Source organism: Hydra vulgaris, chromosome 01, assembly GCF_038396675.1.
Source record: "Hydra vulgaris chromosome 01, alternate assembly HydraT2T_AEP".
Lineage (NCBI taxonomy): Eukaryota > Metazoa > Cnidaria > Hydrozoa > Anthoathecata > Hydridae > Hydra > Hydra vulgaris.
Genome location: NC_088920.1, coordinates 64,582,941 through 64,655,029, shown reverse-complemented (window position 1 = coordinate 64,655,029; position 72,089 = coordinate 64,582,941). Strand labels below are relative to the sequence as shown.

The window sequence follows — 72,089 nt, the reverse complement described above, 5'->3', positions numbered from 1 at the left end:
CTGCTAAAACATCGCTTTCAGAAAGACCATACAGCTTTGAACATGCTGGAGGTAGACCCGAATTATCTTTACAAGCAGAGCTATTTGAAAGAATAGAAAGAATTTCAGATTGTTTCTCCTTTGAAGTTGGTAGTGCTTTTAAAACTTTTTTCAATGCTTTTCCTCTTTGTTGAACGTTTTTAAAAGATGAGCTTGGTCTTTGATATTGATTTAAAAGTTTTCTTTTTAAAGCGCGACTTTTTAAAACTCTTAATTTTGCTTTAGCAGCATAAGCTGCTTTTTTATTAGGATCTGCTTTCAGTTTTTCTCGATATCTCTTAGATCTAACGCTGGACATTTCTTTCTTTTTATCAGCATTCCGAGAAGCATAATTAGCTTGGTATTCTGCATAACGTTTTTTTTTTACTTCTAATTTTGATTCCATTTCTTAAAAATTTATAACTTTATAAGAAAATGTTAACATAAATCCAAAAGTTTACTAATATTTACTAATAGCCCTTCACAATACTAAAATGCAAAAATTTATTCGAATTTGAAAAATTTGAAAACCCACAACGAAATCTGAACTTTTAGATGATATATTGACTTCCTAACCGCGCTATTTTATAAAACGCTAATTATCCCGTCGATGGGTTCAGTGACGCAACAGCTTTTAAACTATAACTATATGTTAATACAATGCTTTTTGACCAATTTGTTTTTTAGTAATGATTAAAAGTTTACATTAAAATATATAATTTCTAAAAAAGCCTTGCCATAAAGCATAATAATTTCATTGCGATAATTAAACTTTTTTAGCTTTTATTTCAGTGACGCAATGTAATTTTTGCAGATGTGTATGCGACAAAAAAACACTTGAATTATTTTTAAAGAGTAAAAGTTTTTTTAACTCAAGACATATATGTAATCTCAAAGATTCTTTCTAAACAAAAATATGGATATGTTTTGTTTAAAATATTGCAATAACTCGCCCTTAAATTTTACTCACTTTTTCGAATAATAAAAAGAACAAACAGTTGCTAACATTCATCAAATTTATCTACTCGGTTCAAACATTTTCTACTCAAAATTTATTTTAACAATAATTTTAAGGTGTTTAAACTATAATTAAAGAAATAAAACCTTTTGAAAAAAGAAATTTTTAAACACGAAATTTATCTCTTCCATCGTGGAAATAGCTTTATATATTTGCAGCTAACGCATGCGCATAATAAAATCCTATGTTTTAATAAGTATTGAATCACCGTGAACAAGAGACAAGATTTTGCAAATATTGCCGCAAAATCATTTAATTTTATTGTAAAATTTTATGGGGATAATGCAATTTTAGAATTTAAATTATTAAAGTGCGGCCGTAGCGCAGTGGTTAGAGCGCTTGCTTTATAAGCAAGAGATCCAGGTTCAAAACGAACTTTGGACACATATTCGCGTCACGGTAAGGAAGGAGGCATAAACTTCAGAGTTAAATGCATTTTCGCGGTGCTCTGTGACAAGACCGTTAGATCTTCTTGGGGCACCAAAATAACAAAATAAAATAAAAAGTTTCAAAAAACTTAAAGGTTATTAACACATATTTAGGATACAACTATTGATACAAAGCAAACAAAACTTTCTTTCTTGCTCTTTACATATAGCATCTCCCAGCCGGTGTCATGAAATAAATTAACCCCCATAATAAATTAACTCCCGTTGCGTAAAAAATAACCCCGGGAGTTAATCTATTTCGAATTAGATTAACTCCCCTTGAAATAAATTAACCCCTGTCGGCGAAACAAATTAACTCCCCATAATATATTAACTCCCTAGGAACAACTTATACGAATTACAAAAAAAGTTTTAACTTGATGTTTTCCAAATGTGTTGTTTTCTGCTAATTAGTTATTGTTATGGATATAAATTATATTTCTACTATTATTATATCAAATATTTATAGTGGCAATATATATATATATATATATATATATATATATATATATATATATATATATATATATATATATATATATATATATATATATATATATATATATATATATATATATATATAGGGGAAGTGAGGGCATAACAGCCCCCGTAACGTTTAGATTAATGGAGTATGAAAATAAAAACGGCAAGCGTTTTTTTAACAGTGTATTTTGATTAACACATCATTAAGCTTTAAACTGATGAAAATAAAAAAAAATAAAACGTATATTGAAAATGTTATAACACAAAAATTGGACTTTGTGAAAAAAACGGCTGTGTCCCTATAGAGGCACAACCGCACCCTAAAAAATATATATAGATATATATATATATATATATATATATATATATATATATATATATATATATATATATATATATATATATATATATATATATATATATATATATATATATATATATGTATATTTAAGCTTTTAATAAAAAATGAACTTTTTAAACAAATATTTTTGTAATTTTTCTAAATGAACATCGAATTCCATTATTCTTAGTTTTTTTTACTTGTTTGATTGTCTCCGTTTTTTAATATTTAAAACAATGTCAGTATTTTTAAATGACTATTGTTAAAAATTATATTGATACTATTTACTTTATTTCTTTAAATGTAAATATTTATGAAAGTTTTTTATCTTTTTATTATATTGGAATTGTACATAGTATTTTTAACAATCTTATTCTATTTTAAACTTGTAAAGCCCACATAGGGGCTCTATGAAAAGATTGTGGTGACTTGTTTTTTATAAATCATATATATATATATATATATATATATATATATATATATATATATATATATATATATATATATATATATATATATATATATATATATATATATATATATATGTATATATAGGGAAGTGGGGTTATAACAGCCCCCGTAAGGTTTAGATTAATGAAATATGAAAATAAAAACGATCTGTGTTTTTTTATCAGTGTATTTCAACAACCAACAACAACAAAAAAAAGCTTTTAATTTTAGCAATTTAAAAAAAAACGCAACAGTTTTTGAAAATGTTATTAAACAAAAATCACAAAAATCGCTGGGGGTATACTTTTCGTGGTACAATTTCTGCAGGTGTATCATTTTTTGTTTCTACAGTCTTATCAACTGTTTGAGCGTTTTTTCTTTTTTTAATTTTTATAACCATCTTTTTTGCCAGTTCCGCTTTATATGGTGAACTAGTGAGTATAGCTGTTTTGCCCTTTTGGCATCGTTTGCGAGTTTGCTGAGTTTTCTCATTCGAAATACTTACAATTTCTGCAGGTGAAGCGATTGTGAAAGAAGTCATAGATGTCGAAGACAAAGTTTCGGATTCAGAGCAAGATGTCAGGGATAATTCTTGCAGTGAAATAGTTTGTGTTTGAGACTTGGTAGTTAGATTTGGTGTTGCTGAATCCATCTCAGGAAATGACCTGTTGGTTGTTTCTGAAGGCTCAAACATCCAATCATCAAAAACTTCAGGATTAAGTGGACTTATTCCAGTCTTTCTAAAACAATTTACAGCTGTCAACATGTTTACAGATTTCATACAAGCTATTCCAAATATTTCTGGAATCTGATATTCGGTCACAACTCTAGGATGTGTACGCAGCCAAATACGAACTTCGTTCGAATAGTTGCTACTAAATGGTGTGAACAATGTGGTGAAAAGCAAATAACAGTAACACAATTTTCACGTGCTTTCATTATGAACTCCATACTTTTTGTATGTGTTGCATGACCATCGAATAATAGCAGTACAGGTCTTTTTTTGGATGGCATTACAAAGGACAGAAAATGGTCAAACCACTTCAAAAATATATCTGTTTGCATCCAACCACTAGGGTGATATGATGCAATAGTACCCAGAGGAGCTTTTTCGATAATATTAACATCCTTGGGAGCTCTAACACGGGGGAAAATAATCAAGGGGGGCACGTATATACCAGAGACACTCATACACATTTTGATTGTTATGATTTTCCCTCGTTCAGCTGATGTTAGAGTTCCAACTTGTTTTTTACCCTTCTTAGCAATTACTTTTGACACTTTTTTTGGTACTGAAGAAATTCCTGTCTCTTTAACATTTTATATATTATTTGGAGTTATGTTATTTTCATCTATGCTTTTAGTCAATAGTTCAAAAACTTTATTCACAGCAGGTCGGGTAAATTCCATTGCTCTAGCTCCAGAAGTTCCCTCTGGCATACGCAAAGAAATAACAGGATTGTGTTTTAAAAAGCTTTCTGCCCACTGGTAGCCTTCCATTCCTGTTTTTTTGTTAAAGCTATGTGGCATCTTGTTCTTTTCAGCTAGCTGAAATGCCAATTCTCTCAAATCTTTCATTGTAACTGGAAACAAGCGACTCTCTATAAAAATTAGGTGTTTAGCTAACTCTTACTCTTGTTCAAGGTTAAAAACTGATTTAAAATTCCAAAGTTTTTTTACTGCACGACTACTTAGTTCTAAACTCCTTGCTGAAGTCTTTTTATTCTGTCTCGCAGTGTCGTTGTTGGGATACAAAACATTAACGATGCCTTCTTATACCCCATTTCCTTCTTTATTACTGATTCAATAGCTGCTTTCATTGAATTTTCTTCCCAGGATTGTCGATTAGTTAGATGTTTGTATTTTCTAACCATATTAGGAAACTGCATGCACAAAATAATAATTTTTTCTCTATCAAAGAAAAAATATAATAACAATATTTAAATATACAATATGTATCTATATATCTATATATAAATATATATATATATATATAAATATATATATATATAAATATATATATATATATATATATATATATATATATATATATGTATATGAATATATATATATATATATATAAATATATATATATATATATATATATATATAATATATATATATATATATATATATATATATATATATACACATATATATATATATATATATATATATATATATATTATATATATATATATATATATATATATATATAATAGAGTTTATATAGCTAACTAGTATATATTAATATAAACACACACACACACACACACACACACACACACACACACACACACACACACACACACACACACACACACACACACACACACACACAAATATATATAGAGAGAGTATAGTATAGTATAGATATAAACTCTATAACCTTAGACATTATTATTAGCAAAAGAGAATGGTTTTGAAGTATTAGTATCAAAACAATAGTTATAGTATTGCACAAACTTCTACTAATACTATTCTACTAGTACTATTGTTTTGATCTCCTTTTTATATATAATATAAAGGCTTGTCAAAAATAAACAGTAAATAATGTAATTTTATTTAACGCTCACTAAATATTTATATATTAACATATTTTAATATATATAATACTAAATATATTTAAAAAATTTTAAAATAGAATACTTACACAATTTTGTAGATATAATTATAAGTTAAATTATTCAAAACGCGTATTATAGAGGGTTAATTTATTTCAGTGAGGGTTAGAAATACTTAAGCCCCCGGTTAATTCATTTTGCTATATTTTAAATTAATTTAACTCCCAGGGTTAATTTATTTCGAAATAGATTAACTAGGGAGTTAGAATATTTTAACCGGGAGTTAACTTTTTGGGGAGTTAATCTATTTCGCGTCACCGGCATTTGAATGTTCAAAAGACATTCAGAACGTCTTCTGAAAGTTCAAAAGAGTTCTTTTGGGACCAAATGCTGGCTGGGTTTAAAATATCAATACTTTTCTATACTAAATGACCAAATAAGTCACTGAAGTTCATATTTGAAGTAAGGTCTTAGATATTATCAGAAAACTTGAAGTATAAGAAAAGCCAAAAAAAAAAAAAGAGAAGGTATTATGACATTAAAATAAAAATCTACAAAAAATATTGACATGTTACATATTAATCCATGGAATTTAATAAACTCAATGTTAAGGATTATTTTATTAGAGCTTTTCTATGTTTTTGAATGTAATTATTCAAGATAATAACTTTTTTTTTTCAGATTGAGTTTATCATTTATTTTATCAATAAAAATGATTTTCTTTGTTGATACTTTCCAATTATCTATGTTTTTTATTCTTTGATAAGTTAAATATTTATAAAAAGAATCAAGGCACTATTTTAATTTCTCCTACAAAACCTCTTGTAGATACTTTGAAACCATTTTCTTCATTATACTTTCACATTTCATCGTATACCCAAAGATCATAGTAAATGTAGAAAAGCAATATTGAGAAGCAAAGCAAGATACAACAATGTCTATAAAATTTGTTTGGTTTTATTTGTAAAGGGATATTGCAAACAAATTCCAAAACAACATTTCACTGTCACACCTGTGCTGATAATATGGGGCACTGTCCCCTATAACATGGACGTGCAGATGAGCTTCTAAAACCTGTTTAATGGCTGAGTTGGTAAAAACTTGTGATCTTTGACAAGTCTAGTCTACTGAATACAAGCAGAAAAATTTCTTTCGAAGGACCTTATATCACTTAACAGTTCAAAGAAAAATATCCTTTTCTGTTTCAATATAATTCTGCATTTTCTCTCTATATATTTATTTTTCTTTATATATTTATATATATATATATATATATATATATATATATATATATATTTATATATATATATATATATATATATAATAAAATATTTATATTATCATTAAAATTATATTATCAGAACTATAATTATACAAAAAATGTTGGTCAAATTTATAGCACACTCATGCTCATACATAATTTTGACAGTGTGAATGATTAAGTGCATTGAGGCATTGTTATATATGATATTTTAGTTATCTAATAGCATCATAGTTAATTATTTAAAATAGCAAATCTCTATAATTTATAGCTATAATTTTAAATTATAATATAAAATTATAGCTATAATTTATAGCTATATATATATAATTAGCTATATATATATATATAATTATAGCTATATATATATAATTATAGCTATATATATATAATTATATATAATATATATAATTATATATATAATATATAAAATTATAGCTTAAATTATAGCTATAATTTTTCAAGGTTTTTTCAGTAATTTTAAATTTAAAATAAAACTTATGCAATGGGTTGCAAAGCAGTGAGCTCTAAGCGGAGATAACTTGTAAAAAACTTAATTAAACAGCACATTAATATTGCTGATATTGCTAAAGGTGTTAAACTTCCAGAAAATTTGTCTATAATATTGCTGATAAAATTAAATTGAGTTTACCAATGAAAAATCAACCAGGTCAAGGGTGTCGTAGGTGCACTAATTCTACAGAAGACCGCTATATAGTAACACTTGCTAAAAAAAAATCATACTGATTCAAGTAGAAAAATTGCTATGGTGTTGAATGCTGTAAAAGAAAAAACCATTAGTGCAAGAACAGTTCGTCGATGTTTGTTAGAAAAAGGGTTGAAAAGTTACACACAGAAACGACGTTGTTTTCAAAATAAGGCTTCAAAAAAGAAGAGACTCACTTGGTGTAAAAACTATGTTGATCAGACTTGAAATCAATGGCATCATGTGGTACTTAGCAAAGAATCACATTTTGAAGTCATAAATAGAAAGAATCGTAAGTTTGTATGTCGTCTTCCTAATGAAAAAGATTTGCTATTCAATTTTACAACAAGAGCACATGGTGGTGGTGGAACTATTTCTGTATGAGGATGTTTTTCTGCAAATGGAATAGGTTTGTTGAAGTTTTACAAAGGTCATTTGAAAGCTTCTTGTTATTTAAAAGATATTGCTGAATTACCTGACTATATAGACACACACTTTGATTCAAAAGCTGAAGATTGTTATTTTATGCAAGACAACGCACCGTGTCACAAAGCAAAAAAAATCTCTGGAATGGTTTACAACAAAGAATATTTGGCTCCTTGAATGGCCATCCACTTCACTAGATGCAAATCTGATCGAAAATCTTCGGTCAATTATTGTCCAAAAACTTGAAAATTACAACATAAGCAGCACAAATGACCTAAAGGATGCAATACAAGACATTTGAGACAAGACTTCAATCGATCTTTGCATTAAATTAGTAAATTCTGTTCCAGATCATATTTCTCAAATTTTTAGAGCTAAAAGATATATATATATATATATATATATATATATATATATATATATATATATATATATATATATATATATATACATATACATATATATATATATGTATAAAGTACTGGTCAAAATTATAGCACAAATGTAAAATAAAAATTGAATAATAAAAATTTTATATAAATAATATAAATATATAAAACAAATTTCATATATATAATATATATAAAATTTGGTATAATTATAGTTATGATAATATAATTATACTGATAATATAAATATTTTCTCACCTGAAATGAACCAGTTGCATAAAACCGAAACACAATTGACAGCTGTGCAGGTTGACAGTTGTACAATTGACAGTTGAACTAGTGAAATTTATTTATATAGTATAAAAATAATTTCTTTCATGATTTACTCATGAAATGGTAAACTGACAAAAATTCTATATAACTTTCTACCACATCTTTACAAAATGATAGTGGCGATCGGTTTTTTATTTCAAGTTTGCTTTCAAGGCTTTTTTTGCCGAACTTCAAAAAACAACTTAAAATCTGATTTTTCAAGAACAATTTCATTTTAAGTTTGTTTCTTGCATTACATCTTAGTCAGACTTCAGATTTGAAGTATAACTTAAAATTTCAAGCTTGCTTCTTACATTCGGCAAAGATTTTCGCTTTCTCAAGTAGGCAGTATTTGCACAAATACTAATTATTTCTGGTACCACATAACATGATTTATTAAGCACCTTTGGCGTATATCTCAAAAGAATTACATAACAGAAATAATTACATAACAAAATAATTACATAACTAAAGTTAAATTAATAATTTTAATAACAAAAAAAGGGCTCAACCGGGATTCGAACCCGGGGCCTCTCGCACCCAAAGCGAGAATCATACCGCTAGACCATTGAGCCGTAATATTTATAACTAAATTAATTAATATAAATATATTTATTATTTGTTCAAGCGTAAAAAAAGTTACAGTTAAAAAATAAGTTAAAATGGCGGAAGTAAACTTTCGAGAAGTTAAAAAAAAACTGCAAGTTAATTTTTGTTACTGGTTTAGTAGTCTTTTTTTTTGAATCATATACATATAAATGTTTTTATATATATATGATGTTTTAATAATGTTTAATAATACTTATTTTTTAAGAACCTGTAAACCAATTAACGCCTAGGACTTCAGCCCTTTTAACATTTAACAAATAATTACTGTCTATTTTATTATGATTCTAATTTTGGGCTACAGAAAATAATGTCTTAAACTGCAATAAGTTTTAACAAAGGTATATTTTTGAATTCTTTACAAATGGATCATTCCACGCCAAACGGTTTCCGAAATCACCCCCGCTCCACCATCTCAAATTTTGATAAAAATTTGTCTGTATGTAGTTAAACATGTTTTATGAATATTGCCAAAGTTTCAAGTCAAAATGTTTCTTATTTCGGAGTTTGTGGTACTTTTTGTAAGGCTTACCCAAATTTCAATATCAGTCAGTCGCTAAAGATCGTATTTTTCAGGATCTTATATTTTTGCAATGAAAGCGTAATATATCTTAAAAATGTAAAATCTTAGTAAACCGAAGGTGCAGATTGCTAATTTTTTTAATATAATTTTTGTATCATGTCTTGAATTTAGTCTATGGTTCAACAAATAGCGTCACAAATTCAACACCACAAATTTTTAATGTTTTTTGTTGTCATATCTCCAGAACAAAAAGTTTTCAGTATTGTTATTTTTTCTTAAGGTTCTACATGCTAATATAATGATATGGATAAAATTTTAGCTTTTTTAAAATTCCCCATGTTGAGTATCGCAACAAAAGTAAAATACCCTAAAATAACATGTATTTGAACCCCTAAAATTTATTGTGGGCAAAACTTATTGTGCATCATTGGAATCAGCTTATTTTGCACTTTTAGAAATAATGAAAACTATTTTGAAGAGATTTTTCCTATGAACTAAATCCATCTAGTTTTTATGAACTGAGGTAGGTCTACAAAGTCTTTGATATTTTTAATGCGATATTAGGTTCGTAAATTAATTTTAGCGGTGTAGAGCTAGCTTTAGTAAGTAGTTATATATTTAATCTACGGACAAATTTCTCTAAATTAAATTCAAAAGTTTAATTTAAATAAGTTTATCACTAACATCGAATAGAATTATCAGAAGACGTAAGTTAAAATTAAAAATAAAACAAGAGCCACTTTAAATATATCCACATCCTGACATGTCTGTTAAGCAAAACTTAAGTACTTGTTGTATTGGAAATTTGACAGAAGTTTATTTCATTTAAGTGCTTCATCATGAAACTAGCGTTTTATTGACTTTTGCTCAAAACTTTTGATTCAGGAACAGAGTTTGATTGTCAGGTGAACTTATAATTAAATCAAAAATATTACTTTAGTTTATTTCCACCACATATCTCTGCTGTTGGTTAAATACACGCATTTGCAGCGCTATTGTTTAAATTCTTTCGGTAAGACCAATCGTTGCTCTGTTAAAGGGTTGAAATGTATTAAACTAGAGACTGCAGAATGTCTTTCAACGTTAACAAATAAAGTCATTTATCCATGTCAAAAACTCCATGTCCGAATCCATGGTCGCTTATTTAACCACATATCCATGTCCACCGCACATTCAACCATATATCCATGTCCGAATCGCCGCTTATTCAACCACAAATTCAAGTAAAAAATTGACAATATGGATAACATAGATGATATATTATGTTTAGGTGGCACTATTAATACTAACCTTTCTGAGATTGGAATTTCACTTTTAAAAATAAAACGTGTTAGTAAGAGAGATCATGCTAGTTATATAAAGGAAAAATTTGGAGTGTGCAAATAACAGTTGCTGAAAAAACAGCTGCTGTTTGTGGTTTGTCACAAAAGTATAATGTCCTACCATTAAACAGTGCCAGTGTGGAGTGTGAGAATGACATTGACTGGTAAGAATTAGAAAACTAACAACTTTTAACAATTTTTGACAAGGGGGAGTAGGGGGATGAAGGTCAAGAAAAATTGACATCAGCAATGTTACGTTTTTGAATAAATTTAGTTACTTAAAAAAAGGAAAATCAGGCTGTCATTTACGCAATCAAACAACTTTCATTATTTTAATGATACTAACTAAACTTCTAGCGCACACATGCATAACTAAATAAGCAAACACGAGATGTTTACTCGTATTACTTTTTTCAAAGTTTGTTGGATTTAAATAAGTATATAGTCTACATTATATTATTTAAATGTTTATACCAAGGGTCAGCAACCTGCTGCTCGCATGCAAAATTTGATGTTAAAATTTCGATGTTAAAATGCGGCTCTTTAGCTCCATGCACAAATACTTTTATAATATTGAAAACAAGATGCTAGTAGCTCTTTAAAAACTGGAAAATTTTTATAAATTGTAAACTTTGGCTTTTCCGTCTTAAAAGATTGCCAACCCTTGGTTTATACAAATTATAAAATGCATTATTTTGTTATTTTGATTCAAATACGCAATCTTTAAAAAAAAAAATGTTAAGATCAAAAGATATTAGGAACATAAAAAAATTTAAAACTGCTTTTAAACAGTATAAATACATGATAATTACCTTAATTAAGCTCAGTAAAAAAATGCATTTTAAAAAGTACTTTACAGAAAATGTAAAAAATCTTCGCGAAATTTGGAAAGGAATTAATAATTTAATAAGAGTCAAAAAATCTAATCACTCATCTCCCAACTGTTTACAAGATAATAAAACATATAAAACTGAACCAAGTCTTATCTCTGAAAAGTTTAACACTCTTTTTACAAACGTCGCACTAAAACTTAGATTCAATATTCATTCGTCTTACATAAACTATTTAAAATATTTTAAATATCCAAATTTACATAGTCTACTCCTATCTCCAACAAATATTCCTGAAGTTTCATCTTTTCCCAGCGGCATTTGTTTTTAAAAGTTACATTATAAATGAATTTTAAATGTCTTTTAAACGTTTTCTAAACACTCTTTCGTAAAGAACGTTTAAAAGACGTTTAAAAAACGTTTAAAAAACGTTTAAAAAACGTTTAAAAAACGTTTAAAAAACGTTTAAAAAACGTTTAAAAAACGTTTAAAAAACATTTAGAACGTAACTTTTAAAAACAAATGCTCGTAGGGTTATATCTAATTTGAAGCCGAGAAAATCAATAAACCCAAATAGCATTCCCACAAACATTCTTATCGATTCTAACAATGAATTTTCAAATATTCTTTCTAAACTATTTAATATATCATTCGTAAATGGAACTTTTCCGAATGTTCTAAAATTATCTTGTGTTGTTCCAATATTTAAAAACGGCTCTAAACTATGTACTAACTACAGACGTATTTTTCTTTTATCTAACATTAGTAAACTTCTTGAAAAACTTATGTGTTCTAGAGTGTATTCTTTTCTTAACTCTTTTAACCGTTTAAATGAATTTCAATTTGGTTTTTGTTCAAAACATTCTACTTGCCATGCATTGATAAGTATAACTGAAAAAATCAGGAAAGCTCTCGACACTGGTCATTTGTTTGTGGTATTTTTATAGATTTACAAAAATCTTTCGATACCGTTGATCATAAAATTTTGATTTCTAAATTAGAACACTATATATATGTATTTGTGGTGTTGTAAGTGACTGGTTTCGCTCTTATCTTACATATCGGAAACAATTTGTAAGTATTAATGGTTATAATTCTACTAATAAATCTGTTGAGTGCGGTGTTCCTCAAGGTTCTGTTCTTGGTCCTCTTTTGTTCTTAATTTATGTTAATGACATTTTTTTTTTTTTTTTTTCTGTTCATTTAACAATATTCTCTGGTAAAAGTGTCGTTGGTACATAATATATAAAGAACACGGAAACTCGAAGAGGATCATAAGATCCTGTCACCGAGAACCGTTTAACAATACAAAAATTATAAACCAATTATTTCAATAAAATATAAAATAAAAAGTAAATACCGTTTAAGGTAACCTTCATACAAATAAAATAACCTCAATTATAAAACACCGTTTAATTAAACAATAAAAAAATAAAATCAAATATTTGAAATTAGTAAATACCGTTTTTATGAAAACCGTCATACAAATAAAATACCGATTAAAAAAACAATAAAAAATAAAAACAAATATTTTAAATTACATTTAGAAGCACTTATAAAAGAGAAACGAGATCAGAAGAACTCGAAAATATTTTCTATTGAGAAAATAACTTTTTTCAGTTTGGTTTTGAAAGAAGAAAAATTCTAACTTTGGGAAAAATCAAAATTTTTTAAAACTACTTGGTTCCACAAATAAGCTCCGCGATAAGATATAAGAGACCTTCCAAAATTTGTATGCGAATAATGTTGATAAATAAAATTGTCATTTCTTAGATCATATTTGTTTTTGGGCTTTATTGCATATAAATTTTGAAAAGGTATTAGAGCTAAGTTTATCTTACATTTAAATATAAAGCAAAGAGTGTTGAAAACATTTAGTTGGTATATATTAAGAATACTCATTTTGAATAAAAGTGGTTTTGCATGAGTAAAACGATCTTTAAAATTTATTAGTCGTGTTAGATGCTTCTGTTGCCGATAAAGAGGATCTAATTGACATAAACAACTCTATTCGCTTCTCGTCAATTCATCTTTTTGCTGATGTCACAAACCTATTGCATATCAACAAATCGTATAATTCTTTATGTAAAAACTCGAGCTAACAACGCACTTAATAATTCGCCATTATGTCGATAAGTTCACACTAAAGAATATTTACTGTGCATTATTTTTATCGCATCTTAGTTACTGTTGTCAAATTTGGAGTCAAAATGGCAACTATCACATCAAAAAATTGATGTCCTCTCAACGTCAATCCATAAGAATTATAAACTTCCAACCTTTTAAGTCAGAAACATCAGAATCTTTCAAAAAACTAAAAATTCCAACCTTTCCAGCGCTTGTAAAATTTGCCAATCTTCTTTTTGTATTTGAATTTCTTAATAAAAATTTACCTTCTTCTATAACAGACTTTTTTACAGAAAGTAGAATAATACATACATACTCTACTAGAAACATATTTAATGGATAACTTAGTTGACCATCATTTAAAACTCAGAAGTATGGTAAACATTCTGTTGTCTATCAGTGCATTTGTGAATAGAACAAAAGTCTTGTATGCATAGTGAATGAGTTCAAAAAACTGCAAAACTCCAACCACCTTAATCAACTTTTCTTAATTTAAAACATAATCAATTTAAAAAAATTCTAAAAACAATTTTATTCTAACTTATTGATATGATTTTCATTAAATATTTAAAATATACTCTTTTTTTTTAATTATGATTACTACAACTATTGTCATTAACTTCTTGTTTGTTTATCTTTTATTATTATCATCAAAGTATGATTTTTAAATGCTTACTTTGTTTATGTATGTTCTATGTGTGTATGCTTTTTATCAATCATATTATATTTAAAAACTGGTGTCACTCCTTTGATCAGAATTCTGTTTAAGTGACACCATCCTTATCAATCATTTAGTTATTATTATTAAATACTTATAACTAATTTACTCATTATTATATTATTTTATATTATTATCATTTATATATATATATTTTTATTTTTTTATTTTTTTATTAAGCAATTATTTTTACTTACTACAATCAAATTTTGAAATTTATTATTATTATTATATTTATTATTATTATAATATTATTGTCTGATTTAAAAAAGGAAAATAAATATCTTGTTGTTGTTGTTGATGTTGTTGTTGTTGTTGTTGTTGTTGTTGTTGTTGTTGTTGTTGTTGTTGTTGTTGTTGTTGTTGTTGTTGTTGTTGTTCTATTATAAATAGTTTGCTTTCAATGTGAAATTGGATTAGGTCTAAAGTTATATATAGGCACATTCGCGGATTGCGACTCTGAATTGTACATAAATTATGATAAATATTTAAAAATAACTATATCTATACCTATATATATATATATATATATATATATATATATATATATATATATATATATATATATATATATATATATATATATATATATATATATATATATATATATATATATATATATATATATTAAGTTTGCATTTATTAATCATGGTATAACAACTTAAAAATATAAACTGGTTATGTGAAAAACAATCTTTAAAATCTTGTCAAAATTTTAATAATTACATTTCTTTATCATAAAACGAATTTCGGAAAACATCGAGGAATATTCTCCTCCATCAAAGTTTTAACGCTTCTCGTTGTTCTTTTAAATTCCATAACTGAAACGATTTTTTTATCATTGACATTATCAAATTGCAGTTCTTCGATAGGTTGCGTGAATTTAATTTTTTTACCTTCTATCATACACTGGAAGAAGTTTAAACCAAGAATGTTGCATGTAGCACTTTTACTTCTATTCACTTTTTTGGTCAGAGCAAGTCTTTGTAATTTTAAATGGTTATATATATTTAAAAATTGTTTATTAGTTGCATTTTTTGTTTCTAAACGTTTTACTTTTAATCAATTTTTCTTAAAGTTGTAAACTACTACTATTACAGCTTAAAATGTTTTGTTTTGCTTTTCATTTTATTTTGTTTCGTTTTTCATTTATTTTTTTCTCAAGGAGGGGGATAATTTATTGTTGAGGTAACTTTATAGGGGGAGGAGGAGAAGGGTTCTGAAAGTTTGACAAGTTGTTAACAAGGGGAGGAAGAAGATAAAAATTGCTAGAAATAGTTGACGGAACTAATTGACAGCCCCTCAAAAATAAAATGATTATAGAATAAAATTACAAAAAAAATCTTAAAATTGAACTTTGTCAAAAAACTTATTTGCAGTTATGTGCCACATATTGTGCTTCACATTTTGCTGATTTGTGATTTGTCATTTAAAAAATCTCTCCAACATGATTTTTATTGTTTCTATAAGTATAAAATGAGCTCTTTTGAATAATGCAATTAAAAAAAAAAAATTGCCCACATTAAGTTTTAGGGGTTAAAATACATGCTATTTTAGGGTATTTCATTTTTGTCGCCATGCTGGTTTCATAATAACTCAACATGTGTATTTTGAAAAAAGCTGACTTTTATTTATATCGTTATACTAATACGAAGAACCTCAGAAAAAATAACAACACTGAAAAACCTTTAAAAAAAAAAAAAGAATAAAAATTTATGGTGTTGAATTTGTGACGCTATTGATACGACATGATATGAAAGTCGTATTAAAAAATTTGCAATATGTACCTACGGTTTACTAAGAATCCAGGTTTTTAAGATATATTATCCTTTCATTTCAAAAATATAAGATCCCGAAAAATACAATTTTTAGCTTCTGACTTATTTTGAAATTTGGATAAGGCTTACAAAAAGTACCACAAAATCCGAAATAAAAAACATTTCGACTTGAAACTTTGGTAATGTTCATGAAACATGTTTAACTCCCTACTGACAAATTTTTATCAAAATCTGAGACGATCGATTGGGGACCTCTGGTCCCCAATCGATCTTTTTTTCCTGTTAAAATTATATATATATATATATATATATATATATATATATATATATATATATATATATATATATATATATATATATATATAATTTTAAAAGGAAAAAAGTTATATTACTGAGTTTTTATTAGCTACTCCTAATAATTTTTCCCCGACATCTTCTGCTTTGTCATAGTTGCTTTCTGCTGTAGGCTATTGCATTAGTTCATTAAAAAAAGGTAATATGATCAAATGGATATACTTTATGTACTTAACTGGTAACTGAACCTTACTGGCAAATTTCACGCGTACTATCACTTACCTGCATGGAACTCCGATAGACTTTACATCAACTTTTTGTCCCCTGTGGCTTTCATAAGCACTCTAGTAAGTCTGGATATCTTAATCTTGTTCCTTTTATAACCATCTTGGTTTCTCTTTTTTTTATTTAGAACTTGTATGATTAGACTCACTACCACTGTCAACCATTTAAAAAAGCAGTTAATCAACTTAACCCTTAAAGGACGGGAAAAAAAAGTTACGTTAAGGACGGCTGGGGTATTAAACTACCCCAACTAAAAATATAGGTTTTTATACAAAATATGTTGAACTTTTTAAATTAAAATGCGTGCTTTTAACAAAATTATCAATTTTCTCAATTTTTTTTTAAATAAAAGTGATATTTGAGACAATTTATTCAAATAAAAACAAAATATATCTTCTATATAAGGCAACTATTGCAAACAATTTTGTTATGAGCCTTGCAAACAGAATGGCTACATGATGCACATTGCAGACGGGTTTTTCTGTCATGAACACGAGGACACATATAGCATCTTTTTATATGCTGCTCTTGTATTGGTTGACCTTGATTTAAAAAGCTATTTTGTGCAATTACTTGGCGAAGATTATTATTTGCAACTATTTGTGGAAGATTGTCATTTGCATCAAATTTTTTAATAAGACTTTTTGATAATTCTTTTAAAAATTCTCTTCTTCTATGAGAAGCCCCATTTTTATAATTTGGGTGAATTGATAAGAATAAAATCAAAGCATTGTATGCTGCAATATCCAAAATATTACAAAACATTGTAAATGGCCATCGGTTACTCTTTCGGCGACTCGAGTAGCACCTGACAACCTGGTCTAATGTGTCAACTCCACATTTATATTTTTTGTAATTTAGAATAATATGTGGTTTTTCATTATGGTCCACAACAATGTCATTACTGTGATGGAAGGTTGATAATAATATTACTGCTTTGTTTTTCTTAGGTACATAAGAAACTATTGTAGAGTCATTTTGAAAACCAAAGATGCTAGAGTAAACTGGTCGATGTAAGGCTGGGAATAACTTTTTTGGTATTTCTCCTTTATTTTTTTTAATGGTGCCAGTGTATGTCATTTTAGGTCCTAGCAATGCACGTGCAAGATGAATGTTTGTAAAAAAATTATCAGCTGTTATGTGTCTACCACTTCCATTTAAGTGATAAGTTAGTTCAAGAACTACTCGTGTACCTTGTCCAACATCATGCGCTCCATTTACTCTACCAATAAACGGTTGCAAGTTTATGCAGTAAGAGGTTTCAGCATCACATAATATCCATATCTTCATTCCATACTTTCCTGGCTTAGTAGGTATAAACATCTTAAATGGACAACGTCCCCTAAATGTAACTAGTTGCTCATCGACAGTGAGATATGCACTTGGATTGTAGTTGCTCTTACATTTAGTAATAAACATTTCCATTATTTCTTAGAGGTGCAAATTTGTCTTCAAACCGTCTTTGATTTCTTGTTTCTCTCTCATCAAATCGAATGCATAGTCGCAAGTTAACAAATCGATGTCTTTGCATTGAAGCCGAAAATATTGGTATGCCATCTAATCTACTCCAAAGTTCTTTTATGCTTTGTTTTTTATAATGGAACACTCCAGCTAGAAGAAGAATTCTAATAAACTCATAAAGTTCATTTACTGTTGTGTCAATCCATCCTTCTAGTCTTATTCTACGAGCTTCAGCATTAGTGCAGTTGACAATAATTCTAATCATTTCTGGTGTTATAAAGAGTTTAAAGGCAGTATCCACACTTTGGCCGCAAACCTGAGCTGCAAACCTTGTTGAGCCAGTTGGTTGTTGAATAATATTGTGTGCACGTGATTTTCCTGAACAACTTCTTCATCACTTTCATCAGAGATAATAGCATCTGATTCATCGTCAGCTGTAATAATATCTTCTTCATCATCTGTAAGATTTTCGTCAGCTGAGTCATCACTTGAAGATAATTCATTTAAACTAAAAATTATATTATTAGCCTCGACTGCAGCATTTCTTCTTGGGCGACTCATTATATTAGTTTTATTTATTCTAAAAAATAGTTTCAGTGTTTATCAAACAAAATATGTGAAAAATATATAACAAATTCTTTAGGCATTATTATTTTGTATCAATAATATAAATATTTTTGACATAAAAACAAAATATATGCAACATGAGCACACTATTGTTGCTACAGTGATTGTATATATATAATGCATATATAGTATAATTTACTCATGAAAAAGATAAATAATACCCCATATCTATTAAAAAATAACTAAAACACAAACAAGTATTAAACTAAACATGATTCATATAACTATTTATTGATTCACTAACTAAAAAATGGGAAAACTTGCATGGGGTATAAAAATACCCCAACCGTCTTTAACGTAACTAAATTTTTAACAAACAATATTATTGTCAATTGATTAGTAAAACAAAAACATTTTACACTAACATCTTCCTTAAATGATAATAAAAGATGTTCTGAAGTGGCAGTTCAAATAGTCAAAATTTGTTGATGTGGCAGTTAAAAACAAACTCTTATGGGGTAGTAAAATACCCCGCCGTCCTTTAAGGGTTAAATCACTATTAAAATGATCACACGTAATAAATCAATTTTATTCATTACGCTGTTAATTACAACGCGAGAGTAAGGTTAGGTATGGTCCGCTGTTTGCAGCACAGAGCAGGTTTTTTGTTAAAAGTCTGAACTTTAGCCCTTTTAACATCAACAAAAAAAAAATACTTTTAGACTCTATACAGGCTAGAGAAAACGTTTTAATTCAATCAATTTTTCAAAATTAGTTTTAAAAAAACATGAGTTATGAAAATTAAAAAAAAGTCAAAATTTACTTTTTGTATGTTGGAGAAAGTAAATTTGTCTGTTGCATACACCACTCGCGAGTGGTGTATGCCTGATCAGGTGGTTTAAGGTCAGTCTCCGTAAATTTCGGGTTTCTTTCGTTTATGTGCAGGTAACGTGACTTTTTATCGTTATTATCTCGAGGGAGAATTTCAAAACGCTGATTTAAAATACTCAGCGTTGTTGAGGAGAGATCTTAATTTGCATTTCTTAAAAACAAAAATTTACGTTTTTAAACTTCAAGTTTTTGTGTTTTCCGCTTGTTTTTGACTATTTCTGTAATATATTTTTAAAAAGTAGAATTTAAGTTTTTCTTATATAAGTTATTATTTTTTTATAAACATTTTTTCTACCAAAGTATCAAAGAAAACAAAACTACAACTAAAATACATAAAACGCATCGGGGCAGCGTCATAAAAACAGTTGAAACAAATGTGTTAAGTATTTGAAGACCTCAGTGGAAAAACCGGCGTTGTCACATTTAAAAAGTATTAAGAAAGTATTTGTTGATCATTAATAAATGTCTTTATTTAAAGCAAAGAAAAAAATTTTTGTATAAAAAATTACAAAATGTTTTGTTTTTGTATAAATTTTAGATAAAATAATTATAATATAAATTTTTTTAAATTGCTTAGTTTCATTTTCTTTAAATAAAGACTTTTATTAATGATCAATAAATACTTTCTCAATACTTTTTAAATATGACAACGCCGGTTTTTCCACTGAGGTCTTCATTTAAATTCCAAAAATATCTCTTTTATTCGAAAGTAAAAAGTTTTTTTGTTTACAGCATTAAAATATTAAATAAACGGGTAAAAAGCTTATATTTTATCTTACCGTAAACAGTAAAAAAGGATAAAATCCAAGTTTTTACATTAGTTTTCACTCGTAGAAGTTTATTTCCATAATTTCTTTATAGTGATTTGAATAAATTACTAAAAAGAAACGTCTTAACTTTTATGTAACTTCTGCCCCATAGTATTAAGCTAAAACTTCAAACTCGTAGATCATAAAATCACCGAATATTTGTAAATAAAAAAATAAAATAAGCTTCAAGATTTAAAAAAAAATCAATCAATCAAAAAGCACACAAAATTAAACGGCATTTTTTAAAAACGAAATGGCCTAAACTCGATATTATTCTTCAGATCTCTCCTTAACTACGTTGAGTAAAGCGATGATGTTTTGACTTATAAAATCCGACAAAGAGGTTTCTTTCGCTATTTTGAATTCATAACATAGTGAACATAGTGGATTTGTGTAGTGAACATAGTGGATTAGGGTTAGGGTCATCATATAATATGATAAACTCATAACATAGCAAAATTACTAACATACAATGCCCTTTATTTAAATCTTTATATATCTAATTAGTTATAGATAGTTAAAATTGGATGTAATATGTTTTAGTGTATTCTACATGTAGAATACACACCTTAATAGGGTGACCCTATATACATTTTAATACAAATATTCTTCAAAAAATTGTAAATATATATATATATATATATATATATATATATAATATATATATACATATATATAATATAATAATACAAATACTATATATATATATATATATATATATATATATATATATATATATATATATATATATATATATATATATATATATATATATATATATATATATAATATATATATACATATATATAATATAATAATACAAATACTATATATATATATATATATATATATATATATATATATATATATATATATATATATATATATATATATATATATATATATATATCGACTTACATCACCAAATTTGTATCGTTCTAATATTTATTACTATACTATATAGTAATATAAACTATATTATATAGTAATAATTATAGTAATAAATAATGTATAGTAATAATTAATATGTTGTAATATAATATAGTTACTATATTAAACATTATTGCATTTCAATACTATTATATTAAATATTTAGTGCATATTATTTTAATATGCTGCTACATACTATGCTGTAAAGACTTCCATCATCAAACTCAAATTTTTCTATCATTTATTACTGCTTGTAACAATATTCTGCATGTATACATTTGATGATGGAGTATATGTATATAAATTTTCTTTATTGAAAATTAAATACATATATTCATAATTCTTATGAAAGTGCGTTGTAAACTGTTTATATGGTGTAATAGAAAACTGCCTTTTGACCCTAAACAGTGCATAATAACTTAGATGTGAGGAGAACAAGGAATAGTAAATTGATATCAGAATATGTTGGGGAACATAGTGTCGTATTAATGACAGCATACTATTGGCACGTGAGAGGTTTTTATTTAATTGAATTAATTGAAGGTATTTTATATATTTAGATCGGAAAAGTTTTTACAATTAATTCTAATTTTCACATTATCATTATCAATCTTTTTTTTTGGAGAGTGAAAAATAATAAATTCAGTTTTATTGATATTTAGAGACAGACGGTTACTATTTAACCAATGACACAAATAATCGAGATCAGAATTAATTTTTTTACAAAGCAGTGCGAGTGATTTATTTATGCATAGAAGATTAGTGTCGTCAGCGAAATGGCGAACAATCGATCGTTAATATATATTAGGAGCAGATTGTTAATAATATTAAAAACAGTAAAGGCCCTAGAACAAAACCGTGAGGGACAATATACTTAATAACTTTACTAGTGGATTGAAACCCATTATTCGAGATAAATTGAGTACAATTTTTAATATTGGATGAAAACCAATCATTAGCGATACCCAAAAAGACTAAATACTACGTGGGGCAAGAACTATCTTTAGAAAAATTATGCGATTATATATATATATATATATATATATATATATATATATATATATATATATATATATATATATATATATATATATATATATATATATATATATATATATATATATATATATATATATATATATATATATATATATATATATATATATATATATATATATATATATATATATATATATATATATATATATATATTTCAGGATGCTCAACAAATTGCAATAATCCAAATATACAAGAGCTGAGTGTAAAGTAACTGCAAAGAAGAGCATGCCGCATTAGTTTAAACACTATAAATTCGCGGGCATGCGCAAGAAGCTAATCTGGCTGAAGTGTTATCAAACTAACGCAACACTGCGCCGGGCACTATTAAATTATTTATTAATGCAATGTTTCTCTTAATTTACATTTCATTTATAAATGTAATGTAAATTAATTGTTTCGAATGTTTATGATTTTCTTGCAGACACAGCATGTTTAACGTTCTTTTAATAACTGACGGTTTATCATTAGAGATAACTCTAACTTTCGCTGCTAATACTTGACCATCACTCGATGGTATCAAACTATGAACAACTCCAATCTTCCATATTGACCGAGGAACTTTGGGGTTGTCGACAAGCACAACATCGCCAATTTTTACAATAGACCCATAATTTTGATGCGAGATGCTTTTGTGAAACTCGCGTAATGTGGTTAAATATTCTGATTTCCAAACGTTACAAAAATGATTTGTAATTGGTTTCCGTTTCTCAATTATCATTTATTTCATTTTAATCCACGGATTCAAGGTGAACTTTCCTTCCGTATAATAGGTGATTTGGCGTGAACGGTTCGTCTCCTGGAACTTTGTAAGTGAACGTGATTGGACTGTTGTTAATTATTAATTCTATTTCGAAAGTATTGTTAGCATTTCCTCGTATGTAAGTCTTGAGGTGCCTAGGGTTTTCTTAGGAGTTCTTTTAGTAATTCGAAATTATATTTCGAATATCCCTCCCCACCAAGAAGCTGCAGAAATATTAAAACTCCAACAAATTCGACGCACACTTGCAAACTTTTGAGTTTCTTTCCCAGTAAAATTTAAACCGTTGTAACTTATGACTTGATAAGGTGCGCTATAGCGACCTACGTATTTAAAGGCATAACCATCGTCAAGTCTAGATAGAGGTAAAGGTGGAGCATTAGAATAAGGAAAAGGTTTGCTATCATATTTTCTGCATATGTAACAGTCCCTAATTACGTTTTTAATTCGATTACGAGTGTTGGACAACCAAAACTTTGACCTTAAATTATTTAAAGTTTCCTTAACACCACTATGTTTATTAAGTGAATGGAAATGTAAAATTATTAAGTTTGTAATAAGAGAATTTTTCTGTAAATATATCAAGAATTTAGCATTATAAGTTAACGGTGCATTACTGAGTCGACCGTGACAACGAATTATTCCGTCGACTGAAAAAAAACCTAAATCTTTTTTTAATTGGCTATAAGAAACTATACATTTATACATATTTTTTGATATAGTTTATACATATTTTTTTGTATAAACTTAATCAATAATGTCTCTGCATAATCTAATTCAGAGGCTGTAGGAGTAGATAAGTTATACTACATATGTTCTTAATAATATTAACAAAGCGTAAAATAAAGGCTGTGACTATAAGGAGACGATCATACGTTTTAAAATTGTTAATATCAATAAAATTTAAATCTAAGCTAGAGTGATCTTAATTTAATAATGTAACTACTTCAGAAAAACAACCTCCTTCACTATTTAAATTAAAGGAAAGCCATAGCTCTAATTTATTATATAAGAAACTGTGGCCTTTGAACCAAAGATTATTATTTTGAAAGGTATTAAGCTTACAACCATAAAATATAATATCTGCAGGATTTCTTTCACTTTCAACAAAATTCCAAAATTTAATATTATATAAAGAACGATTTTTCCAATCGTTTTTGAATAAACTTTGCATATTTTTTATTTACAATGTTAACCCAATTTAATAATAGAATTAGAAAATTGTTTAACTAAAGAAATGTCTAAAACACATGACAACTCTTAATATACAACTGAAAAAAAATTAGCTAACAATAGCATTGCTCTTAATTCTAGTCTAGGAATTGTATTTTTAACTAAAGGTGAAACTCTTGATTTGGAAGAAATTAGACAGGAATTTGCGAACCCTTTATTGCTACTTCTTAAATAAATGCAACACCCATACGCTTTTAAACTTGCATCGCAAAAGCCATGTAATACAAATTTAGTAAATTTAGTGTTGTCTACGGATTTACTATACCATCTAGGTATACTAATATAGGGAACCAAACTTAAGCCATTAATTGTTTCTTCCCATTCATTTATCATTTTCTATAGATGAATACCATCCTAATTTTAATTTGCAAATTGACTGAAATAAAATTTTACATCCTTCAATAACAGGAGTCATTAATTCTAAGGGATCATAAAAGCTAGCAATAAATTTAATAATGTTACGTTTCGTAGGTTTGTCTATTAAGTATAATATATCCATAAATGAAAAGGTAAAAGTGGAATAAAATCTTCAATTTTATTCCACTTTTACCTTTTCATTTATGGATATATTATAACTAATATACTAAGGACTTTGGCTATGTTGTTTGAAATAGAATTGCTTTCTTTAAATAAGCTGCATAGTTCCTTAGAATTGGATTCAAATTTTCGAAGGTTGAAGTTTCATTCCTTTAAACACAATTTTGCTTTATTATAAAACTAAAGTCCTTCTGACACTGAGTCAAAACTTACATTTAAATCATCAACATGAAATGATTGAAGTAATTTTTTGCTAAAATTAAAGTCATTAAAAGCATAACTTTTAGCGTGTTTAATTAATGCAGCTGATAAAAAAAAGGGAGAAGAGTTTACACCAAACAAAACCCTGCATAGTCAATAAACGCATAATTCAGCATTACGTAAATTATTATTATCTAAATCAAATAAGTATTTATACCATATAAGTCTTACAAAGTCACAATGTTTTTCAGATGATGCTATGTTTAAAAATGCCTTTTCAATATCGGCTATTAATGCAATTCGCTTTGCACGAAAAAGTATAAGTACACTAAATAATAAAGTTGTAAGAGAAGGTCCAGAAAACGTATGAAGTCAGTATGGGATAAATGAATTTTTTTTTGCAATTCTTCAGGGATTGATATTAAAAGGTGTTTAAAATTTCCGAGGTTATATAGAGTTTAATAGAGTTTTATAAAGAGTTATCCAATATATATATATATATATATATATATATATATATATATATATATATATATATATATATATATATATATATATATATATATATATATATATATATTGGATAACTCTATATAAAACTCTGTTAAACTCTATATAATCTCGAAAATTTAAACACCTTTTAATATATATATATATATATTTAATAAATATATTCTTTAATATTTTGTTTTACTTTTACTCTTAATATATCAAAAATACATCATTTGGATGTTTACATTTCTGATTAAAGTTTTAAAGACGGAATATCAAACGCCAATAATTATCGCCTATTTCTATCCTTCCAACGTTTTCAAAAATATTAGAAAAAATCATCTTCGAAAAGACATACAACTACCTGATTTCAAATAATTTACTATGTAAAAATCAATTCGGATTTAAAAAAATAGTTCAACTGAACAAACCATTAATCAGTTTACACGCAAAGTCTCAAATTCTTTTGCTAAATCACAATATACACTATTTTTGTCGATATATCAAAGGCTTTTGATACAGTCAATCATGATATCTTACTTAAAAAACTTGAGTTCTACGGAATAACTGGTAAATTGATCAAATGGCTTAATAGCTACTTGTCAAATAGAAAGCAATTCTTCTACCACGGAGAAGAATTACTTCCTATTGATCTTCAAAATAAAACATTATTGAAATAAAAATGCGGTGTTTCACAGGGTTCTATCCTTGGTCCACTTCTCTTTTTAGTATACATCAACAATCTAAATAAGGCCTCGAACCATATGAGCATCATGTTTGCAGACGATACTTATTTATTTTTATCAAACAAAGACATTAACAAACTTTTTTTAAATATGAATAAAGAACTTATACAAATTTCTACTTGGTTTAAATGCACTGAACTAACCTTAAATATTGACAAAACAAAGTCCTTTTCCACTCATCAACAAAAAAATTTTATTTGACTATATACCTAAACTTTATATTGATAAAGTAAAAATAAAAAAAGGTTCCGTTTTAAAAATCCTAGGTATTTATATTGACTATTTAAATAAAAATAATTTAAAGCAACTATACTACTCATTTATTCATAGCTATATAAACTATGCAAATATTGCCTGGGGAAGCTCAGGTAAAAGTAAGTTGCAATGTCTTTACTGCCATCAGAAACATGCAATGCAAATAATATATTTTTTAAACAGTTTTTCAAATACAAAACCTTTATTCAAAGATCTGAATGAATTAAAGGTTCATGAACTTAACTTGTATAATACTTTATGTCTTACGTTTTGTTGTATGAACAACCCATTATTAAATGTTTTTAAAGATCTTTTTACCTTTAAAGTAAATATCAAATATAGTTAGCGTAATAATAACTATTTAAAGAAACCCTTTTGTCAAACAAAGTTTAATCAATTTTGTATAGATTATCGACTATATGAATATAATATAAAATAATCGAGGTGATACTAACTACCTGTATTATTTTATATTATATTTATATTGTAATATTTACATGGTTCTGGCGACAAGATTGAATATGATCTTCTTCCAGATTCCAATTTTATATGTTTATATTACACGACATGTAAATAATGTAAAAATTAAAAAAATAAAAAATGAACAAAAAGTTTTTATATAACAGCTTTTTAACAAATTATTTAGACTTTGCATTTTACTACATGTATACACATGTATATTTATAATATATATATATATATATATATATATATATATATATATATATATATATATATATATATATATATATATATATATATATATATATATATATATATATATATATATATATATATATATATATATATATATATATATATATATATATCGTACGCCCAGATCAAGGGTGCCGCAAGTCAAAAAGCGTCAAACTGAGAAAATCAGGGTATATAGAATAGGATGCGCTTTTCATTTCAGAATATTTCAAGAATATTGAAATATTCTGAAATGAAAAGCGCATTATCACCTTGCTATGTTTAAATCAAATGTAGTGTAATTTTAAATGGGTAAAAAGTTTAAATTGAAGAAATTATTTATTTATTTTTTACTTCATGTATGTAAGTAGGACCTCACCCCATTAAGAGCAATTTCAAGGGTGTGTAACACACCCTTGAAATTGGGGAAACTCCCCATAAAAGTCATAATTTACTTATTGTCAATTTTTTCAGAAATATAGTCGGTATTTTACACAGTCCAGAGGACAGATTTTAAGTTTTGAGGACTTTTTTTATTTTTTTATTTTTAGAAGGTAGTCGCCACTTTTAGAGTATTAAATTCCCACCTTTCCCTTTTGCTTATTTCATTTCTAAAATCGCCCTTGAATCTGATACCGTTTGACCAGTACGGGCCCCTGAACTAAAAATTCCATAAACCATAAATTATACTTATTGGACTAGTAAGTATATATTTGTGACTGAGGTCACGAGTGTGGTTTTGTGTCTTTTGTTAGCTCAGATCTGTTTAAAATTTCATTTTTTTTACCAAAAATTTAAGTAAAGAGAAAAATTAACTTGAGTTTATATTAAAATTTATTCAATTCACATAACTGGATACATGAGAATTTAAATTTAAATTAATTATTACTTTTCTCCTCCTCTCTTTTAATGGTATGATTTTGTGTGAATAAACAATTGTAATGTCTGTAAATTGGTTAACATTACACCCACATAAACATGGATAATAACCATTATGAATATTTCCGGCTTCAATTTCTAGATGATCACTAAATAAAGAAAACTTTTTTCCGTATATCAAATCTAAATTTACATTAAAGTATAACTGACAACAGAGTTGAATTTTAGCAATTGGATCAAAAGATATTCCTTTGCCCGTCCCTGGATATGATAAATTATTCAAAATATCTCTTAAAAGATCATAACTCTTCATTTTTATGGATATACATAAAAATGCTGTAAAGTTAAAACCTTAATTCTAAATAAACTGTCAAAATGCAATTTCATTTAAGGTGTAGGACCCCCTTCCCCTTTTCGCCATTCGTTTTCTGTCATGTAAAAAGTTACCACATATTTTAAAACTAATACCGTTAAAAAATCTCAAGACGTCGTAAATTTTATTTCCGTAAATTTTTATAGGAATATGCAAATCTTTAATATTTTTTAATCTAGATTCTACATAAAATAGTTTCCCTGCAATTGTGTCATTTATGCATCTAAATATGTACAAATGAGGAGTTTCCACCAATTCTTCGACAATTATAATGGTTACCAATTTTGTCAAACATTTCTCTGTCAGTATAATACAGTTTATCATCATAAATTGGTTTGACAGTGAGTAATAAGTGACCCGAGTTTAAAATTGAAGCTTTTGATCTAACCAAGTTATTAAATTTCTATTATATATTCTTGTCGAATTTTCTCTAATAACTTTTTGCGATAAATGATCTTTAAAAATCTTTTTGCGTAATTCATGCAATGAAATCTTTCTACCGGAATTTGAAGATATGAACATTTTTATTTTTCCAAATTTAGCAGTAGCAATTGATGAATCTTTTTTAGGTTCAATCAATGTTTCTGTATTGTATTTTCTAGAAGTCTCAAGATCGATGGACTGAAAGATAACGAAAATGAAACATGGACGGAAAGTGAAACAAAAGTGATGATACTGTTTGAACAGACTTTATGGGTAAAAAATGTTAAAATTGAACGAGCGCATTGCTGCGAACGCAAAGATGCAAAAAAGCCACGTACAATCATGAAAAATTTTTAGATTACAAAGAGAAAGTAGTTTAAAAAAATTCTTTTAAATTAACGGGTGAAAGTATTTTCATTAATGAAGGTTTTTGCTATGAAATTAGCGTAATAAGAAAAGACTTGAGAGAAAGAATAAAAACTGAAAGGCAGCTGGGAAAATTTGCATATATATTGTATGAAACGCTAATTGTACGCGATTGGATATCGAAAAAACCGTGCCAAGAAAGCAATAGTTAAGTTTTAATTGCAATTTTGTGTTTATACAAATGTCTTTTTTATTTTCTATTATTATTACCTTTTTTTTTTTTTTAAACACAAACAAATAAACAAAATGATGGAGGAAAACCTAATAGTTAAACTTTTTGATGAAAATATCATTCTCAGGGACGAGAATGACTTTGATAACTTTAATCAATAAATATTTGAAAGTCAATACTATTCAGTTTTCGAATATCTACAAAAAAAGAAAACTTTTTTTTCAATTTTAAACATTAATATTCGAAGTCTAAAAAAGAATTTTGAAAGTTTTTGTCAAAACATTAAAACATGACTTTAAAATTATTTGTCTTACGGAAACTTGGTGTAAGTGTGGTTAAACAAATGCGCAATTTTAACTAATTCATTACAAATCAGTTCACCAACCACGTAATTTTGGTATTGATGAGGGGGGGGGGGGCGTAAGTATTTTTATCCACAACTCAATTATTTATAGTTTACGTAATGATCTCTGTGTGAACGAAATAGATTATGAGTCATTATGCATTGAATTAAAAACAATAACACAAAAAACATAATTGTAAACGCGATATATAGACCACCATCAGATCATTTTTAAAAATTTAAAACTCATCTTAAGTCATTCATAACAGCTATCAATAAAACGCGTGATCATGTCTTTTTGGCTGGGGATCTAAACATTGACCTAAAATAACATGCTTCAAATGATAATGTAAAAAATTTTATAAACACTTTTCTTCAAAATAACTTAATTCCAACAATAAACAAGCCAACTAAAGTGACTAACAACTCTTCTACACTTCTTGATAATATAATGACTAATAACTTTCATATTAACCGTCTTAACACAGGTATAATCAAAACTGACTTATCAGATGCTTCCCAACATTCTCAGTTACTAATAATATCATAATATAACAATATTCTTTCTAAAACTACTGTATTTAGGCAATGATTGTGAACACAAAAACAGTTATGACTCCATGGATGTCTAATGAGTTCCTAAAATCCTCAAAAAGAAAACAAAAATTGTATGATAAATACTTTAAAAAAAAACTTATAAACACAAAATGACATATGAAAACTTCAAAAATATATTCGAAAAAACAAAAAGAAACTCTAAAAAGCTTTATTATGCAAATTAGACGAAGCAAGCGGAAACACCAAAAAGACATGGAATGTAAACAAAGAAGTAATTGGCAAAAATAATTATACGAGAAACACTCTGCCAAAAAAAATAATAATTGATGTAAAAAATATTTATGATAAACCAATTATTGCTGAAAAAATAAACAGTTTTTTATTAATGCTGGTCCAAACTTGGCATTAAAAATTCCTCTGTATTCAACTTCATTTGAGTCTTATTTAAAAAATTACGATAAAGTTATGGATGAACCTAATCTTAAATTAATTGAATTGCAAACCGCCTTTTATAATCTTAAAACTAACAAAAGTGCTGGATTTGATAAAATTAACGTTAATGTTGCAAAATCTGTTTATGATATAATCGAACCTCTTTTGTTTTACATTTTTAAACTTTCTTTTAAAACAATTATTGTCCCGGAGAAATTAAAAATTGCACGAATCACACCGGTTTTTAAGACTGGCGATGACTCTATGTTATTTCTAATTATAGACCTATATCTATATTACCGTGTTTCTCAAAATTGCCTGAAAGAATAATGTATAACAGGCTATTTAATTATTTATCAGAAAACAATATGTTGAATTCAAAACAGTTTGGTTTCAAAAATAAATGTTCCACTGAACATGCAGTGGTTGAAATAGTCAATCTAATAACAAACACATTATGTACTAACTACTTTACAATAGGAGTTTTCATTGATCTGTCAAAGGCTTTTGATACTGTAAATTATAACATACGAATAAAAAAAACTTGAATATTATAGAGTAAAAAGCAATAAATTACTTTTGTTCAAAAGCAATTTGACCAATAGAAAGCAATTTGACCAATAGAAAGTAATTTGACCAATAGAAAGCAATTTGACCAATAGAAAGCAATTCATCCAATATGAGCAAAAACAAACAACTCCATATGCTGTAACTTGTGGTGTCTCCCAGGGCTGTATTTTAGGACCCTTATAATTCTTAGTATATTTAAATTATTTAAATTTAGCAACAAACTTCTTAAATTGCGTTCTTTTTGCAGATGACTACAATCTTTTTATTCGCCAGAGATATTAAAACACTTTTTGAAACAGCTAACGAAGAGTTGGGTAAGTTTAATGAATGGCTTATAAGTAAGAAACTGTCTCTAAATGTGGATAAAACCAAATTTATTTTATTTGATAAAGTAAATAAATTAGAAAATAATCCCGTCAAACTGCCAAATCTAATAATCAATAAGGCTAACATTAAAGAGAAACTTCAGTTAACTTTTTGGGCGTAATGCTAGATGAACATTTACGTTGGAGTGATCATATAAAAAGCATTGAGAAAAAAATAGCAAAATATGTTGCCATGATATATAGGGCTAAACCATTTCTAAATAATAAATCTTTGAAAAGTTTATACTTTGCTTTCATCCATTGTATTTTGGGCAAATACAAATCATACAAAATTAAAAAAATTGAACAGTAAACAAAAATATACGTGCAGAATATTATTTGGAGCTGATAAAATTGTACCACGCGAGCCTCTTCTGCGTATGCTAGGCGCATTTAACGTTTATAAAATCATCTTACGCCAAGTTTTAATATTCATGTATAAAGTAAAGATCTCCTAAAATATTTCAGTCCTATTTTGAAAAAGTAGTACATAAATACTCGACAAAATTTTCAGATTATAACAACGTTGTCCCTTCATACAACTCAATACAAATTATAAATTCAAATCAGTATCGTGGACCATATTTAGGGAAAAAGTTTCCTAATATTGCAAATACGAAAAAAGTCAGCTTACAGCAGTTTAAAAATGAATTGAAACAAATGTTATTACTTATGGATTTTAACATATCCGATTTAAATGCTTCTTTTAAACTAAATTTCATTTATATAAAATGTCTCAGAGTTTATTAACTTTTTTTCTTTCATTAATTCGGTTATGGTGTTTCCTCTAATTTTAAAAGTTATTGTTGAAATCTAATCTGAGTTCTTGAATTTTTTTTTTTTTTTGTAACTATTAATGAATTGTTATTTATTTTACTTTTATTCGTATTGGTTTTAAAATATACATACATAGTACGGTTTTTGTAAATTAAGTACTCTTTGATCTTTTATTTTTAATTTTTCGCTCTTTATTTAAATATTACTTTATTACAAGTTGTTATATATTTTATTTGCATATTTTTTAACAAATATTTTGTATAATATACGTATATAGTGTGGTTCTTGTAAATACATGCTCTTTAATTAATTGATTTATTTTTTGTTTTTCTTTTTTACTTTTCTTTCTGTTTTTCTTGTTTACTTGATTATTACTCTTAACATGAATATTGTTCTTGAAGTATTTTTAGAACAATATTGATGTTAAGAGTAATAATCAAAACTAGAACATATATATATATATATATATATATATATATATATATATATATATATATATATATATATATATATATATATATATATATATATGTATATATATATATATATATGTATATATGATCTTTTAAACTAATTGTTATTTATTTAATTAGTTAATAAACTAATTTTTATTTATTATTTATTATTATTTACTTTACATTTATAATTTTCAATAAATAATTTGTAAAGTATAAATATATTATGCGGTTATTGTAAATACGTACGATTGGGGCTCGGTGATTGGACAAAATTATGTTTCCTACTTGCCCCGCCAGTGTTTTTATTTATAAACTATTAAATTGTAAAAGTTATTAAACGGCAAAATAAATAAACAAACAAGTGACATTTTTATCTAAATCTTCTTTAATCTTCTGAAATGATCGTGGGATAGGTACAGATATTCCAATGCCCACATAAAAAAAGTTTTTCCTTATAAAAATCAACAATTTAAAAAACATTATATATTTGTTCGTCATTATCAAAACATATTTTTACATTATAAACGTAAATGAAATGACAAAACAAAAAAAAGATGACTGCCTAATTATCTAGCCTCATTAATGTCATTTATCTTTTACAACCAATATTAATCAAATTATCAAGCAAATATAACATAAGTAAAAATAATTAAATATTTAAATAATTTTATTTTACGTTTATTATTTATAAAGTCTAACGATTTTGTTATTGTAAATGAGGTGTTGCATGTGGGATGACTGGCCAGTTATTAAAAACAATAGGAAGGAGCCCTCCTTTGATAAATAGTAACCAATTCTAGTGTTATAGTCAAAGGAAGAGCCAGATATACAATACTGGACTTGTTTCTTAAAAATACTAACGTACTGAGTTATAACCTAACTACGTAAGTTCTTTTTGCCCTAATATAGATAATGAAAATGCATAAAAAATCTCTCAAATAAAAGCAGTCTAAAGCTTAGACAAATCTTTTTCATCAAGATTTGTCTAAGCTTTAGACTGCTTTTATTTGAGAGCTAAAATTTTAAAAAGTTTTCATTAAATAAAAAATTTCAAAAGAATAAATTATTAAGTTCTAAAGCTTCTATTTATGTATTTTATTATTTAGTTGCATTTATATCTAAAATAATTCTATGGCCGGAGGACGAGAAGAAGACAAAATTAATCATATCATCAAGCGCCGAAAGTTTAAGCACATTTGCATAAAGGAAAAATATTTTTTAAACCATGATCGCAAGACTTTAGTCAAAATTAGTTTATTATGTTTTCCTGATATTTATTTTACAAGTATACCTGATACTTTATTGAGTTTTCTTCTTGCTCTAGCTTTACTAAGTTTATTACTACTAAATGTATAAAGTTTTGTTTCAAGAACTCACGGGCAACCTTATTACCGTTTTGCAGGGTTTTGCAAAGTTTTAAAGTGCATGTTTGCGAAGTTATAAGTGCACGTTTGTAAAGTTATAAGTGCATATATATTTTTTAGGAAATTATTTTTTTAGTTTTAAAATATAAAAAATATTGCGCAAAATATTAAATTAAATTACATCTTAGCAATCAAAAAGTGGGTTGTTTTTTTTAAAAAAAACAAGTGATTAATTGGTGAAAATTCTTTACATTTATACTTAATTTAGCATATTGTTATGTATGAATAACTTTTCTAGATTAGATACTTACTTTTCATATGTTTTAAATATTTTTTTCCATTGGTACTTTAAATATTCCATTGGTACTTTAAATAGGTTAAAATTAATTTTATAACTGCACTTACAACTTTGCAAAATCCTGTAACCCACCAACTTTGTATTTCTTTGCTAGAGCCAAGAAATTTATCTAAAACAGTTTACGTTTTTAATTTCATATATACTTATTTTTATTTTTAAATTCCTATTTACTTAATTTTTTTTTTTTTTTAAAGAATGCAGATTTATGGTAGTTTTTTTATACCATTATTTTTATCTATTTTTTTTTTAATTTAAAAAAATTAATTAAATTTTTATACTTCTGAGCCTATTATCATTTCCTGTACTTCATATAACATATCAACTTTATTGAAACCAATGTTGGCAGGGTTCGGTAAGTGTCTTTTTCTCTTTTGATCAATAGCATTTCTTAACTTGTTTACTCAATTGAAATCAGGCAAATGATATCGGATAATTTTCAAGTATAGTAAAAATTAAATGGCATTACGAGTAGGGATGGCTCCTTTACTTACACTTTTTTTACTTACGCGAGTAAGTTAATTTTTATCTCTATTTAAATTAATGAAATTACAACGTAAATTTACATTAAAACGTTTTATGTAAATTTACATTTCCGTCCAAGTAATTAATTTTTTTGAAACGACTTTTACTTTATAATGTAAGTTTTTTTACTTTCAAAAGTAAGTTATGTAAAAGAAGATTACATCAAAAGTAATTTACTTTTACATGTAAAAGTAAGTCACATTAAAAATATGTTTACTTTTACATTTAAAAGTTAATTACTTTTGAAAATTATATTACATAATATAAAAGTTCCTTAAATTGTAATTTACATTTACCTATAAAAGTAACTAATTAAAAAAAAAACTAATTAAAAAGTAACTCGCATATGAAAGTAAATTACATAAAACTAATATGCCTCCAAATGTAAATTAAATTGACAAATAAAATATTTTTTAAGTAGGAATTTTTTATTTTAAAAGTAATAACAAATATCTATCAAAAATAAGTTATGTAAGATAAAATTTAAATTACATAAGCTTACATTTTATATAATTTGTAAAGTAAGTTAAAAGTAATTTATATAAAGTAAGTAAATTTACTTATATTTTACAATAACTTTGACAGTGTCAAATAATAAACAATAAATTTGAAAATATCATTAATAGGTTTCTGCCCATGTTAAAAAACTTCTCCAGTTCCAACCCTTGAGTTTTACCTATAACAACCATTCTCTGAATCAAACCGTATCAAAAATATTCACTCTTTGGCCAACCATTCGAAAGGTCTGATATTTAGACAAAGCTGAAACAAGGCAGTTAGCAGAAGACGCATGTACCCATGGGAGACTTAGAAAGAGTAGTTTATTTAATAGGAAAATAATTGGCATAACTGTTAGTTCTTTTTTAAAAGTTTTTTGCGTAAATGTATTTATTATTTAAAAAATAAGAAGAGAAAGTTTAAACCTATTTTGAAACATGGGGGCTATAACACCATCCCCAGAAGATTAAGGAGCCCCTAACTTTTTAGTCCATCTGCTCAAGAATATCCTTTGACTCTAAAAGTCTTGGTTTAAACAACTACGGTACTATTATATGGGCATGAAAAATTTAGAACCTTTCGCGAAAATATCTTTATCAGCGTGAAGTATCAGTGGTCTAGCTACAGCAAGGCCAGTATAAGTAAAACCTAAGGTCCCACAAGCAACGGAACCTAGAGCCGCAAGGTTTAGGAGCCCTAAGATATACTTAAAGATTTTTTTTTCAGAAAATTTATTGTTCCAGAGAAACAGAAATCAGGCACCTAGGCGTCGTCTGCCTACTGACTAAAAATATTTTTCTACGCCACTGTCTAATATTCATATAACCCGAGCTGTAGCAAAGCAATAATTTGGAAAAAAAAATACCCTAAAACATTTACCATCCCTACCCCAAATGTGAAGGAAACAAATTAGTAATTTTTATTTTTTATTTTCTTATACTAAATTTAAGTCGACAGGTTCTAAAATTCAAAATTCAAAGGTTATAATTTTATAAAGTTTACATACAAACCAAATAAGGTGGTTGTTTCAACATTTTCCTAAACGTTCCAATGTGATATAAACAGGAACATACTTAAGTTAAGCACTTAAGTATGTTTTATTTACCAAAAGTATGTTTATTAACCAAAATAATTGGTTTTTTATAATTATATTAATATTACATCTCAAAATTTACGCAAGTAGACATCATTATATTATTGGTTACCATAAAGTCTTTAAATTAGTTTAATATGGTTTTTAACAACTCATTAAAAGACCTCATTTGTACGAAACTATTAATTAGTTAAAGATGTTGTTGATTAAGTAAATCTAATCGGTTTGGTGATAAAAGGAATCGCCGCATTTTCAAATTATGAAACCTTTTTACATTGCTTTTAACATGGTATAATACCACTCAATACTTGTATTGAGTGGTATTATACCACGTTATGGATAATATTTTTTTAACCATTTTATTTATATGTTGAAAAAAAAAAATTATTCAAAATTTCTGTTATTTATACAATATTTCTTATGTTATAGTATGTCATTTTAGAAAAAGATTTATTTTTTTCTAAATATAACATACTAAAACAGGAGAATTTGGTATTTTAGCTTCATAATATTAGTTTTTTAGATATATTCCAAAGAATACAAAACTATAATTGTCAACTAAAACAAACTTACTAAACTCAAACTTCAGAAAAACACATGATCATCAATTTTTAATGACAGGTTTTTAATGACTTAATTCTGTACGGATATTTAGGGGCTTAGCAATAAGACTATTTTTGTCTTCTTCTTGCCCCGCCATTCGTATATTTTACAAAAGAAAAGTAATAGTTTGTAACGATAAAATTTGTAATTTGTAACATTTAGTAAAATAAACCACTGCATTAAAGAATGTCTTTATGTAATAACGATAAAAGTAATAGTTTGTAACATTTAGTAAAATAAACCACTGCATTAAAGAATGTCTTTATGTAATAACGATAAAAGTAATAGTTTGTAACATTTAGTAAAATAAACCACTGCATTAAAGAATGTCTTTATGTAATAACGATAAAAGTAATAATTTGTAACATTTAGTAAAATAAACCACTGCATTAAAGAATGTCTTTATGTAATAATAAAAAAAATCAATGAAAAAAAATAAATTTGAAAAAAAATTAATTTGTTTGTTATTAAATTAATAATAATAAAAATAAATAATGCTATTAATAATAAAATAAAATAATTTGAACAATATTATAATATTATATAATATAACCAACGCCAACAGATATAACGCACGAGGAACCGGAAACTTTACATTGCCCATAAAAAAAACAAAATTTTCGAGATTTTTAATTGTATACCATGGCCCCTATTTAACAAAACAATACCTCAAAATATAGAACTTACTAAATTGGATAATCTTATTGCCCTGAAGAAAAAACTAAAAGATCTTATAATTAACAAAACCAATTTTATCGATATGTATTAAATATAAAAGAACAATTAATATAATAAAATGTAAAAAGAACAATTTAAGCTATAAAAAGAAATAAAAAAGAAATAAAACATAAATTAAAAAAAAAAATAAATAAAAATTGTTAGCAACTATATATCGTAAAATATTACTGAACAATATGCCTCAAAAAATTAATGCGTATCTTTACTCTTTAAATTTTTAGTTTATTTTATATTTTAAAGGTTCTCAATGAAAAGACTTTTCTTAGTCTTCTGTGAGTTTCCCTAGAACTACATAGTACTACTAAAATATGTTAATATATATTTTCAACAAACAATATATATTTTTAACGACAACGACAAGCAAGTCCCTAGTAGCCCTGTGGTGCGACGGGCTTGCGTATATTTTTTAAATGCATGGGTTATTTTATAGATAGATAGATAGATAGATAGTATATAGAGAGACAGAGAATATAGTATAGATATAAACTCTATAACCTTAGACATTATTATTAGCAAAAGAGAATGGTTCTGAAGTATTAGTATCAAAACAATAGTAATAGTAATAGTAGATCAAAACTTGCACGAACTTTAGTTCGTGCAATGCTATTACTATTGTTATGATCTCCTTTTTATATATAATATAAAGGCTTGTCAAAAATAAACAGTTATAAAGTAGTTTTATTCACGCTCACTAAATATTTATATATTATATATCTTAATATATATAATACTAAACATATTTAAAAAAAATTTTAAAATACTTACGCAATTTTGTAAATGTAATTATAAGTTAAATTATTTAAAACTCGTATTAAAGGGGGTTAATTTATTTCAGTGGGGGTTAGAAATACTTAAGCCCCCGGTTAATCCATTTCGCTATATTTTAAAATAATTTAACTCCCGGGGTTAATTTATTTTGAAATAGATTAACCGGGGAGTTAAAATGTTTTAACCGGGAGTTAACTTTTTGGGGAGTTAATCTATTTCGCGTCACCGGCTCTGATGATAAAATAACATCAATACACTTTTTTTCACAATCGACCATGAAATTTTAAATTTGAAAATGTGTTTTTTTGAATCATCCTATTAAGTTTGCTATGTTAAATAAATTAAATTGCTTTTTTTAATTTTTAAAAAAAGAAAAAGTTAAAGTTAAAAAAGTTTTTTAACTTCAATTTTTTTTTTTTTAAATGAATCTCGATGTTATTTACATTTACAGTTATTTAAAAGTTTTTTTTCAAAGACTGTCTGGTTTATTGTTCTTGCTATGGAAATGGCTCTGCGTTTTGCAATTTTATTCTTAGTTTTTTATTTTAACTTTTTTTATTCAGCTTGGTTGTTGTTAAAAACCAATCTAACCAAAATGAAAGTTATTTTTGGAAATGACTAACTAGAATAATTGTTTGATAATAGAATAATAAAGGAATAATTGGTGTCTGGAATAGACTAATTGAAATTAGTTTATTCGAGACAACAGTTTTATGAATATCTATTAATAAATAAACAAACAAAAAAATTTTCATTTTTGTAAGGGTGGTTGTTACGACCAGGGCCAACCCGAGGGGTGTACCCCGAAGGGGGTACCCCGAAGGGGGTACACCCCTCCCCTAAGCTGTTATATATGCATTTGAGTTAGCACATTTGTACATTTAGCATTTCAGTTGGCAAGTTTTAAAGTATGGTTGGCAAATATCAAATATCGAGGACCCTTTTTTAAAAAACATACACCTACCCCCTACCCCTACCCCACAATGAGACACCTCTTCGGGACGACCATGACAACAACCACGCTGAATAAAAGAAGCGAAAAGCACCAGCATAGCTACAGATATGCTATACAAATATTTTTTTTTAATTTATGTTTTAATTATATAATTTGTAAAATACCGGCTCCTTTACGGTAAATTTTTATCAGGGCCACTAACCTATTTCTTCCCGAAAAATTAATACTAAAACAAGTACATCATAAAAACGCATTTTCAAAGTTTTTTTACAAAAAATCTTTCTTAGTAAAAAGTTATAAACCCCAACTTTAAAGAAAAACAAAATATTAGAGAAAAAAAAATAAGGGTACGACCCCCCTTGCCCAGGAAACAAACTTATTATGCATGTTTATTGGGTCTACACAAATGCTCTCAAGATAAAGTAAAATCAAAGTAAAGTCTGAACGATCAAGTAAAATTAAAAAAAAGAAAGAGATTAAAAAAAGTGGAGTTCACCAGTTGGCTCTGAAAACAATTTTAAGATGTACTTTTTGTATGTTTACACAAATGCTGGAAGTTTCAGAGCTTTAGCTAGTCTGGAAGATAGTGAAAAATCAATCGCAAGATTCCGGGACAACTGATAGCCGACAAAATATTTTGAAGTCAAACTAACGTTTAAAAAAAATACAAGTTTATTTTAAAGCACCATTTTAATTGAATAAGATTTTATTTTTCTGATCATTTGTGTGCGGGTTGGACACCAACGCAACAAAAAGGAGGTTATTAGGGTGCCCACATCCTATAGTAAAAGATTGAACAGCTTTCCTTGCCATCTTTGTTCAAATAGATTATTTATGATAAAACGCAGCAAAAGATTAAATCTGATAAACAATCCTTTAATCATATAAATTATATCAGATAGTTTACATGACTTATAATTTTTTGAAAACTGTTTTAGCAGTCGATGTCCTGGCGGATACCAAAAGTGTAACATTGCGTCAAAAATGTAATAATACTTGATTGAAAAAGAAAATACAAAGAAAAAAACTGGAGAAAAAGTGCGCTCTAATGAACAGTGACTTAATCAAGGTTTACACATACATGAATTACCCATAGCATAGAAACTATGCGCCATTTCCCCACATCCATCTTCCGCCAAAGTTTCATTATGGCCACTAACCTATTTCTGCTCAACATAAAAAAAATAAAAAAATCAATGATTACTTAGCAGCCCCTATTAGCACTCATGCGTCAGGGAGCCCGTCTCAACACTACTGATATACCCGCATGTTGACTATATTTTCCCCTAATTATAATAGAACTATCCTTTACGATATACGTGAAAAAAAATCCTTTCTCGATGCTCCACCACAAATACTGCCAACATACACATACTTAAAATGTATTGAAAAATTAGAACTTTTAGAATAAATAAATATAAAAAATAAAAAAATAAAAAAACAAGTCAGAAATGATCAAGTAGAAGTCTGAATAAAATAATGAATAACATTAACATGGATGAGATTAGCCAAAGAATACTCGGAGGCAAAAAAAAGAACGAGATAAACTTAAAACGAATTGCATACCCTAATGTTGCTGCACCCTTGTTAAAGTTGACAATATTTTAAGCAAAAAAAATTATTTGATGCATTTTCACAAGAGGCATTGGGTGCTTTGGACTTCATTAGTGAAGCTAAAAAATTAGCTCAGAACGTCAAAGTACTTTCTACCCACCCTGTCGACTGAATACATAAAAATAATGGCTTAATTAAGTTTATCACAACAAGTCAGCAAAAAGAAACGTCAACGCCACTGATTTCTGAAGGTCTGACACCCGTGACAATGCTGGAACTTTGCGACGCGCCACTGTGGAAAATAATGGACTGTTTTGGATAAAAAACAAACCGGCAAGCAATTTAGTAGCTAATCTCTATATAAAAGGTCAGTCCTTAGTGCGCTAAGGATGACTAAACAAGTTGAGAAAAAGTTCATATCAAGTGAAAGAAAAAATTATAACTAAATGTTTAGTTAAGTGTTCCCGTTTCCTTCAAACATATTCTTCTTTTTACAACAAAAATATTGTTATATATGATTAGACAATCACTGCCAGCCCTTAGTTTATGATATATATGTTACTATTTGCATGTTTTTCTGTAGATTTCGTAACGTGATGATTTGGTAAAAGTCCTGTATTTTTTAGTATTAATAAAATCTTTCTTTACTAAATATACTTAATTAATCTTTACCAACTTCATTATCAACCTTTTTCCATATTCTCGATTACTTTCCGCACAAAGGCTCAAAAATAAAAAAAAACAAAAACACAAATTAAAATATAAAATTAAAAATATAAAAAATTAAAAAAGACTTTATTTTTGAAAATATTGGCATATAAACTAAAGAATATTTTAGAAAAGATCGAAGTTAATTTAATGTAAAAAAAGCTTGCTTTTTTACTTTTCCTATCATAAAAATATTTATAAATGGAAAAATATATAAAGTTGAACGATTTTTAAACTTATTGTAAATAATATATGCGTATTTATTATGCAGAGATAGGAAAAACTTTTGTAAATATTTATTATTTTGTAATAAAAAAAAAAAAAAAAAAAAAGATTATAAAATTTTATAAAAGATTATAATTTTATAAAAAAGATATAAATTTTATAAAAGATTATATATTTTATAAGATTGTAAATAATTATTATTTTGTAATAATAAAAAAAAAGATTATAAAAAGTTTAATAGAATCGCATTGAAGGCATCGAAGAAGATTTTTTCAAATTTTTTCAAATTTTTTAAAAAGAATTGAAACAAAACCATTAGGGTTAGGGTTTCTAACCAATAACTTTTTTGCTACTAAAGTTGAAGTTTTGTACAAATGTAAAGTAGTATATGACGTTTCCAAGGAAATATTTTATAAATATGGAAGTATAAATTTGTAAATAAAAATCAAAAACTTCAAAATTTTCATTTTTATTTTATTTTTAACTAAAAATGTTCTTTTTATTTATATGGAAAAATTTGAAAGTATTTAAAACAACAACAAATACATAAGGTGCTTATTTAATTGAAAAATATATTTATATCAAATTTATATATACAAAAAAAACATTTGTACGAGCTTTTGGCTAAACTCAGACACGTAGGGGAAGTTGGGGGTGAAGGTTGGGGTACAGTGGATCGAGGTTGCACAGTAAATAAGTGGCATTTTCTTAAAGATTAGAATTTAGTTCAAAGATTGAAATTTTGTTCTTGACAATGTAATCATTTTATGTGCTCATATATCAGTCATCTTTATTTATAGTTGCTACCACAAAACTTTTAACCATCGGTTTTTGGTAGGTAATTTTTGCTTTTAGCTAACTAAAGTAAATTTTCTTACCTTTCTTTTGTTTGTTATGGGGATCATGATTGAAATAATTTCAAAAGTTAAAGTTTTTCATTCGGATTATTGATATTTATACTTTCTTGTTGTCGTTTAACATTTCTTTTAAAAACACTCATGTCCCAATAAATTAGACTTAAACTTAAATTGTTATGGAGGGGCACAGTGAATCGGGGTACAGTAAATAGGCTGATTCACTATACCCAATTAATGATCTTAAAGATTAAACTCATGCATTTTTAACAAACAAACTACATGAGAATGAATTTATTAGTTTTAGCTTTTGAATAATAATATGTGAATAATTTTTCAATTTTTAATACTTTTAAAAGTTTTGTTATCAATAAATTTTTTTTTCTTCTAAATTTTCAAAATGTCTATTTTTTCAATTTTATACTAATCTAATTAATAAAACTATAGTGCACAGTGTCTTTACTCTCTTAGTCTCATAGTTACTTGGCTAAGCTACTAATTACTATCATTAATTCACAGCTGTGTCCCTAGATTCACTATGCCTTTGTACTGGGGCACAGTGAATAAGGTAATACAACTCACTTTCTGTGAGCCGTTAAATAATAAGTATTTGGGTTTTAGTGATATATTATCATGAAGAACATATATCTCAATCCTTTCGCCTAGAAAAAAAATAAATAAATATTTTAACTTTTGCCTAATTTAAAAAATAAAGATATCCCTCCATTGTGCCCGAACTTCCCCTAATTTTTAAACTTTTTAACAAACATTTTCCCTATATTAGGCCTAATTACTTTATTAATTTGATTTTTTAGTTGCTGCGTGTCATTAATTAATTTATATATATTTCCACATTTACATGAATATTTTCAAGAGTTTATAAAATGCTTATTATAGAAATATTTAGAATAGTTTATTAATAACAATTTTTAAACAGTGAGTTTTTATGGAATGAATTATAGGTCGAATTTTAAAAGCTGCAAAGTATCTTCATAAAGATACTTTACATAGATATCTTCTTTGGCATTTTTACTGAAAGGATTTCTAATGCTGGTGATTTGGGGATCGGAAGTGTAAAGAAGAGTATGAAATACGTCCTCATTTGTAGCTAATTTAGAACATTTCCTGGCATGATGAAGACGAAATTTTTTATAACCTTTATTACGGGATTCTTGCGCATCTTCTGAAAGTTGACCGATAGGCAGTACTGCAAAATGTTTTAGGATATTTTCTTCGTGAAGTAAAATTTTGTGCACTGAAGACGGCATATAGTACCAGCTATAATTACTTAGATAAATTTGGGCAGTTTTTGTAACCTATGTACCAAAACTTTCAGCATTTATCATAACACCCAAGGAGAGAGTTTGTAGAATTATGCAAAGTTTGTAGAATTATGTAAAAAAAGTATGTTATATCATTTCCTACACCGAATCGAGGCATGTAATGTCAACAGTCCGTATTGATATGAACTTTCATTTTTGGGCCTAGCAGTCAATTTAGTCAAATCGTTCATTTGTCGTGGAGTAGCTCCACATATCGTACATATAGACGCAGAGGCGTATTCTTTAATTCCTGAGCCACTTTTTCATCTATTATTGTTAAAAAATTCATGTTTCACATGTATTCCTTTACAAACTAAGTCTCTTTGCAAAATTCTATGCATATAGGTCAATAAAAACGTACAGACGAAGGAGCCGGGTTTTTTCAAACAACTGCGCCAGTTATCTCATCAACTAATCTGATTGGTACCAAAAAACTAACAAATATATTTGCATTAGAAATAAGTTCAGATTCCTCTGGAAGTTTCTGTCTGTACTCGCTTTAACCATAGGATCCATCACAACCCCATTTATTAAACAAAATTAAATGTTTAAGTTTATAATTGTACACGGAATCTAAAGTCAAAATTCTATCTAAAGTGTGATCAAATAAATCTTGCAGCTCCATCATTTTTGCATGTGTTCTTAATTTTTATTGCAGAAGATGGTGGATAGCAGGTCTGTTTAGTTTCTTGCAATTTGTAATATGGCGGGAATAGAGAACAGTTTTTGTCATCTGTATAAATACTTTATATCTGTATATTTTTATCTGCCTTTCTCAAGCATAAATATTGTGCTTTAGTTAAATCTAAATCAACAATCACGCTGGGTGCTTCTTCATCCGTCAGTAAAACGTTTGTGTTTTCCATAAAACTCGAAGCAGAGATCTTTTTTTTCTTTTTTGGCAATCCTTAATGCTTCCAAAAGCTTTGCTTATGTTTCTTCTCCTATTGAACGTAATGTCTGAAGATGTGCATTAAAGATGTGCTTGAATCCAATTTCCTTAACTAATGTGGAATTTTTTCTTTTTTACTGGTCTCTGACAAATATCCATAAGACATGCACGGCTTACACTTATGCTGTTATTGGATGCAAAAATAAAAGCCGCAAGCTAAACAAATGAGATAAGAAAATGTCTAAACAACACACTTATCAAAGGTCTTTTTTGTAAGTAAAATAGTTGTTTAATAAATTCATAATATAATAAAATCACGGAAAAAAACACATCTAAACTTTTTACATTATTTGTGTTAATAAGGCGTTGGTTGTTGGTTTCGTGAATCAAGAAATTTATGATGGCTAAGAGTTATGCTAATGCTCTTGCATCGTCAAGTTCAAGCTCTGGCATAAAGACCAAATTAGGAATTTTTAACTCCAATTACGTGGATGAAAACAACTTTGTTCTTTGTTGCAGATATGGAGATCTAAATGTCAGCGTTAACGACTTTTTGGCCGCACTATCTGAAAAAGATTTGCTATCAAATGTATGGGGTGTCACCAGACATTATGCCCACAAATTATTTGAGTTCGCAATTCACAGTAGTACACTTATTCCTTCTTTCCTTAAAACTGAGATCGAGATAAAAGGGTGTGTTCTGAAAATTGAACAGAAATATGTCAGAAAAGTCCACGTGTTGGTACAGAATATACCCATTGGTTTCCTTCGAAATGGGTGTAAAGAAGCTATCAACAAACTTGGCAATCATTTAGCTCTAGGACGTGGACAGTATGATTCCTTTTATTGCCAAAGTGTGAAAGTTCATGGTGAAGAAATCTTCACAGGGAACGTTGTAATTTTAATCAAAAATTGGACGAACCCATTTATCAACCCATTAACACGTTTTGAAAATGTAGACGGACTCACACTTAGATATAAACACAACGGCCAACCCGAAAATAAAACAACTGTATCAGAAAAATCGAATGTTGCTGAAGCTGTTACAATTAAAAATTCAGAGATCTTAAAATGCGTAAAAGAAACAGATGAAACGTAGTTCCGTTAAGGTTTCACCTAAAGAACCAAATAAAAAAAAACTAGAGGTAATCGATTCTAAAAAAGAAGAGAAAACGAGTCAAAGCGAAAAAATCACACAGATTGTTTGTGACTCAAAAGAAGTAACAAAACCCAAAAGGAAGAGTCAAAACGATTTAGGAGAGGGTGGAACACCTTCAAAACAAGGTATTCCAAATCAAGCGGAAAAACTCAACGATGTCGAAATGGAAAGCCAATATCTGTCAGGAGACTCAACTGAACAAAATGAGGAACTGAATTTTGAATACGATGAGTACGACTTATTAAAACGTGCGGAAACGAAGTCGTAAGAGTATTATTTCTTTTATTTTTTTTCTTTTCACTTTATTTTGTTTTCGAATTTTTTTGTTCTAAACTCTTATTTTTTTTTCTTTCTACAAAAACTTCTATTTTTCGATCTTTTTTATTCTATTACACGTTTTTCATTAATTATGCGCGTCACGTTTTTAAATAAGCGCTTAAGCTGTCGTACTTTGTATTGTTGTAGTTCGCGCTTTTTTGTGGAATGTTACGGTCCAGTGCGTCCTATTGTTCGTATTATGTCAGTTCAAACGAAAACTCGTGCTTAAGGTTAAGGTTTATATGTTTGTGTTTTTTATGTCAGGTTTTAAAATTATTATATTCATGTTTAAGGTACACGAGTTTTCAAATTAGGAAACCTGATCCTGGTATTAATATTTTCATGGTATTAATATTTTAACGTGCAACATAAACGGTCTAAACGACCAAGTCAAACGCGAAAATTTTTTTGGGTTTCTCAAAAAGTCCTCCTTCGATCTTATCCTCCTTCAGGAAACAAAATCCGGACCGTCCACTGTTAAACAGTGGAGTGACGAATGGACTGGCGAGTCTATTTGGAACTCTGGTCCGAGTCATAACTGTTGTGGGGTGGCAGTTCTCTCTAAATCCAATGTTTCTTTAAACGAACTAAAAAGGGACAATAACGGAAGAATATTAAATGTCATGATAAAAATTGACGAACGCGAAATGCAGGTGCTGAATATTTATGCTCCTAATGTGCCGAGAGAAAGACGCCTTTTTTTCGGCGGCCTTGGAAACATCTCGCAGGACACAGGACTACCCGCCCTGTAGGCCGGGTATTTCAACATGGTCAAAAGCCTGCCTCTTGACACAGAAAGCACAACCAACTTAAGATATCACACCTACGGCATTACTGAACTCGGGGTCTTCCAAGGTAGGTATATCCTAGTTGATGTTTTGCCGTTACAAGTTTCCCAACAAAAGAGAATTCACATGGCGCACTCAGACGGTCAAATGTAGACTCCACAGAATTTACTGCCCTGAAAAAGTCGCCAAAAAAACAACATACACCAAAATTCTCACCAACCCTTTTTCTGACCACGAGTTCGTGTCAACAACTGTCAATTTTAGTAAAGCCAGGAGAGGACCAGGATACTGGAAATTAAATTGCTCCCTTTTGGAAATAGTAGTGCATAGGCAGAAAATTGAACTCTTAATTCAAGATTGGCAAACTAAAAAACGGTCCTATACGTCAATTTTAAAATGGTGGGATGACTGCAAACTTTTTGTTAGGGCTGAATTACAACACATATCGATACAGGAAAGTGCGAAAAACAAAAAAAATATCAAAAGGATTGAAAACGAAATCCAACGGGAGTGACAAAACGCTAATCCGAATTTAGATAGCATCACAGAAAAACGCGATGCTCTTTTCTTGCTCCAGTTTCCCGGAGTGTTTATTCGCACGAAACAAAAACTAATTGAAGAAGGAGAAAAACCTTCAAAATTTTTGTATAATTTGGAAAAAACTCAACAGCGGAACAAATCAATTACCGAAATTCGCAAGAATGACGGCACATTGATGAGTGAACCTGGTAAAATACTAAACTCCCTTGTTTCATATTATAAAAACATTTACACCAAAACTAGTTTATGCAAAGACAGCCAAAAATATGTCTTGTCACACATCACTAAACGTTTAATTGATGATAAAAATCAATTTTTAAACACCCGCCTAACCGGCGTGGAACTGAAAGAAGCCCTTTTTAAATTTGAAAACGGAAAATCTCCGGGCTATGACGGACTTCCAGCTGAATTTTATAAAACCTTTTGGCACACTTTAAAAAAAGATTTTGAAGAACTTGCCTACGAAATACTTTTCGTAGAAAAAAACACTAGCCACATTTATTTATATTTATTTACACTTTGCTGTTAAAAAAAAATTTACAGTCGTAACTTATAAAAAAATAATTACATGACCGGGGCTAGAAGTAAGACCACACGGTTAAGGTTTTTTTCGGTTCGGTTTTTTTCGATTCGATTTTAAACTTAAACCCATCGGTTCGGTTTTTTTCCGGTTCGGTTTAAAACAAAATTCGGTTCGGTTTGGTTCGGTTCGATTAAAAACAAAATATGGTTTTAAAGATAATTATTTATATATATATTTTACAACTTTAAAATATAATTTTTTTTAAAATACCCAATTATAAATTAATTTTTATTTTTTTAATGTTTTCTTTTATGTAAACAATTTTCTCGACATTTTCAATGGCCAATGTGGTTCTTCTGGCGGTTACGACATTACCGGCAGTTGAAAAAACTCTCTCTGATGTTGCAGAAGTTGCTGTTATACATAGGTATTTTCGTGCATAATTAGATAGAATTGGGTACTGTAACTTCATTATTTTCCACCATTCTAAAACATTTGTTTTTTCGTCTGCTGTTTCGGCTCCTAAATAATGCTCAATTTCTAAACTCAATTTAGTTGTCGTCGAAGCGCTGCGTGCTGAAATATCTTGTTTTAGTCTTTTTTTAAGCAACTTGTGGTAATTAACTTTAGTATTTGGATTGCTTTCATTGTCTATTTTACTACTAGTGATTGGAAGTTTTTCTTTTTATTGCTTTTTCCTGCGTCAATAATGCTTCTTTTATATCATCAGTTTTTTTTATATTCAATTAAATGCAGGCCTTTGTAACGCGGATCTAAAAAATTAGCATAACAATTAATCAGCTGCTTAGCACCATTGAGAGGATATCTTTCCTGTAGTTCACTTATCAGCATTTTTATAAAAATTTTTGTTGCTTTGTCTTTGTGATTTTGCTGGGCAAGTAGTTCTTGGTGCAAGGAATAAAATTCAGGTATTACATCTTGGATTGTTGGTCTTTTATCAGCTGATAAACCTACTGAAATGTTGTAAATTTTTTCAAGAAACGGCATGCTGTACTCTAATGTCTTCCATTGATCATCTGAGGGGCATGGACTTTCAAATTCTTCATTTGATTTTGCAAGTGTTTTGATCGCCTCTTTGAGTCGAAGGACTGACTTTATGCACATGTACTCAGATTTCCATCGTGTTGTACACGGAACAATCAATTTCTTGGCCTTAATTCCAAGTTCTTCGCATGCACCTTGAAGCTTAGCAGTAGAGAGATAACTTCTATGTGCGTGTGATGCTAAATCTGTGCAGTTTTTAATTGCTTTTGAAAGTTCAATTGAATTTTTAATTGCTTTAAGAATAACTAGCTGGATTGTGTGATCGTTGCAGCGCAACTCTGAGTTAATTTCATCACTTTCTTTAGCAGCTAAAACAATGTTGCTGCCATTGTCATTAACGCAGGCTCTGTGCACTTCTTCATTTAAGTTCAAATTAGCAATAAAAGTATCCAGGTTTACTGCGATTGCTACCCAGGTGTGTCTACCAGTAAATGGTGTGCAAGCAATGAGAAAACTCAATAAATTAAAATCTGAATTAATGTAGTGAATTGTAAGACTCATGAAGGAATCATTGTTTCGACTTGTCCAGAGATCTAAGTTGTAAAACTAACTCCAGTCACATTTGGAAAATCTTTGACAAATTCTAGTTGTAACCCTTCCTTAACTTTGTCATACAACATTGGAAGTTTATGACGTCTAAATGTTGATGCAGATTTGACAGTAAATTTATTATTTACTTCGTCGATAAATTCTTGAGCTCCTTTATTATCCAAAACTTCAAAAGGTAGACCTAGAGTGCAGACAAACTTTGTTAAATCTAAGTCAAACTTTAATTGCTTTGGATCATTTAACCCATATTTTTGATTTTTTAATATACTACTTTCAATTGTTGTTGCTTGTCGTCTTTTTTTATATCAAACTTTCGTTTATTAGCTGCCTCTATGGTTTTTAAAAGATGTTCCTTCCAAGATGTTTCATGTTTGGTTTTAACATGGCTGGTTATTGTTGAAGTACTGCCACAGTTTATTTTGTAAGATTTAAAGCAAATTTTACATTTAGCTTCAAATTTATTCAGCTTTTCAAAGAATTTCCAAATACCACTTTCTTTCGGCATCTTCAATTTCAATAAAGTATAAATTGCTTGTATGACCGGACTAAAAAAAAATTAAATAAAATAAACATATATACATATTTGTTTTGGTCAAGTAACAGATAACTAAGTTGATAACAAGTAGTATAAGATTAGAAATTGTTAAAGTTAGATTAAAGACAAAGTAAATCACATATATTTAAAGTATATTCACAAATAAATTTAATTGAAGGCTTCAATTAAATTTATTTGTGAATATACTTTATTCACAAATAAATTTAATTGAAATTTAAAGTTTACAATTGTTTGTATGTTTGTCAAGCTATTATGAAAAATAAATATATGTTAAACAGTAAAACTTATTTGTTTTATTATTTATCTAAATTAAAAAGCAACGTTCTTATAATAAAAATATTATACAATATATTTTAATTTTTAAGTAAAATAAAAAATTACAACAGTTTAGAAAAAAAGATCAATTTACTCACATGTTACAGTACAATAGTATCAAAAACTGTTAATAGCCAATATTCTTCTTGGTCCGCAACATTTGATATAGTTTTGCGGCAACTGTTTACGACTATTTTGGAGTTATGTTTACAATCTCATCTTTTTGACTTATTTTTTTTCTGTGGTTTAATAATACTAAACTTTCATAAATAAAGTTTATTAAAAAAATATAAAATTAAGTTTTATAATTTTTAAAATTTTTATATAGGTTTTTCAGCTTTTTTCGGTTTCAGTTCAGTTCGGTTGATTATTTAAAATATTTTTATCAGTTCGGTTCGATTCGGTTTTCTTAGTTCGGTTTTAACCGAAAGAACGGTTCGATTCGGTTAACCGCGTGGCCTTAGCTAGAAGAAGACAAATTTAGTCTTATCATTAAGCCCCAAAAAATGCGTCATTACTAGACAAAATATAGTTTGACAATAAAATATAGTTTCAATGTATATATCTCTGATATATATTATAAAAGAAAATTTAAATATATCGCATATCGTTTAAAATCTATAGTTTTTCAAAAAATAAGATATAACAATTGCTTTGTAAAATAAAAGAAACAAAATTTACTAAAATATTAAATGACAAAAATAACATTTAAGAATTGGTTTAAAAATAAGAAGATATGATTTTATATAAAAAACATTTTATTGGTAGAGCATTTTATAGTTTAACTTATTAATTTATATTTATAATACTTTTCATTGCCAATTAAGTAAAATCAAATAAACAGTATAAAATAAAAGTAAAAGATTAATAAATAACGCAAAAATAAAAAATAAATTCTCAAAAAGAAGATTATCATTTAAAATGATAAAAATATATGTACAATTATTGATTAATTATGTATTAATAATCGAAAGTAATTAATTAATTAACTATTAATTATTGATTTCTAATATAAAGAAGTTTTATTAGAAAAAATTTAATTCATTTTCAGTTAACAAAAGTAATTGCTTAAGTTTTGTTTTGAATTGGTTTAGAGAATAATTAGTTTTCATTTCATTATTTAATATTATGTTTCACAACTTTGGTCCTCGGTTTACTATAGAGAATTTAGTAGCGGAATAATAAGTTTTGGATTGTATATATTTGTATTTTGAAAATTTAGTAGGGTATATGTGATTTATTTTTTTAAAAATTGAATAAAATAAGATTGGTAATATATTTTTATCAAGTATGAACATGAAAATAAGAACTTGATAGAGGTTTAGTTTATATACATTTAGGATATTGAGTTCATTAAATAGTGTTTGTGTGTGTGAGAAGCGATCTACGTTTGAAATTATCCCTATAGCCTGTTTTTGTTTGCTAAGTAATTTTTTTATTTTCGTCGCGTTAGTGCTACACCAAGCAATGTTCGCATAACTTAAGTAGCAATGAATAAAAGAAAAGTAAATGTTTTTTAAACAAGATCGATGTAATAACTGCTTTGCTTTGTACATTATACCTAAATTTTTTGATATTTTATCTTCAACTACACCTATATGTTCCCTCCAGGTTACATTTTCGTCTAGAAACACGCCTAAAAACTTTATTGATTACTCTCTTTTTATTAATTGATTGTCAATAAAAAGGTCCGGAAGTTCTAAGGGAATATCTGATTTTTTATGTAGGCGATGGAATAAAGTGTATTTTGTTTTAGTAATACTTAAAGATAACTTGTTTGATTTAAACCATTGGGTTAGTTTGTCTAGTTCTTTGTTTAATGTTTGGAATAATATATTGATATCTTTATTGGAATAAAACAAGCTGGTATCATCTGCAAATAAAATTGTATTTAAAATGTTAGAAAATTTATTTAAATCGTTTATATAAACAAGAAATAAAAGTGGCCCTAAAATTGATCCTTGAGGAACACCACATGTAATTGTCTCATAATTAGTTTTTCCTTCACCATAAACTATATACTGCTTCCTATTAGTCAAATAACTCTCAAACCAGGACAAGTTAGTATTTTTTATACCATAACCTTTGAGTTTCGATAGAAGGATTTGATGATTGACTGTATCGAAAGCTTTACTTAAATCGATAAAAAGACCAAGGGTATACTTAAGGGCCTTCATCAAACGATTTAAACATGTCCTGAACAAGGTGAATGATTGCATGATCGGTGGAATGGCCAGATATTACGCTTGCTAAAAAGCAAACTGACAGCAAAATACCTGCCAATGTTTCTACAGAACCAAGCTTTCAAGTCGTTAAAAGCCGTTACCAAAAACGAGAAGAAAAACTAAAACTAAAAAGAAACAGCGAAAGTCAAATCGATGTTGAAGAAGGCGAGTTGATCGAAATAAAAAAAGACAAAAATATTTGCAGCAGAAATGCTCCATCGCCGACTCCTCAAAAGGAAGGATCGAAAAGAGTTGCACGACAAAGGGCGGTATGAACAAATATTTAGTTTATAAAGTTTATATCTACAAGTATTTTTTATATTTTATATATTTTTTTTTTATATATTCTTTTTTAATATTCTAAGAAAATTCTAAAACCATCTGTCATTATGCCTTCTGCACATTCTTTCACTCTCATTCGTCATATCATTAAAAACCGCACTCAAACACAAATGGAGGCAATAAAAACCTTTTCTGTTTATATATGCGGCCTTGGTCACGCAAAAAAAACAAAAAATTATTATTAAAAAACTCAAAAAAATGAATCACGATTTTTATCTTATTCAAGAAACCCATTTAAATACGCAAGACGCAGAAAACTTTATTCGACAATGGAATAATCAAGGGTTTTTCTCGAGTGGTACGTCACACACAGGTGGTACTTTAATCTTAACTAACCAAACTAATTATAACTTTAAAATAATTGAACATACCGATGACGAAAACGGTCGTTTTCGTCATCGGTACTGTTTAATTATTTTAAAGTTATACTTTAAATAATTGAACACACTTTTTTTTAATTAATATATACGCAAAATCCGGAGTCCAAGCTGACCAGTTCGAAAGAAAAATATTATTTAAAAAAATTATCAAAAAAATAAAAATAAACGATTCTAGATACTATTTTATAATCTTTGGGGGCGATTTTAACATGGTTCTGAAAGAAATAGATAGGCACCCACAAATAAATCGAAAAAAATGTCTCTTAATTAAATAATTAAATAACGAAGCCTTTAAAACATTATTAAAAGAGCTTAACGTAAAAGACACGTGGAGGAAATTTAATCCTTGCACAAAAGAATATACTAATAAATCTACAAATAACACCACATTCTCCCGCTTAGATTGCTTATATATTAGCAAACACATGCGACAATTAATAAACATAGAACACGAGCCGATGACTTTTTCCGACCACACAATTCAATATGCGCCACCATCACTCTTAAAAACTTAGATATCGGAAAAGAACTATGGATCTTAAACAACAAAATTTTAAATAAACAAAATTATAACGAAAAACTAACAAAAATTATAAATTTAGCCAACCATAAAATTATTATTCAGTCTGAAAATAAAACATCTGACTTGGATTCTCTTAAAGAAGAAATTAAAATTCTTTCAAAAATTTTTTGCAAAACGGAGGCAAAAAAGAGCCGTCAAGAAGAACATAAACTTATAAAACAGCTAAAAAACTCTCTCAAAAAAGCGCCTTTTAATCCCAAGATAAAACATCTTAGCGAAAACCTTAAAATAAAGCTACAAACCTTTGAGATAAACAAACTAAACGGCGCAAAAATAAGGGCTGAAATAAAATGGAGGACGCATGGCGAAAAATGCAGCAATTTCTTTTTTCAACTTGAAAATGAAAAAATATTTAAACAAGTAATCATTAACATTAAAGATAAGAACGGAAAGGAAAAAATAACACAGCTGATATCACTAAAACTTTTAAAATATTTTACAAAAACCTTTATCAAAACTGCAAAAACGATGTCACGCTGCAAAAACATTTACTCGAAAATACAGACATAAAACGAATTTCCGAACAACAAAAACATTCACTAGATTGATTTAGCTGAAGTCAAAAATGCAATAAAAACAATGAAAAACAACAAATCACCCGGCAAAGATGGGCTAAACGCGGAATTTTATAAATATAACATTAATATTTTAGGAGAAAGTTTAATTTAAGTCTTAAACGATATCATTCAGAAAAACGAAATGTCAGAAGCCCAAAAACAAGCCATAATAACTTGCCTCTATAAAAAAGGGGACAAAGCCGATATCTCAAACTGGCGACCCATATCACTTCTCAACACCGACTACAAAATACTTACCAAAGTAATCTCAAACCGTCTAGCAAATATAATACCGTCAATCATCAAAGAAGATCAAACCGCATGCACCCCCCACAGAATTATTCACGAAAACCTTGCATACATTAGAGATGTTATTTACATCGCCAACAAAAACAATTTAAATGCCTCCATCGTATCCATCGATCAAATAAAAGCTTTCGATCGCGTCGACAGAAACTTCTTGTATGACTGCCTATTTAACTTTGGCTTTAGCGTGCAATTTATAAATCTTATCAAAAAACTGTACTATGACATAAGTTAACATCTAAAAATAAACGGTTTCCTATCAGAAAAATAGACATACACGACAAGGACAATTGAAGGTACGACAAGGATGTCCTCTTTCAATGACATTGTACGTTCTGCAAGCTGAGGTTTTTGCAGGATATATCCGTAAAAATACTGAAATAAAGGTAATAACCCTAAACAACAAAGAGATAAAGCTCCAACAATACGCCGACGACACAAATTTTTACCTCTCTTCAGACAACTCTATAAAAGCCCTAGACAACGCCCTAAATGTATACAAACTAGCCACAGCAGCAAAACTAAATACTACCAAATGCCAAGGCCTGTGTCTCGGATTGAACAGATCTATGATAAAAGAAAACTCAAATTTTCCTGGCACAGCAACACTCTCCAGAGTCTAGGTATAACATTCTCAAACACAAATAGCTACATAAACCGTCAATGGGATGAGAGTATCAACATCGTTAGCAAAAAAATTGATAGCTGGAAGCGTTTCAAATTATCCATAAATGGTAAAGCTACCATAATAAATCAAACCATTCTAAGAGGCTTGTGGCATTTAGCTTTCACAATACCCATTCCTTCTGACAAAAAAATCAAAATAATTGAACGTAAAATAAAAAGTTTTCTATGGAATAACAGCACCGTAAAAAACCCAAACTAAACATCAAAACTTCCGATAGATCAGGGAGGTTTAAATATAGTCGACGTCAAGAAAAAACTCGAATCTTTACAACTAAGCTGGATCTCAAAATTATATAACGAAAACAAAAACGACGCCTGGAAAGACTCAGATTCCTACATACTCAGTCAATAGCGAAACGCTGATCAAGGAAATCTTGTACTTCTCACATCACACTCATACAAATCTTTAAAAACTCTACCTCCGTATTATCAACAAACAATGAAAAGTTGGAATAAATTTTACCTAAAACACAATAACCATAAGAATCTCACCATGGAAGAAGTACTAACGCAACCAATATTTTTTAACCCATACATACACAACAAAAACCAAACTATGAAACCTACCCCAGAATCCATAAATAATAACATAATTAAGCCAGGGGACATATCAAAAGTATTTGTCCAGGGCTTTCTGGAAAGCCAAGTTATTGATATAAAACAACGCCCCTAACAACCATAATAAAGTCACTACCACCCCAATGGAAAAATATCATAAACACCCAAAAGTCAAAGCTTCGACTACAACAAAACACCGTTGTGCATAAGCACCAAAAACAACCGTCGACTACGATTCCTTGACCTAACTTCTAAAGCAATTTACAAAACTTCCCTTAGTAACAACGATAAAAATACACCCAATAAATTTTACAGATGAAAGGACATTTTCAGCAGTATGAATCAACAAAAGAATGGGCCCATTTGTTTATACTCATACACAAAAACGAAAGCAACAACAAAGCCGATGAAATAAAGTATAAGCTAATACATTTTGCACTACCCACCAATGCACTTTTTTAAAAAAGAGGCTATATAGCAAACGATCTCTGCCCACAATGTATGAAGAAATCAGAAAACATACAACACATGATGTTTAAATGTGAAAAAGTTCAACCTTTAGAAAATATACCTTAGCCCTCATTCACAAGATATAACCATACCATATACCTCTTAAAAACACTTTCAAGCCACTACTTTTCTTTTCATCAACTTTTGTAAATAAATTTTATATCGGAAAACTAATAACTAACGAACTATTATACATAATATATTGCAATAGAATAAGGTCGTTCCGCGACAAAAAAATTTACCCCAGAAGGACGCTTATGTTGGAATTCCAAGGCAAAATTAAAAGAATTTTGTCAGACGAATTCCAAATTTCTATAATTAATAATAAAAAGATTTCTTTTCTACAAGAATGCAAAAATATCTGGAGCAAAGAAAATAATTTTAATCTAGAAATTAACAAAGTTCTTGTAAATTAAAATGCCCAGATATATTTTTAGTGAAAATCTCTTTTTCGAAATTTTCTTTTTCGCTTTTTTGTTTTAATTTCTTTGAATTTTAATTTTTTCGTTTTCGATATTTTTATATAGTGGGTTTTTTATTTTCTTAAACGTGAGCCCCCTGGGAGTCTGTCTTTACGTATTTTAATAGTGGAACAGTAGACCACCTTGTATTTTTATTTCTTTACTACTGTAACATTTATTAATACCTCTGCAGGGAAAATGCCCGAGGAGAATAAACTACAATACGATAATATAATAAAATATATTTTTGACAACAAAATGTTTAATTTTTATTTTACATTAGCAGACCCACTGACATATTTTTTCCTCAAGGATAAAAACGACTTTAAGGCGATAGAACTCCACATTTCAAAGTCGTCAAGCGTTAGCATCTATAAATCTTCTGTTTGGTTGTTTTGAACATTTGTTAATTGAGAAGCAGAATATGACATATTAATATTACTTTGATAAAAAAATTTTCTAATGTTACATATCTTTAAGAGCCAATTTTATCACTAACTTTAGCTCGAAATATTAATAGTATTTCGGATTGATTTACGCACTTAGTGACTTTTTCTTGCAATATGTTGTTAATATTTGGGCATCATAGTGTATAAAAGTCAGTTTCCCATAAAACTGTACTTACTGAGTTTTATTTATCAACCGACAATTTAAAAAATTAAAGATAAACAAACTTTTCAAAGTCTTCAAATTTTATGCAAAATATAAACTTTTCTTTATACATTGTAATGTTCATAGGAGATATATTTAAAAAAAACAACAGTATTACAAAAACAAAACAAAAAAAAAAAGACTAAACAAAAAATTAATGCTAATAGTTTTCGTCAATAACAAGTTCTCCAATAGATTCATCGCCAGAAAAACTGTTGTAAAAACTACCGTTATCTAAAGCATTGTTGTTAAAGCTTAACTCTATATCTTTGCCACTTAAACTCTCGTTAACAGCAGGTGATTTAGCGTTTTGCAAACTATTTGAAGCTATTAATGCACTGCATGTTTCATTGATAAGGTTTTCATTTTTTACTTTTGCAAAATCAGAGCACCGGGTCGAGATTTTTGGATTTAAAATTGCTTTATCTTTTTTTTTGTATGAACTCCATCTTTTCTTACACAAAGAAAGACACTTTTTACTAGTTTCTTTTTTTTCATATTCGTAAAATTCAAAACACTTACTTTTGGGACAACTATATTCTGCAGTTTTCCCGTTATTTAAAATTGGTTTCAAATTGGGCAAATGACAAAGCCGATATGAACTCCTCTGTTTAACACTATACTTTGGCTTAGTTGCCATAATATAACTATTCTTTGGCATAGTTGCAAAAATGGGTGAAACTGAAGCATTCGTACTCAATATACTTGTATAGTGGTTTTCTTTTTTCGTTTTTATTTTTATCTTATCAAATACTTGGTTAAAAAAAGAAACTGAGTTACCATTGTTACACAAATATAAGCGGCGTAATTTTTCATTAACATGTTTAATTTCCCGATGATGCCATTCTCGCAATTTTAAAACAAACTCATAGGTAGCCATATAATATTTTATTTGTTCCGCTGTTAAGTTAGTTTTGTAACTGGAAAAGGAGAATCGAAAGATAGAAGTATCGTAGTTTATCTCGTTTAATTTGAACATTAATTTTTCCCGATACAAAAGCAATTTATAATATTGATCTGAATCGCTAGATTCTGTATACATGTAGTCATTTACACTGTTGTAATAACTGGGATCTGCTTCGTTGCAAAAAAACTCCTGATTTATGTATTGTTTTGTTTGATTGTGGGGTAACTGTAGTATTGATTCATTAGCATTAGCTGTTAAATATGTAGCTTGATTGATATGATTAACGTACTCAACTTGATTATGATTAGAATAGACACAACCAATAATTGGGTTTTTTGAATAACTTGTTTGATGTTGAGGGTCATTTCCCGTGCGGTTTAATCGTTTTTGTAGGTTACTTAACTGTAGCATTGATTCATTTGAATTAGCTGCTAAATATGTAGCTTGATTGATATGATTAACGTACTCAACTTGATTTTGAATAGAATAGGCACAACCAATTATTGGGTTTTTTGAATAACTTGTATGATGTTGAGTAACATTTTCCGTGTAATTAAATTGTTTTTGTTGGTTACTTAAAGAACGCATATTTTAACTTTTCTATAAAAATGTAACAACTATTTTTATATGGCATAAGATTTTGTAAAAAATTGTTCGAAAGAGCGGTTAGCTAAATAAGTTGTTGGATGCCAATGCAACTCTAATTAAACATCAAATCTAAATAAAAAAATTTCTTTTTCTTTCGTCAAATCTGATGTGTGAGTAGAGCTAAAAATAAATTAGGAGAGGGGGGGGGGGGGGTGTTAGAGGATTGACAGGTTTTTTGACGCGAAGAGAAATTATTTTAAAATATCATAGTAAGTGTAAATTAAGATTTTTATAAATGGTATAATATAAACAAATAAAAGATTGAACTACGACAACAACAAAATAAAAACATGAATTATGTTTGTGTATAATTCATATGTTTTGCTAAATATATTGCGCGATGTTTTTCATGAAATTTTAAATAGGGCAGATTAGGATTATGAGCCCCTTAAGCAAAAATTGGAATATTTTCAAAAATAATTATGCTGGATCCATTTTTTCTCAAAAACACATAGGTTTTAAAAAAGTAGCATCAGGGTACTTGTAAGAGCATCAAAGTGCTCATATTACCCAGACCACTTGGTAATATGAGCATTTTAAATTAGCTCAAAAAAATAACATTGTTTAAGTAAAAAAATGCCAACCTGACAATCAGAATTAATTTTTGCAACATAATGATTCGTTATTAACAAAACTTATCATTAAAAGATCAATGCTACGCCACTTTTTGTTTAAACAATACTACTATGTTTTTAATTTCATTATTTTAGCACCAAAATTCGCGCCACAGATTTATTCATGCGTGATGATATTATTTTAACAACGTAAAAAATTTAACAGCGTTTTAATTAGATGATAGCCGCTAATTAATGCATATAAATTAACGCTAATTGTACTGATTCTTGTTATCATCACATAAAATCGATTCAAGAAATACAAACCAACTTTAACTTCACTGCATACATCTAAGAAATCTTTAAGTATGCTCATATTACCAAGGTGCTCATATTACCCTAATCTACCCTATAGATCAACTTATTTGACCAGTTTCCCCGCACCAAGCGGGTACAACCCACTAATTAAGATTTTAAAATATTACAGCGTCAGGTTGATACTTAGTTTACCACGACATATTTTAATTAAATGATCAAGTCTCTGAACTATGACAAGGCAAAAAAAAATTAAAATTGTAGAAATTTTAAAATTTTGTCGTAACCTAAAATAAAAACATTTGTAGCGAAAAAATTCAGACTAAAGATCCTTTTTTTTCAATCTCCCAAAAATCATTATTGCTTGTCTAGATTTAAATAAGACTTTAAATAAATACGTTGTTTAGGTGAATATTATAGTTTAATAATATGATCTTTGTTTATTGGCAGTTTTTCTAAAGTAAAAGCTCTTTCGTGGTCGGAATTCCTAATTTTATTTGTGAAAATTTATAACTTACATTTTGATAACTATATTGAATTAATATGAACACATTAGAACTAAGATCTATGTGGATTAACGCACTTTTTCAAAATATTTTAACTAAAATTACTCTTAGGTGCTAAGACGTTTATAAATTTTCGGAATTTTTTTTTTTCCACCCACTCCATGGTTATTGAGACCGTTTATTAATTTTTACTTGTTATCAACAAAAAGAAAAAATCTTAAAATTTAGGTTTTCGCTTGTTTCTCACCATAGTATAAAACTTATATAAGAATATCAAATTCTATTGAGTATATTAAGCCTATTGATTCTTATATTGAAACAGCTGTTTAAAAAATGCGCATTTGTGAGCAAGCCTCACTAGAAATACATTTTTTATTTGTATTTTGTAAAAACTCCCAGCCACCCTCTTATTAAAACTTCCACGTTTACTAGATCTAAAAGTCTCTAGCCTCTAAATCATTTCCAATAATTTAGAGACCGCCAAAATAGTTGCTAAATATCAAAAACTATGTTCAATCGTATTTTCAATACGATTGCATAGGTTACTTTTAGATTTTTGGAGTTTCACAACTTAATTTTGTCATAGGGCTCGGAACCAGCTTGGAACGGCCCTGTACGAAAGCATTTATGAAAATCGCATCAAGTAAACAACAGAAAAAAAAAGAATTCGAATAATTCAAAAACCGCCTTAATTACACCGAGTAATGAAATGAAGAAACAGTAGTAGCTTAATTACAAAGTGGCGCTGCTTTTATCTCTTTTTCAGATAGTTGCGTTGATAATTATGGAACACCTGTTTTTGAAAAGTCCAATCTGCAAATAAATTTAAAACGGTTAAGACCAAGCAAACATTGTTTCTTTATTTTATTAAAACGTTGCAAATATTGTTTTGACATTTAACTAAAAATTTTTATAATTTTTTTATGGATTTTCAATTTTTTATTTATTTTTTAATAAAAAATTAATTGTATTAAAACATAACCAAGATGTTTCATCATTTTTTGTTTTACAAAGAAATTGTTTATAAAAAGCTCTTTAGTATTGATTTTTTTTTGAAAAAATGAAAAAACGTTGAAAGGTTAAGAAGGGTGAAGGGGGTAAAAGTTTTTAAAAAGTCACATTTTTACTTAAAACAGCTTTTTAAAAGCTTTATTTTATTAAAATTAAGACACTTACAATCATATATATATATATATATGTATATATATATATATATATATATATATATATATATATATATATATATATATATATATATATATATATTAGTAGTAGAAAATCACTTAGCAAAAATTTTTTCCATTTAACACTGTGTTTCATCAACAAAGATTCATCAGAAATGCATTTCTAATATAATTGCTCTGTTCTTTTAAGAACATTGAGCACTCTATTGTGTAGAATACTTTTTAAAGTTGTTTAAATATATATATATATATATATATATATATATATATATATATATATATATATATATATATATATATATATATATATATATATATATATATATATATATATATATATATTTAAACAACTTTAAAAAGTGTTCTACACAATAGAGTGCTCAATGTTCTTAAAAGAACAGAGCAATTATATATTAGTTGAAAATCACTTAACAAAATTTTTTTCCCATTTAACACTGTGTTTCATCAACAAAGATTCATCAGAAAAATACGATTTTTTTGATGAATCTTTGTCGATGAAACACAGTGTAAAATGGAAAAAAAATTTTGTTAAGTGATTTTCTACTAATACATATATATATATATATATATATATATATATATATATATATATATATATATATATATATATATATATATATATATATATATATATATATATATATATATATATATATATATATATATATATATATATATATATATATATATATATAAATAAAAGTTGTTAAAAAAAAATCAAACCTGTCATTAAGTTACAAGTCGCAACATGTCCGCAAACTACTGCGTGTGATGGCAACCTTTAAGAAATAAAATTCTAAACTTTTTTTTAAATTAATGCGTTTGAAATACCAGCTGAAAAAAAAGTTTCTTGTTCGGTATTCTATTATTAATTACACGAGCGTGGTTAAGCGGTTTATCTGAAAATAAACAAATGTTATTTCTTGCTTTTAAATTTTTATATTTATAAACGTAAGGCAAGTCTTTGATAGGCATGATTTTGATAATTCGAGCATTATAAATGAAGACTTTACGGAAAAAACATCATGGTCGCATTGACGTAGTTTGGAGAAAGTATCCATTGATCCAGTCAAGAAAAATCTAAAGTTAACTAGTTGCTATCTTATTTGAAAAACAAGTTTAAAAAATCAACGTAAAGAAACCGCTTTAAAGACGCCATTTTTTGTAGAATTACAAAAAAATGCGTCATTAAAAATAAGTACACGAAAACAAAATTAAAAGTTTCCAGCGCCACAGTGTTTCGTTTTCTGCAAGCTAGGTTGTTATAATATTTTCACAATTACAGTCCCGCAATAGTAATAATTTGCAGTGTTAGTTATGAAAACATTCCAGAGCAATTAGGAATAAGCAATTAAAAAGACGTTGAAATGAAATTTCATTTTTTAAAAAGTTTAGTAACAAATTTACAGCGTTTGTAAAACCATTTAAGAAAATTTTTAAGAAAGAAATCATTTTATTGCAGTCATGGATATTACTTCAGTGGGTAAGTACTATTTAGGGTAGATTAGGGTAATATGAGCACTTTAAGCAAAAATTAGAAAATTCAGATCCAGCAGAATAATTTCAAAAATTACTCTGCTGGATCTAAAATTTTTGCGAATAAATAATTTTTAGGGATCCCTTCTCATGATTCTCTTAGATATTTGGGCATTCTAATTTTTTTCTTAAAAGCACTGAGGTTTTAATAGTAGCAAAAGTGCTCATCTTACCCAGACCACTTGGTAATATGAGCACTTTAAATTAGCTCAAAAAAATAAACTTAATTAAAAAAATACGAACCTGACAATGAGAACTAATTTTTGGATTATAATGATTCGTTATTAACATCACTATCATTAAAAGATCAAATTTTAAGTCACCTTTTGTTGAAACAATACTGCTATGTTTTCCGCAAAAAAAAATTAGTTATTTTTTAAATTTTATTAACTCAAACTTTTGAACACTAAAAATTCGAATTTTTTGAATTTAAATTACATAAAAATATTTAGTATTAAAACCACTGCTATTTTAGAACTTTAAACGAGGTAATTTCAATGAAAAATACTGGGTAATTTGATCATGCTCATATTATACAAAAATGGCATCTTTACATAAAGTCATAACTAAAGGTTTCTATGCACTGTTTTTTGAACAAAAATGAAACGGATTTTTAGCTAACATAAATTTCGCGCCACAGATTTATTCACGCGTGATAATCTTATTTTAACAACGCAAAAAATTTAACAGCGTTTTAATTAAATGATGGCCGCCAATTAGTGCATATAAATTTACACTAACTGTAATGATTCCTGTTATTGCCATATAAAGTCAATTCAAAAAAACAAAGTAACTTTAACTTCACTGCTTACATCTGAGAAATCTTTAAGCCTGTTGTACTTTTGACCACTTTTTGCTTTAATGCATTTTTTTGCGTAGTCTATTGAGTAAATTTGAACCATTCAAACTATATAATATTCTCTCATATTTTGCTCAAAAATTAGACTTTTTTTCATTCGACCAAGAAGTATCTTTTCCCCGCGTTTTAAAAAAAAAAGTCAATTGGTCACGCGTGCAACAGGTACGTTGTTGTACCTTTGACCAATCGACTTTTTTTTAAAAAACGCGGGAAATGGTTATTGGAAATTGGTTATAACATATTGGTCAAAGGAACAACGCGCATTGTTGACCGATGCGCGTTGTTCCTTTGACCAATATGTAATAACCAAAAAATCATGTAATGTTTAAACTTCTTTATATTATTTTAGCTTGTTATATATTATATAGCAACTTCTGACCTACCTTATGTCAATTAAAAAACAAATCTAACTATTTTGTAATCAATCCTAATTGTCTAAAAAAAATTAGAAAAATCAATCCTTACAATCTTGCAAAGACTTGTGTATCGATTGTGTACTCAGTCAGTTATTAATAGTATTACTAATTTTTTAAAATAAAATCAGTTATTATAACTATTTAGATAAAGTCACATATTTTCTATAGTTAGATGCTACTTGCATGAAATAATTAGGGTTAAGATCCAAATATACAGTTATTTTTATTATTTTAGATAAGAAAAGAGCAAAAATATATTTTTATAACTTATATTAGCTGGCGGTCAATATTCATTCACATATGATCATAATGCTTTTTATAGGAAATAATATAATGATGACAACAAAAATTACAATAATAAAAGAGTATAATATATTAATTATTACAAATAGTCAGATCAACATCATAATAAAAATATCAATCCTCAAGTTCCACATCATAAAGATTGTCATCTTCTCTTATAAATTTGTTCCAAAAGTCTCCTGATTTCTTAAGATAGTTAATTTTAAAAAGTATACCAACAACTTTTATAACTGAAAATCTGCTACATAAAGTCTAGAGTATTTCTTTCCGGTCAACTTGATAATAAAAAAATTTCCAGAAATAATTTCACTTTCACTATCAAGTATATTCACTATTTTCCTATCAGTTACATTTGCAGTTTTAAAGTCAATATCAGTAAAAATATTTTCATTAAATAGATAAAATCCAGTTAATTTAAAACTGTTTACCATATTATTTGGTACAAAAGCATGAGGATAAGCTTGACCAACAAGGTAAGATATATCATAAATTGTAACTGGTTTACCAGCATTGCCTGGTAATATCATCCAGTTATTCATGGCATTATTATAAAAAGTTTTAAATGGTCTAAAAACACCACAATCGAGAGGTTGCATTTTATGTGTTGTGTGAGGATGAAATGTCATTAAAACTATGTCCGATTTTTTTGCTAACTTAATAACAGAAGTGTTTACATGACTCTCATGATTATCCATTGATAAAATAACAGGACAATTATTTAACATATAGTCTTTGAATTTAGCACGTGGAAATACCAGTAAATGTAGGATGCTATTTCCAGTAGCATTAATGGCTGCAATCATTGTTACATTATTGCCTCTTTCAGCACTAATCATGCTTCCTATTTGTTTTTTACCTATTGGAGCTAGAACTTTTGATGGTACGTGGAATGTGGTAATTCCTGTTTCATCACAGTTTCAATTTTTCAGTTTCAAGCATCAAATTTGATGGGTCAAAACTATCAGAATTTTTAAACTGCTCCAACTGATATATCAAAGTTGATTTTTTAATGTTGCAATGTCTTGCAGCTTCACTTAAACTCATTTTTTGTTGAAGCACAAAATTCACTGCATTAAGCATATAAGTTTTGGAAAGCAGGGTCAAATCATTATATTTCAACCAATGACATGAGGGACACCATCTCTGGTTTTCCTGATTTTTACATATTATTATCTACATTATGTAGATAAGTTAAATTTGAAATTTCAGGCTTCCAAGTGTAATGGTTTAGAAAATATAGCTTTATAAACACTGCGCAGTGGCCCCCCCTCGATTTAATAATTGTAAAAACAGACTCTTTTAAAGCCTCATAACTTTTTTCTAACTTTCAACAAGTGTCTCGTTTTTTCTGGGTAGTTCTGTATTTAAAATACTAGTTTTTGTTAACTTGTATCATTTTAGAAAAAAATTATAGCCTCCTCAACTTCGAAAAAAATTTGAAAAATGCTAAAATAGGCCAAAATGAAGTTTTGCGAAAGCGAAAAACACCAACCTTGCTCCTTGGCATTTTAAAACTAAAATATATTAACAGAACTAATTAACTATTTTTATACATTTAATTCCCTATAACTGTGCAGAAATTAGGTAATAAAATGAACTTGACAATAAAATTGCTTCAGCTGTCTAACTAAATTAACAAAATTAATTATTTTAAGTGTAGTAGTGGTCCAAGAATAAATAGTGAATTGCATTAAAGTTCAATGAAACTATTTCATTACCATAATACTAGAAACAAAAATCGCATTAAAAAGCAATAAAGCACAGACGCCTAATAAAAGATATAATAAGTTTTATAAATTTTTGCTCTTAAAGTCCGCAAATTACCGAGGAAACAGTTTTTGTCGGTCAAAGGTACAACATCCTAGTTTAGTTAAAGTACGGTACACGAGATGGGTTTCTTTATCAATTATCGTCTTAATCCCTATTAACGGTCAGACATAATCATCCAAATTTTTCCATCAAAAAAAAATGATGTTGGATAATGTTTATGATGTCGTAGATGAACCAAACAACAATTTATCACAGTTTTAAAATCAGAATAAGATTAACACAAATATTTACTTTTTAAGAGCCAAATCTTATAACTACTTTTTTACGGTAAGAACAGTCGTTATGGACTATTATTTAAATAGCACTTCACGTTTTTTTAAAATAGTAATAGTAAGCCGACAGAGTAGAGTTACCAAAGGTACAACGTGGTCAAAGGTACAACATGTTTTCTTATGCTCATATTACCTAGGTGCTCATATTACCCTAATCTACCCTAATTACATTAAATATTTTATTTAAAAGAGACTAAATTTGTATTAGAATATGGTTTGAAAAACTGCGTTAAATATGTAAAATCTTTTTTTATTTTTAGTTTTTCAACTTATACAACTTTTTGTATCCACATGTATCTAAGCTAATTTTTTAACAGTAGCTAAAGTCCTAAGGTCTATAACGATGGAAAAATTTTTCATCATATTAATCCAAATTTTTTAGAAACTTAATTATTTTAAGATCACGTGTGCTCTTTTTAAAAAATGGAGTTAACTGAAGTATGACGGAAACATAATCAAGAATAAAGAAATTCTTGTTTATTGAATTTTAATTTTACAAAGATTATTTGTTACTGTTGTAACTAATGTAACTAAATATTCAGAGATTTCTTTGCAGATAAAAATTTCACGTGTAGCATCAAAATTTGGAACAAAGTAGCACATATGATGGTAGACCATTTTTTAAACAAAAATAAATGTTGTTTAGATGGAGAAGATATAGAATTTGAAATAAGTATATATCAGCGATATCCTTTTTCATCATCTGAAGGACTTCAAGGACGACCCAAAAAAAACTTTGACAACTCGTCCTTTAAAACCAAAACAGGGAAGGCTAAAGACTTAGTAAAATTGCAAAGTGCAACTGAATTGACCACTGCTGCTAAAGTAGCATGTCGTATTTCGGGGCACAGAAACCAAGCTACTTTAATCAGAAAAAGTTTAGAATAATCAGAAATAAAAAAATCAAAACGCTTTATTTGTGGTGGCAGGCAGTTGAATTGTGACGAGTCATTAGCTTATTACATTGACTCTAAATGTACAAGTCATTCTTATAAATAGACGCGAAAGCGGTCTTTAAAGCCAGAACATATAGTATTTCTTATTATAATCTATGCTATTCAAAAAAGTTTATGTTATCCATTAGATAATATTATTTAGAGATTTACAAACTCTGATGCTACTTATGAATTTCTGTTTTTATTTTCATTTGTTCCGTTGAGATTAAGCGACGGCCAAAATATTATTTGGCAAAATCCGCGACCTTCATTAACACTTTTTTGCCAATCAATTAAAGTTATTTTTTCAAAAGAAACAAATATATTTACTAAAACAGAAATTAACCAAGTTTTAAAAGAAGTATCTTAACTTATTCCAACGTCTATAAAATTCGGCGAATCTTAAGTTGCTGTTAAACCTCATACTCTTAATGATAGACGGAAAAATTTGCAATGCCTTGACTGACACAAGTTCCCATCAAAAATGATATATATGTAGTGCAACTCCAAAAATGATATTTAAAAAAGAACATTATGGTTTTGGTCTGTCTACTTTGCATGCTTTTTTGAGTGCATGTTAAACATTAGCTATCATTTAAATATATAAAAAGTGGCAAGCTAGAAGCGACGAAGATAAATCTAGTGTCAAAAAACTAAAAGTCTTTATCTTAATATATACCCGTGGTACTATATGCCTGTTACTGTGCACAAAATACTTGTACATTACACGAAAGTTATAAAAACATGTCTTCTTCCAATCGGACAGCTATCGGAAAAGTCTCAAGAAGCCCGCATTAAAGATTTTCATCGATTCCGCGAGCATCATACAAGAAAAAACTCACGTATTTTCACAAATATAGATTTGCTCAATATGCTTCTGGTAACATCAGATCCTGTCATCAACTCATACAGAGAATTGTCAGGTAAGGAAATGAGAAAATAATCGTTAGGGTGGTATAGCAGGTGGGACTATTAAATTGAAAATTAAGTTTTGAGTTTAATTGTCCCACAAGCTATATCACCACAGCTGGTTAAAAAATACAATTCTGTGTGGCTTAAAAATAATCAAAAATTGCGCTCCTAATCAAAATATTATTAGTTACATTTTTTGGAATCATATTGCAGAACAAAATATTTTTGTCCACCTAGCTAATATAGAGCAACTTACTATGCAGCGGCCTATTAATTTTTTCTGCATTAAGATTTAAAGTTTTCAAGCTAAAAAGTTATGCTTTCTTTTTTTAACTTTAACAGAAAAGTATCGAAAAACTATTTTAGATAACTGTCTTTCTAAAAGCAAACATTTTTCTTTTAATTTTTTATATACATAAGTTCATCTAATTATATCCCGACAAGAAAGGTATATGTGGCCACATGTGGTCATAGTGCTTACAAGTGGAATAAAAGTGTAGAACTGTATTCCAGTTGATGATTGATATGTATGCTGATGATCAGTGTGGTCCACATGTGGATCAAATAATGAATCCACATAATTATTAGACTTAGTGTGGTATAATATTTAACTAAATACGTGCTGAATTTGCTGTGGCTATCATGTGGGCCATACATATAAAACACACAATCTTTCCTCATTTTGAATTTTAAATTTTAACCAATTGTAAACTACAATTCCATTGCAATGCATTTTAGTAAACTTTATAATATTAAATTATATCATGTGGTTTACAGTTTTAATAATTTTAAATTCATAGTTGTAAGTATGTTTTAGCGGTTTTGTAATATATTTGAGAATTGTTATTCAAAATAAACCTTCAATAAAGTTTGTAAATCAGAGTTACTCTTAACGAATAAAAATTTGTTGTTATACTTAACGAGTTATACTTAAGTTGTATTAATTCTAAACAGAGTCATACTTAAGGAAAAAAAATTGTAATAAGAGTCATACTCAACGAAGATAAAAAATATCTTAATACGTTGTATTTGCTACCAGAAAACATCGTTAGGTTTTAAAATGGCGGGAAATGTAAGCAAGCTTACGTTATTATTGATTTTTGTCTCTCAGTTTTGTTTGTACATTGATTTCATATGAAACTATCTTTAGCTATTGTTCGAAGACATTGTAAGAATGCAATATAAAGAATTTGAAGAAAATATTGTGTCTTCATTGTATGATTCTTAAGATAAGTTTTGTGTACAGAACTAATTGAAAACAGAATGAATTTTTTAAATTTAATGAAAAGTTGTTGTACGTATATTATATTGTTGTACGTATATATTAATCTGTGAATAAAATTATAAAAAAAAGCAAAAAGTATGATGTTTTTTCATTTAAGTTTTTAAACTAGTATTCCTATACAAATAAGTATACATAGAGTGTGATACTTATTTGTGTAGGTATATAAATATAATTATTTTTTTATTCTATACATAAACAAATCTACTGACTTGTTTAAATATGATATTTAAAAAGTCAGAAGATTTGTTTATGTATTTGTTATAACTTTCTTGTAGGAAAATAATGCGGCTTTCGTTCCTATTTACTGTGGTTTTAATGGGATAAACATTATAGCTAAACATGAAACGCACCAAAGCCATCCAATAAAGGATAGTGGTAAATATATGGTCAACATTAGGGACCCGAGACCCTAACTCGGATACCGGTAATTGTTTCGGGCATTTCGTGAATTTAAATATTTGGGTAATTACCCGAAAGTTATATAATACCCGTTTCTTTTTAAATTGGGTAATACCCGATTGTTTTTAATACCCGATACTTGATACCTGTAGAATAACCGATACTTGATAACCGTAGAATACCCGTAGAAATACCCAAAGAAGTAAAAATACCCAAAACAATTAAACTCAACTCATTTATCACATTGAATTACAAATAAAATAAAAAAAATTTGAAATATGAATATTTGTACTGAAGGAGTTCATGTTTCAGGATTAGCAAAAAATTAAAAGTAGCCTGGTCATTTTAAATCTGAAATTTCATCGAGTAATTTACTGTTCTATTTCATGAAC

General features: G+C 27.8%; 2 protein-coding genes and 1 non-coding gene across 3 annotated transcripts; all 3 read right to left on the bottom strand.

Annotated features, from left to right (window-relative positions):
* Positions 1–8,898: 8,898 nt before the first annotated feature.
* trnap-ugg (transfer RNA proline (anticodon UGG)) lies at positions 8,899–8,970 on the bottom strand. Its single transcript has one exon. It is a non-coding gene; the product is annotated as a tRNA-Pro (tRNA).
* An 8,304-nt stretch (positions 8,971–17,274) lies between these two features.
* On the bottom strand, positions 17,275–18,201 carry LOC136074633 (piggyBac transposable element-derived protein 4-like). Its single transcript, XM_065786970.1, has one exon. The coding sequence runs from the start codon at positions 18,199–18,201 to the stop codon at positions 17,275–17,277; it is 927 nt and encodes a 308-aa protein (XP_065643042.1).
* A 40,260-nt stretch (positions 18,202–58,461) lies between these two features.
* Positions 58,462–64,134, bottom strand: LOC105846281 (uncharacterized). Its single transcript, XM_065788938.1, has 2 exons — positions 63,674–64,134; positions 58,462–60,439 (listed from the first exon to the last, which is right to left on the bottom strand). The coding sequence occupies exon 2, from the start codon at positions 60,308–60,310 to the stop codon at positions 58,976–58,978; it is 1,335 nt and encodes a 444-aa protein (XP_065645010.1). The 5' UTR covers positions 60,311–60,439; positions 63,674–64,134; the 3' UTR covers positions 58,462–58,975.
* Between the last annotated feature and the right edge of the window lie 7,955 nt (positions 64,135–72,089).

Bases quoted from the DNA above. Each gene is read 5' to 3' on its own strand.
- LOC136074633 (XM_065786970.1), bottom strand. From the start codon at position 18,201: ATGTTTATACCTACTAAGCCAGGAAAGTATGGAATGAAGATATGGATA.
- LOC105846281 (XM_065788938.1), bottom strand. From the start codon at position 60,310: ATGCGTTCTTTAAGTAACCAACAAAAACAATTTAATTACACGGAAAAT.